The 60,948-nt window shown below is 46.2% G+C and overlaps 2 protein-coding genes and 1 long non-coding RNA gene across 7 annotated transcripts; 1 reads left to right on the forward strand and 2 right to left on the reverse strand.

Moving 5' to 3' along the window:
- Window positions 1-24,560: 24,560 nt before the first annotated feature.
- Window positions 24,561-35,877, reverse strand: LOC100282664 (uncharacterized). 5 transcript variants are annotated; one of them, XM_035964803.1, is made up of 12 exons: window positions 35,806-35,877; window positions 35,367-35,712; window positions 34,822-34,892; window positions 34,632-34,698; window positions 33,722-33,929; window positions 32,435-32,604; window positions 32,257-32,334; window positions 28,865-28,997; window positions 28,698-28,789; window positions 27,385-27,441; window positions 25,132-25,203; window positions 24,615-25,054 (listed from the first exon to the last, which is right to left on the reverse strand). In XM_035964803.1, the coding sequence occupies exons 3-12, from the start codon at window positions 34,881-34,883 to the stop codon at window positions 25,022-25,024; spliced, it is 972 nt and encodes a 323-aa protein (XP_035820696.1). In that variant the 5' UTR covers window positions 34,884-34,892; window positions 35,367-35,712; window positions 35,806-35,877; the 3' UTR covers window positions 24,615-25,021. The 5 variants fall into 5 exon arrangements, 4 of the variants coding, with proteins under 4 accessions (NP_001399085.1, NP_001149044.1, XP_035820696.1 ...); NM_001412156.1 differs by lacking the exon at window positions 35,806-35,877 and having other exon boundaries at window positions 24,561-25,054; window positions 35,367-35,730; XM_008669763.2 differs by lacking the exon at window positions 35,806-35,877 and having other exon boundaries at window positions 24,714-25,054; window positions 34,822-34,901; window positions 35,367-35,446.
- A 241-nt stretch (window positions 35,878-36,118) lies between these two features.
- Window positions 36,119-37,386, forward strand: LOC103648247 (uncharacterized). The gene is made up of 2 exons (XR_563345.2): window positions 36,119-36,875; window positions 36,961-37,386. It is a non-coding gene; the product is annotated as an uncharacterized lncRNA (long non-coding RNA).
- LOC100381505 (ATP-dependent DNA helicase 2 subunit KU70) lies at window positions 37,286-48,216 on the reverse strand. Its single transcript, NM_001320881.1, has 19 exons — window positions 47,982-48,216; window positions 47,758-47,835; window positions 47,466-47,582; window positions 46,094-46,208; window positions 45,083-45,188; window positions 44,668-44,785; window positions 44,494-44,577; window positions 44,366-44,424; window positions 42,813-42,946; window positions 42,678-42,721; window positions 41,454-41,530; window positions 40,798-40,945; window positions 39,841-39,902; window positions 39,390-39,450; window positions 39,196-39,288; window positions 39,012-39,129; window positions 38,378-38,480; window positions 37,953-38,145; window positions 37,286-37,666 (listed from the first exon to the last, which is right to left on the reverse strand). Exons 1-19 carry the CDS (start codon window positions 48,042-48,044, stop codon window positions 37,553-37,555), a joined length of 1,887 nt encoding a protein of 628 aa, NP_001307810.1. The 5' UTR covers window positions 48,045-48,216; the 3' UTR covers window positions 37,286-37,552.
- Window positions 48,217-60,948: the final 12,732 nt, after the last annotated feature.

Raw genomic sequence — 60,948 nt, forward strand, 5'->3', positions numbered from 1 at the left:
AGGATGACAGGTATCCTGACCACGTGTATAAGCTCTCTAAGGCGCTCTATGGACTTAAGCAAGCCCCAAGAGCATGTTATGGATGCCTTAGAGATTTCTTAATTGCTAATGCTTTCAAGGTTGGGAAAGTTGATCCCATTCTTTTTACAAAGACTTGTGATGGTGATCTCTTCGTGTGCCAAATTTATGTCGATGACATAATATTTGGTTCTACTAATCAAAAGTCTTGTGAGGAGTTTAGCAGGGTGATGACACAAAAGTTCAAGATGTTGATGATGGGCGAGTTGACCTACTTCCTTGGGTTCCAAGTGAAGCAACTCAAGGACGGCACCTTCATCTCCCAAACAAAGTATACTCAAGATCTTCTCAAGAGGTTTGGGATGAAGGACGCCAAACCCGCAAAGACACCGATGAGAACTGACGGGCATGTTGACCTCAACAAAGAAGGTAAGTCCATTGATCAAAAGGCATACCGGTCCATGATAGGTTCATTGCTTTATTTATGTGCTAGTAGACCGGACATTATGCTTAGTGTATGCATGTGTGCTAGATATCTATCCGACCCCAAGGAATGTCACCTTGTGGCCGTTAAGCGAATTCTTAGGTATTTAGTTTCTACGCCTTGCTTTGGGATCTGGTATCCAAAGGGGTCTACCTTTGACTTAATTGGATACTCAAACTCCGATTATGCCGGGTGCAAGGTTGATAGGAAGAGCACATCAGGGACGTGCCAATTTCTAGGAAGGTCCCTGGTGTCCTGGAGTTCAAAGAAACAAACATCCGTTGCCCTATCCACCGCTGAGGCCGAGTATGTTGCCACAGGACAGTGTTGCGCGCAACTACTTTGGATGAGACAGACCCTCTAGGACTTTGGCTACAATCTGAGCAAAGTCCCACTCCTATGTGACAATGAGAGTGCAATCCGCTTGGCGGATAATCCTGTTGAACACAGCCGCACTAAGCACATAGACATCCGGCATCACTTCCTAAGAGACCACCAGCAAAAGGGAGATATCGATGTGTATCACATTAGCACTGAGAACCAGCTAGCCGATATCTTCACTAAGCCTTTAGATGAGAAAAGGTTTTGCAAGTTACGTAGTGAGCTAAATGTCTTAGATTCGCGTAACTTGGATGATCTATAACATACATGTGTTATATGCCTTTGATCATGTCACTTTATGCATTTAAATCCATTATTGTTTATTTGTGGTGCTCAAGTTGTACACGTCATCCCCGAACCTCACAAGTCTATATGCAAATGGTGCACATATTAAGGGGGAGATGTGCTACAACTTGACCCTTTGAGACTTACCTGTTTGGTTGAGTACCCTTGATGCAGTCTCAAAGGTGCATTGAAAGGGGAAAATGGACTTGGACGATGCAAAGACTTTCACTGCACTCCGGTATTAGTGTATTTAAATCCAAGTTCATTTTTTGCTTTATTTGCCTTTTGCTCTGAATTGACATTTTTGGTGAGGCAATGGGGTTAAAGGGCCAAAAATGATCCCGTTTTGGTGCTTAATGCCAAAGGGGGAGAAATTAAGGCCAAAGCAAATGGATCAGCCAACCACTTGTGAATTTTGAAAATAATAGAGTTAGAATTTTTGATTTGTCCAAAATGCTCTTATTGCAAAATTTGGTCTCTTGTGGGGGAGAATTTTGATTGTGGGAAAAAGGGGGAGATTTCAGGCACTTGAATCAATTTTACTCTTGAAATATCTCTCTATGTGCCCAAACAAGCGTGTTTGACTTAGAGATGGGCAAATGAATTTGATGTGCAAAAACAAACCAAGTGGTGGCAAAGAGCGATCCAAATATGCCAAATCATAAGTTAAAACAATTTGGTCTTAAATTGTTTTGATGTTGCATTTTTTAGTTGCTTTTTGATGTGTTGGCATAAATCACCAAAAAGGGGGAGATTGAAAGGGAATATGCCCTTGGGCAATTTCTATAAGTATTTTGGTGATTAGATGCCCAACACATATTAATTGAATCCTTGTGTACTAAATATGAGAAAAGTGTAAATCAAGGCATGAGGTATGTTTCTAGACTTAGTACATTGTTTTTTTTAATACTAATGTGTTTATCTAAGTGCTAGAAACAGAGCCAAGAAGAGAAAAGTTGAATTGAAGAAGAGTTGGTCGTGTACAGCCAACTCCAGCTCGGCCTGGCACACCGGACTGTCCGGTGGCGCACCGGACAGTGTCCGGTGGTGCATCGGACTCAGGCTGGCCTCCGGTGAACTATCTGCTCTCGAGAATCAACGGAGTCGTACGGCTATAATTCACCGGACTGTCCGGTGGTGCACCGGACTGTCCGGTGAGTCATCCGCGGCGAACTCGTCGCTCTCGGGAAAAGGAATGGGGCGATGTGGCTATAATTCACCGGACTGTCCGGTGGTGCACCGGACTGTCCAGTGAGCCAACGGCAACAGTGCCAACGGTCATCCGCGCGATCAGCGCACGACACGTGGCCCGCTCCAACGGTCGGCTGGGTGCACCGGACTGACAGTGTCCGGTGCGCCAACCGGCTCCGAGGAGCAACAGTCGACTGTGCCCGATTTGGAAGGAAATCGCGTACCGGACATGCTACAGTGGTTGTCCGGTGGTGCACCGGACTGGCCGGTGCGCCACACGACAGAAGGCAAGGATAGCCTTCCATGTTGATCTCCAATGGCTCCTAGCTGCCTTGGGGCTATAAAAGGGACCCCTAGGCGCATGGAGGAGGACACTAAGCATTCTCTGAGCATATTAAGACATCTAGGCTCCGCTCCCACGCTTTTGATTCATCGTGTTAGTGATTTGAGCTTCATTCGAGTTGTGAACTCCCTATGTTGTCCTTTGAGCTCAAGCCTTCACTTGTGTGCGTGGTTGTGCTGCGTATTTGAGTCTTGTGTGTGTTGCTCTCCTAACCTTACTCTCGTGCTTTCTTTGTGATCTATATTGTAAGGACGAGAGGCTCCAACTTGTGGAGATTCCTCGCAAACGGGAGAATTCTGAAAAGAGAAAAGACTGTGGTATTCAAGTGGATCATTGGATCACTTGAAAGGGGTTGAGTGCAACCCTCGTCCATTGAGACGCCACAACGTGGAAGTAGGCAAGTGTTACTTGGCCGAACTACGGGATAAAAATCGCATGTCTCTTGTGTTGTTCTTTTCCACTATTGTTTTGTTCAAGAGATCTCCTCAATAACTTGATTAACTTACACTAATATTTCTATAATCAAGTTTTGTGGCTTTTTAGCGCTTGATTTTACAGGATCACCTATTCACCCCTTATAGGTGCTCTCACCGATGGGCGAGATCTAGATGTTGTTGGGAGGTATGGAAAATGATTTTAAAAGAATGGCACACCTATTTGAGAAATCTGTTGCTCTCGACTTCCCATCACACGACATTGACGCCACATAAGATTCATCGGCCACAAATGGGCAATCTCAATCCTAGCCAATTTATGGAATGTCGATGAATTTCTATACTGGACAACCACAACGTCCACCGCCCGTGTGGGAAAAACCCACACCCCAGCTCACGGTCGGACAGTCCGGCCCAGTGACAGTCGGTCACGTCCTCCGCGACGAAGCACCAAAACTCGCGCCAGGGACGGCTAACACACTCAGACCGTCCGACCCAATTCACAAATAGTCCGAGTATGTCATCAAACCGTCTGGCTATTATGTCGGACCATTCGTGACAGAGTTTGCAGAACAAAACGCAAATTATTATCAGCAAACCACATACCCACCCCAACATAGCATCTCTCTACCTCAAAATCATGGAATAATTCAAACAACGCATGGGTATGAGCCTTTTCGGGCCCAGGAGGCCAGAAAAATATAACGACCAATAAGGGGCACCTAGAGCGAGCATTAATGCCCCACAAAACCCAAACACATGAACGAGGGAGCAACATAATAATAACCTAACACCCACACCTTTGGACCAAAGGGTCAGTGGATTACCACCGGCCACCATTGATATAGTGAGAGACAAGATAGCTGGAGCATTCCAAGACAAACTCAGAATTAACATGGTGTGTGGGGGTGAGTCGTATCAGAAACTCTATGACCTATATCCCTAGGGGGACAAGGATACCCGAATTTACAAAATTTTGGGTGACCAGGGTAGGTGCATGCTGAGAGCACCTAGAGGGGGGGTGAATAGGTGATCCTGTAATACTTCAAAAACTTAAGACACAAAAACTTGGTTACTTGTTAGCACAGTAATTTGCCAAGTGGCTAGAGCAGGATCTCAACACAACACAATAACCAAGAGATATCAATCACAGAGATGGCACAGTGGTTATCCCGTGGTTCGGCCAAGACCAACGCTTGCCTACTCCACGTTGTGGCGTCCCAACGGACGAGGGTTGCAATCAACCCCTCTCAAGCGGTCCAAAGACCAACTTGAATACCACGGTGTTGCTTTGCTTCTCTTAATCCCGTTTGCGAGGAATCTCCACAGCTTGGAGCCTCTCGCCCTTACAAGATATGTTCACGAAGAATCACAGAGCAAGGGAGGGATTAGCAACTCACACACGACACAAAGATCACAGCGAATACGCACACGCAAAACCCAGACTTGAGCTCAAGAGACTAGCACACTAGAACGGAGCTCAAATCACTAGAATGTCTAACAAGTGCGCAAGAATGAAGTGTGAGTGATCAATGATGCTCAAAGAATGCTTGGTTTTTTCCTCCATGCGCCTAGGGGTCCCTTTTATAGCCCCAAGGCAGCTAGGAGCCGTTGAGCACAAATCTGGAAGGCCATTCTTGCCTTCTGTCATCGAGGGCACCGAACAGTCCGGAGCACACCGGACACTGTCCGGTGCCTGATTTCCTTCCTTAAATAGCGAAGCCGACCGTTGGCAGACTTGGAGCCGTTGGCGCACCGGACATGTCCGGTGCACACCGGACAGTCCGGTGCCATCTTCTAGCCGTTGGCTCAGCCACGTGTCTCGCGCAGATTGCGCGGCCGACCGTTGGCCCGGCCGACCGTTGGCTCACCGGACAGTCCGGTGCACACCGGACAGTCCGGTGAATTTTAGCCGTACGTTGCCGGTGAATTCCCGAGAGCGGCCACTTCGCTCGAGCCAGCCTGGCGCACCGGACACTGTCCGGTGCACCACCGGACACTGTCTGGTGCACCACCGGACAGTCCGGTGCTCCCAGACTCAGCTGATTCTTGGCTGCTCGAGCCAAGACATTTCCAATTGGATTTTTCCTGTTTCCAGCACTTAGACACAATACATTAGTCCATAAAACAATGTACTAAGTCTGAGAAACATACCTTAATTCTTGATTTGTACTTTGTCCACCTTTTTACACTTAGGCACTTGTGTTGGACACTAAATCACCAAAATACTTAGAAATGGCCCAAGGGCACATTTCCCTTTCAATCTCCCCCTTTTTGGTGATTTATGCCAACACAACATAAAGCAAGTAGAACAAGTACAAAATCAAATCAAATAAGAACTCAAAATTGTTTTGATTCAATTTGACATATATGGATCACTCTATGCCACCACTTGGTTTGTTTTTGCAAATCCAACTCAAATTTCTATCTCTAAGTCAAACACACATGTTAAGACATAAAGAGAGTCATTCCAAGAGAAATTGATTCAAGAAAATAAAAACTCCCCCTTTTTCCCATAATCAATACTTCTCCCCACAAGAAGCCAACTTTTGACAAGAGAGACAACAAAAGAGTTTTGACAAACCAAAAGCTCAACAAAAGAGTTTTGACAAACCAAAAGCTCTATTCTACTGTTTTTAAAATCTCTCAAGTGGTAGCTGATCCATTTATCGCTTTGGCCTTTATTTTCTCCCCCTTTGGCATCAAGCACCAAAACGGGATCAATCTTGGCCCTTTAACCCCATTGCCTCACCAAAATCTCCAACTAAGAGCAAATAGGCAATAAGAGTATAAAGATGAACTTGGAAGAGTTACTCTTTTCATCGGAGTGCAGTGGAAGTCTTGCATGGTCCAAGTCCACCTTTTTCCCTTTCAATTCTCCTTGGAGACTAAAACAACCAAACTCAAGTACATGGTTAGTCTCAAAGGGTCAAGTTGTAGCACAGCTCCCCCTAAATATGTGCATCACTTGCAAACAGGACTTGTGAGGTCTAGGGAGTGTTTGTACAACTTGAGCACCACAATAAGCAACAAAATGCAGAATGAACATGATCAAAAGCATAAACACATGTATGCTGCATTTCAATCCAAGTTCCGCGAATCTAAGATATTGAGCTCACTACGCAGCCTGCAAAAGGTCTTCTCATCTAGAGGCTTGGTAAAGATATCGGCTAGCTGGTTCTCGGTGCTAACATGAAACACTTCGATATCCCCCTTTTGCTGGTGGTCTCTCAAAAAGTGATGCCGGATGTCAATGTGCTTTGTGCGGCTGTGCTCAACAGGATTTTCCGCTATTCGGATAGCACTCTCATTATCACATAGGAGTGGGACTTTGCTCAGATTGTAGCCAAAGTCCCTGAGGGTTTGCCTCATCCAAAGTAGTTGCGCGCAACACTGTCCTGCGGCAACATACTCGGCCTCAGCGGTGGATAGGGCAACGGAGGTTTGTTTCTTAGAGTTCCATGACACCAGGGACCTTCCTAAGAATTGGCACGTCCCCGATGTACTCTTCCTATCGACCTTACATCCAGCATAGTCGGAATCTGAGTACCCAATCAAGTCAAAGTTAGACCCCTTTGGATACCAGATCCCGAAGCAAGGCGTAGCAACTAAATATCGAAGAATTCGCTTCACAGCCACTAAGTGACACTCCTTCGGATCGGATTGAAATCTAGCACACATGCATACGCTAAACATAATATCCGGTCTACTAGCACATAAATAAAGCAAGGAACCTATCATGGACCGGTATGCTTTTTGATCAACGGACTTACCTCCTTTGTTGAGGTCGGTGTGTCCGTCGGTTCCCATCGGCGTCTTTGCGGGCTTGGCATCCTTCATCCCAAACCTCTTTAGCAAATCTTGTGTGTACTTCGTTTGGGAGATGAAGGTGCCGTCCTTGAGTTGCTTCACTTGAAACCCAAGGAAGTAGGTCAACTCGCCCATCATCGACATCTCGAATTTCTGCGTCATCACCCTGCTAAACTCTTCACAAGACTTTTGGTTAGTAGAACCAAATATTATGTCGTCGACATAAATTTGGCACACAAAAAGATCACCATCGCAAGTCTTAGTAAAAAGAGTTGGATCGGCTTTCCCAACCTTGAAAGCATTAGCAATTAAAAAGTCTCTAAGGCATTCATACCATGCTCTTGGGGCTTGCTTAAGTCCATAGAGCACCTTAGAGAGCTTACACACATGGTCGGGGTACCGTTCATCCTCGAAGCCAGGGGGTTGCTCCACGTACACCTCCTCCTTGATCGGCCCGTTGAGGAAAGCGCTCTTCACATCCATTTGGTACAACCTGAAAGAATGGTGAGCGGCATATGCTAGCAAGATGCGAATTGACTCTAGCCTAGCCACAGGAGCAAAAGTCTCCTCAAAGTCCAAACCTGCGACTTGGGCATAACCTTTTGCCACAAGTCGAGCCTTGTTCCTCGTCACCACCCCGTGCTCGTCCTGTTTGTTGCGGAACACCCACTTGGTTCCCACAACATTTTGCTTGGGACGAGGCACCAGTGTCCAAACTTCATTGCGCTTGAAGTTGTTGAGTTCCTCCTGCATGGCCAACACCCAGTCCGGATCTAGCAAGGCCTCTTCTACCCTGAAAGGCTCAATAGAAGAGACAAAAGAGTAATGCTCACAAAAATTAACTAATCTCGAGCGAGTAGTTACTCCCTTGCTAATATCACCCAATATCTGGTCGACGGGATGATCCCTTTGAATCGTCGCTCGAACTTGGGTTAGAGGTGCCTGAGGTGCTTCTTCCTCTTCAACTTGAACATCCTGTGCTCCCCCTCGACCATGCGCCTCCACTTGAGGTACCTGTTCGTCACCTTGGGTTGGGGAATGCACCATAGTTGAGGAAGACGGTTGATCTTGCTCCAAATGTTCTTGAGGCCGTACATTTCCAATCGCCATGGTGCGTATCGCGGCCGTTGGAACGTCTTCTTCATCTACATCATCAAGATCAACAACTTGCTCTCTTGGAGAGCCATTAGTCTCATCAAATACAACGTCGCTAGAGACTTCAACCAAACTCGATGATTTGTTGAAGACCCTATACGCCTTTGTATTTGAATCATAACCTAATAAAAACCCTTCTACGGCTTTGGGAGCAAATTTGGAATTCCTACCCTTCTTCACTAGAATGTAGCATTTACTCCCAAAAACACGAAAATACGATACATTAGGTTTGTTACCGGTTAGCAGCTCATACGACGTCTTCTTGAAGAGGCGGTGAAGGTAGACCCTGTTGATGGCGTGGCAAGCCGTGTTCACGGCTTCCGACCAAAAGCACTCGGGGGTCTTGAATTCTCCAAGCATAGTCCTCGCCATATCTATGAGCGTCCTGTTCTTCCTCTCTACCACACCATTTTGCTGAGGTGTGTAGGGAGCGGAGAACTCATGCTTGATCCCCTCCTCCTCAAGAAACTCCTCCACTTGAAGATTCTTGAATTCGGACCCGTTGTCGCTCCTTATCTTCTTCACCTTGAGCTCAAACTCATTTTGAGCTCTCCTGAGGAAGCGCTTGAGGGTCCCTTGGGTTTCAGACTTGTCTTGCAAAAAGAACACCCAAGTGAAGCGGGAAAAATCATCAACAATAACTAGACCATACTTACTTCCTCCTATGCTCAGATAGGCGACGGGTCCGAAGAGGTCCATATGTAGCAACTCCAGGGGTCTTGAAGTTGTCATCACATTCTTGGTGTGATGAGAGCCTCCCACCTGTTTCCCTGCTTGACAAGCTGCACAGGGTCTATCTTTTTCGAAATAAACATTGGTTAGACCTATCACGTGTTCTCCCTTTAGAAGCTTGTGGAGGTTCTTCATCCCCACATGTGCTAAGCGGCGATGCCACAACCAGCCCATGCAAGTCTTAGCCATTAAGCATGCATCTAGACCGGCCTCTTCTTTTGCAAAATCAACTAAGTAAAGCTTGCCGTCTAGTACACCCTTAAAAGCTAGTGAACCATCACATCTTCTAAAGACAGACACATCTACATTTGTAAACAAACAGTTATATCCCATATTACATAATTGACTAACAGATAGTAAATTATATCCAAGACTCTCCACTAGAAACACATTAGAGATAGAATGCTCATTGGAAATAGCAATTTTACCTAGCCCTTTTACCTTGCCTTGATTCCCATCACCGAATATTATTGAATCTTGGGAATCTTTATTCTTGACGTAGGAGGTGAACATCTTCTTCTCCCCCGTCATATGGTTTGTGCATCCGCTGTCAATAATCCAGCTTGAACCCCCGGATGCATAAACCTGCAAGGCAAATTTAGGCTTGGGTCTTAGGTACCCAACTCATGTTGGGTCCTGCAAGGTTAGCACAAATATCCTTAGGGACCCAAATGCAAGTTTTGTCTCCCTTGCATCTTGCCCCTAATTTTCTAGCAACTATCTTCCTATCCTTTCTACAAATAGCAAAAGAAGCATTTAAAGCATGGTATATTGTAGAAGGTCCATTAACTTTCCTAGTAACATTAACGACATTTCTCCTAGGCATATTATGAATAACATTTCTCCTACCAACATTTATATCATGCACATAAGAAGAACTAGAAGCAAACATTGCATGAGAATCAAAGGCATTATAACTCCTATAATCATTTCTAGGTTGTCTTCTATCATAGTACATAAAGGCATGGTTCTTTTGCACATTACTATCCATAGGGGCCTTCCCTTTCTCCTTGGCAGAGATGGGAGCCTTATGGCTTGTCAAGTTCTTGGCTTCCCTCTTGTAGCCAAGTCCATCCTTAATTGAGGGGTGTCTACCAATTGTGTAGGCATCCCTTGCAAATTTTAGCTTGTCAAATTCATTCTTGCTAGTCTTAAGTTGGGCATTAAGACTAGCTAATTCATCATTTAATTTGGAAATTGAAACTAAATGATCACTACAAGCATCAATGTCAAAATCTTTACACCTATTACAAGTTTCAACAATTTCTACACAAGAATTAGATTTACTAGCTACTTCTAGTTTAGCATTTAAATCATCATTAAAACTTTTTAACTTAGCAATAGTTTCATGACAAGAAGATAATTCACTAGAGAGCATTTCATTCCTCTTAATTTCTAGAGCAAGAGATTTCTGAGCTTCTACAAATTTATCATGTTCTTCATACAACAAATCCTCTTGCTTTTCTAAAAGTATATTCCTATCATTCAAGGCATCAATCAATTCATTAATTTTGTCTACCTTAGTTCTATCTAATCCCTTGAATAAGCAAGAGTAATCTATCTCATCATCATCACTAGACTCATCCTCACTTGAAGAAGCATAAGTACTAGTATTTGGAATGCTTACTTTCTTCTCCCTTGCCATGAGGCAAGTGTGACGCTCGTTGGGGAAGAGGGATGACTTGTTGAAGGCAGTGGCGGCGAGTCCCTCATTGTCAGAGTCGGACGAGGAGCAGTCCGAATCCCACTCCTTGCCAAGATGAGCCTCGCCCTTTGCCTTCTTATAGTTCTTCTTTTTCTCCCTCTTGTTCCCTTGATCCTGATCACTATCATTTTCGGGACAGTTAGCAATAAAATGACCAAGCTTACCGCATTTGAAGCATGAGCGCTTCCCCTTGGCTTTGGTCTTGCTTGGCTGTCCCTTGCGACCTTTAAGCACCGTCTTGAATCTTTTGATGATGAGAGCCATCTCTTCATCATTAAGTCCGGCCGCCTCAATCTGTGCCACCTTGCTAGGTAGCGCCTCCTTGCTTCGTGTTGCCTTGAGAGCAAGGGGTTGCGGCTCGTTGATCGGACCATTCAAGGCGTCGTCCACGTACCTTGCCTCCTTGATCATCATTCGCCCACTAACGAATTTCCCAAGAACTTCTTCGGGCGACATCTTGGTGTACCTGGGATTTTCACGAATGTTGTTCACCAAATGAGGATCAAGAACGGTAAATGACCTTAGCATTAGGCGGACGACGTCGTGGTCCGTCCATCGCGTGCTCCCGTAGCTCCTTATTTTGTTGATAAGGGTCTTGAGCCGGTTGTATGTTTGTGTCGGCTCCTCGCCCCTTATCATCACGAACCGTCCAAGCTCGCCTTCCACCAACTCCATTTTGGTGAGCAAGGTGACGTCGTTTCCCTCATGAGAGATCTTGAGGGTGTCCCAGATTTGCTTGGCATTGTCCAAGCCGCTCACCTTGTGATACTCGTCCCTGCACAAAGAGGCTAGCAACACAGTAGTAGCTTGTGCATTTTTATGAATTTGTTCATTAATAAACACAGGGCTATCCGAGCTATCAAATTTCATTCCACTTTCCACAATCTCCCAAATGCTTGGATGGAGAGAAAACAGGTGAGTACGCATTTTGTGACTCCAAAATCCGTAATCCTCTCCATCAAAGTGAGGAGGCTTGCCAAGTGGAATGGGGAGCAATTGAGCATTTGAACTATGCGGGATGCGCGAATAATCGAAAGAAAAGTTTGAGTTAACCGTCTTTCGTCTATCGTAGTCGTCGTCGTCCTTTTGGGAGGAGGAAGATTCGTCGCTGTCGTAGTAGACAATTTCCTTGATGCGCCTTGTCTTCTTCTTCCTCCCGTCTTTTCTTTTGTGGCCCGAGCCTGAGTCGGTGGGCCTGTCATCATTGGGCTCGTTGACGAAGGTCTCCTTCTCCTTGTCGTTGATCACCATCCCCTTGCCCTTAGGATCCATCTCTTCGGGCGGTTAGTCCCTTTCTTGAAGAGAACGGCTTTGATACCAATTGAGAGCACCTAGAGGGGGGGGGTGAATAGGTGATCCTGTAATACTTCAAAAACTTAAGACACAAAAACTTGGTTACTTGTTAGCACAGTAATTTGCCAAGTGGCTAGAGAAGGATCTCAACACAACACAATAACCAAGAGATATCAATCACAGAGATGGCACAGTGGTTATCCCGTGGTTCGGCCAAGACCAACGCTTGCCTACTCCACGTTGTGGCGTCCCAACGGACGAGGGTTGCAATCAACCCCTCTCAAGCGGTCCAAATACCAACTTGAATACCACGGTGTTGCTTTACTTCTCTTAATCCCGTTTGCGAGGAATCTCCACAGCTTGGAGCCTCTCGCCCTTACAAGATATGTTCACGAAGAATCACAGAGCAAGGGAGGGATTAGCAACTCACACACGACACAAAGATCACAGCGAATACGCACACGCAAAACTCAGACTTGAGCTCAAGAGACTAGCACACTAGAACGGAGCTCAAATCACTAGAATGTCTAACAAGTGCACAAGAATGAAGTGTGAGTGATCAATGATGCTCAAAGAATGCTTGGTTTTTTCCTCCATGCGCCTAGGGGTCCCTTTTATAGCCCCAAGGCAGCTAGGAGCCGTTGAGCACAAATCTGGAAGGCCATTCTTGCCTTCTGTCATCGAGGGCACCGGACAGTCCGGTGCACACCGGACACTGTCCGGTGCCTGATTTCCTTCCTTAAATAGCGAAGCCGACCGTTGGCAGACTTGGAGCCGTTGGCGCACCGGACATGTCCGGTGCACACCGGACAGTCCGGTGCCATCTTCTAGCCGTTGGCTCAGCCACGTGTCTCGCGCAGATTGCGCGGCCAACCGTTGGCCCGGCCGACCGTTGGCTCACCGGACAGTCCGGTGCACACCGGACAGTCCGGTGAATTTTAGTCGTACGTCGCCGGTGAATTCCCGAGAGCGGCCACTTCGCTCGAGCCAGCCTGGCGCACCGGACACTGTCCGGTGCACCACCGGACACTGTCCGGTGCACCCAGACTCAGCTGATTCTTGGCTGCTCGAGCCAAGACATTTCCAATTGGATTTTTCCTGTTTCCAGCACTTAGACACAATACATTAGTCCATAAAACAATGTACTAAGTCTGAGAAACATACCTTAATTCTTGATTTGTACTTTGTCCATCTTTTTACACTTAGGCACTTGTGTTGGACACTAAATCACCAAAATACTTAGAAATGGCCCAAGGGCACATTTCCCTTTCACATGCACGAGCACATATGCCAATTTCTAGCGCAATTAAGGGAACTGGCCGACATGGAGTCATTCTGCGTGCGTTTATTTTTATTATCCCTAACTAGTATTGCTTTCTTGTGGAACACCACCTTGCCACCTAACTCTATTTTCTCTTAGGGGTAGAGCAAAATTTTCAAGATCATTTTTTCTCTAGGGAGTATGGGTTAGACGTGGTCGATTTAGCAGCCCTGCGACAAGGAAAGGATGAATTAGTTAATGATTATATCTAGAGGTTCTAGGACACTAGAAATCGATGTTTCCAAGTTTACATTTCAGAAAAGCAATCATTAGGGCTGGCCTTAAACGGGATGCTTAATTATTTAAAAGAAAAATTAGAGGACACCTAGTTCTTTACCTTACCACATTTACATCAGCAAGCTATGGCTTGTGAAAGCCGGAGTAAAGACACGCTAAAAACAGCACGTTACAATGTTAATTTAGTTCAATACGACCAGAGTAGTTTAGATGATGAGCCAAAAGAAGTGTATGTGCTAAGATGATTTGGCCAGCCAAGGCTAAACCATCATCTTGTTCCTCCTTGCAGCTGGTTCAAAAGAATCGACAAGAAGAGATGAAATTTACTTTTTAATGTTGCTAAATAGGACAAAATATTTGCTAAATTATTAAAAATATCAACATTAAAATGACTCACACAATTATGCCCACAGATGAATTAAAAAGAAATGCATATTGTAAGTGGCATAATTCTTTTTCTCACGCCACTAATTATTGTATTGTGTTCCGTCGATGGATACAATCAGTCATCAATGAGGGTCGGTTGAATTTTCAAGAAATGAAGGTGGACAAACAACTTTTTCCTATCAACGCCATGGATCTTGATGATAAGAAGGTCTTGATTCGGCCGGATGTGGCCGATAAAGTCAAAGGAAAAAGTGTCCTCATCGGCGACCCTCTGGTACCCAATTTAAACATGAAGATTCTCTATAGGGAAGTCATTGTTGAAAAGGCACCAGATGGGGGAGAAACATTGAAGATCACCATCAAGTCCTCCAACACTGGGGGCAGACGCAGACAAACAGCAGGGACAAGCCCCCTATTTTGCGTATCGTGGACGGTTCAGCTAGCACGGGTGGATGGTCCAGCGGTGACCAGAGGCAGCGGCGGCTACGTACCTTCAAACATCGATGACCTGGAATAGATATATGGAAACAAAATACAGCTAAGGCACTTGGTCTGATGATTAAGTCGGTCCCACTTTTGACCAGCTATTGTCCAAATACATCAACAAAAGGGTTGGTCCCCGTGACCGGCCAGCAAGGCAACCTTGCCCGCCTGTTTGAGATAGACAGGCTAAATCAATTGGGTCATCTCACCAAACAAGGCCGAATAAATCAGCCCAAAACATTGTCCAAGTAACATTACAACACCAACATGGACACCTACATCCCAATATGCACATATGTATCCACCAACTTATCCACCTACCTATGCATATCCACCCTCACCATAAGTGTCAAATTAGATATGGGGCATATGCCACCATATCATTATGGGGTGCCATAGTACCCGACTTGGGGGGCACCCCAAACCTCTGTGTTTGATAGATTAGCACCAACCAGCAGTATTGCCATAATGATCGGCCACAAAGGAAGACCAATCCGGCAGGGGGGCATAGGAAGATAACTCCCACATCTATAGAATTGGCCCCAAATTCCGAGACAGAAAAAAGTACAACCGGTTACATCGTTAAAATAGGAACAACAGATGTCAATATTAATGGTAATAATGAAGGGTCGATGACCTTTGGTAAATTGGTCGAAACTAATAAAGAAAAGATAAAGTTTTTTGCACTACAACAGCTGATCCCGATGGTGCCCATTGGGACTAACTCACTCTCAAAAGCGCAAATTGTAGCGCTTGAGAGCAAAAGAAAGGAAGGAAAAAGAGGCTGAAAAAATATTTAATGATATACATCTGCAGTTCCCACCACCACAAAAGAGGTGGAAGCTGTGCAGGCCACAAAGCTAGAAAACAAAATGGCAACTGTGCAGGCCCCTGTAGGTATCGCAGACAGTTTGGCTCCAGCAGTCGAACCATCCGAACCTAGTGTGGACCATCCGACACCTGAGTCCTGACTATCCACGCCCCACCAGGAAGCGTCCAAGGATCTGCTAACACCTATGGACAAGGACAACAGTGAGGAGGAGGACCTGCTAGGTGAGGATTTGGTCGACTATGGGACCTCTCTAGAAAACACAGGTATGGATGTTAACGTGATTACTTTTTTGGTCGATTATACTATTATCGATGATGAACCCATGGTTAATCAGTTTGATTTCGATCCTAAAGATATGATCTTCACTAAACACAAGGAATCGGTCAATCATTTGAAGCCGCTCTATGTGCGCGGCCAAATTGATGGGACACATATTTCTAGAATATTGATTGATAGAGGAGTGAGCATAAATTTAATACTTTACTCATTGTACAGAAAGCTAGGTAAGCAGGATAACGAGCTGATCAGGACCAACATGACGCTCAGCGGTGTTGGGAGCAATAGTCCGATCGAGGCCAAGGGTGTTGAGTCCATTGAATTAACCATCTGGACAAAGACCCTCATTGCTGCCTTCTTCGTCGCCAAAGTAGAGGAAATTATAATATTATCTTAGGCATAGATTGGATTCATACCAATCGATGTGTACCTTCTACTTTACATCAAATGTTACTGCAAAGGATACGCGATGAAGTAGAAACGGTACATGTAGGCACATCGACTTGCATAGCTATGGCCGATGCCCCTGTACTTTGGACATACGAGACTGCAATATGTTTGACATGAGTTGATTTTTTAGATTACTGGTTCATAAGTGTATGTAGGGATACCATAAGTGAAAAATGATGCACACATCTGAAGAGACATACCAGGCCACGGACGATCCGACCCCTGAGGCTGAACGGTTCAAAGTACAGTCGAGAAGACTGCAGCGCACGAACCCCATCACAGACAGTCCAGCCCCTAATGCCAGACAGTCCGATGGCCACCAGAGAACGCCACAGTGTGAGGCCGCTATCGCGGATAGTCCGGCCTTCATGGCGCGACAGTCCGTAGCCACACAAATAGCCTTAAACTCCTCTGACGTGAGCATAATAGAGGATTTTAGAGACTTTGACAAGTTAGGATAGGGGTTTACATTGATTGGTCCTTTAGAGGAGATTGGCATAGGAGATGGTAACACTCCAAGGCCGACTTTTCTAAACATGAATCTAAAATATTATTCTAAGAATAAGATGATCGGATTATTAAAAAAATACTCTGTTGTTTTGCTTGGAGCTATACTGAGATGCCTGGATTAAGTTGAGATCTAGTTGAGCATCAGTTGCTATCAAAACCGGGTTTCAGAACATTCAAGCAAAAGCCAAGACCATTTTGTCCATATTTGTATCCCCGGATTAAGGACAAAATCTATCGGCTCTTAGAGGCCAACTTTATTAGATCTTGCAGGTATGCAGATTGGGACTATAATATTATGCCGGTAGAAAAGAAAGATTTCGCCTTCACCTTGATTAATAATGCATCTGGGAATAAAATCTCTAAGTTGGGAAGGACCTTACAGAATCACACAAGTAATATCTAGTAATGGCTACATGTTGCATGCTTTACAAGGTGAGGACCTACCGTCACATGAGAGTGGTGTCTTTCTTTCTACTATGAACGACACAGGGTGGGTCAAGATAGTTCTTAATGATATGTTGGTTGTTAGTTCGATGTTGGTAGTTTGCTACTTACCATGATCTGGAGATGGTTCAAAATGATAGGATAAAGACATAAAGTGGATGTTATTCCTTTTATGAGGATATAACAGCATTACGATTTGCTATCAAATCTCTTGTAAGTTTTAGCTAGTGATATTGTTCCGACGAGTATCTGCAGAGATGCAACAGTATAGTTTGAGGAAATGCAGTATGTTCCAATTGCTTTTTACCAAAATCACGCCATTTTTTTAATTCCTTGAGTCAACTATTTCCTTAAGCCAATTCAATTGACTAGCATTACTCTCTTTAGAGCTAGTTTGGTGACCAAAGAATCATGGATTATGAGAGGATCCATGGAAAGAAATCTCCTTGCTATGAAAAAGAGGATTCCTCCCCCATAGATCCTCTCGTGATCTTTAGTCACCAAATCTACCCGTAAGAAGATTATTCTTATCCTTTTGTATTTACGGTGCTGAGTTATATTAGAGGGGTTGGAGAATGTAGCTTGGTATGTTAGGCTATGACTGCAGAAACAAGGATTTAAGACTGTTTTGGTCATTAGATGGCAAAGAAAGGTGTTGTGATGCTCACCTCTCAGTACAGAAGTGGTGGTTGGATGGATTAGTTTTGCCATCTTAGCATAGCGGTTCTGAAGGCTGTAATGCAATATGAATGATTTTGACATGGCTTCATTGCCTTTTTTGGCAGTGTGTGGTGATTGCCGACTTGCCGTAGTAATATACTAGGTAGGTGTCCGTGCGTTGCGATGTGAGTAAAAAATTTGTATGAAACATAGAAACAGAATGACGATATGGAGGAGACGAATTTGATGATGACGATATGTAGGAGACGAATTTGTTGCGAGCAGCAAGAAGAGTTTACTTGCCAATCTTGATAATATCAGCAGGGCAAAGGAGCACGTCGGGGCTTCAACCACGGGGTCGCGATGACAAGCACGATAGGGAGAAGATCACAGCGCGGGCAAACTTGACGCGAAGCAGCATACGAAGAAGCGGCACTCGACGCAGCTTTGGACGTCAGGCGCACACGGCTCGACCATGCGGTAGTGAGTGATGACGACAAACTTGGACGACGACAATGACTTTCTAGCGCCATGAACAGAGGGTGCACACAAACAACGAGCTCAGCAAGACTTTCGGCATCATGATCAAAGGGCACATGTCGAGCTGGCATCAAGGAACAAGCGATGCAAAAAGGAGAAGCTAGCAACAGATGTGGCTCAGTTATGGTGGGGGTAGAAGGTCGCGTGATCCTACAATTTATAGAGCAGAGAGAGGCGAGGGCGTCGGGGAAAGAGATCACTGCTGCCATTAGTGGCGTGCAAGAGAAGAAACAAATCAGTCGATCGGGAAACAAATATTGGGAAGATGAAAGGAATTCACGTACAAGGGAAGGAGATCGAAAAAGGGGAAATAAATCTGATAGCTGCTAAGAGTGGGGTTAGCAATATATATTCTTCTGTGATAGTAGAAGATATGAGCAGCTCCACTTATCCCGTGCACAGCGATCCACATAGCGATCATCAAAGCCTCTAAAATTATTGATCTTTCCAACAATGCTACCATACAAAATAATTTCTTTTCAAAAAAGTGCCCATAAATGTAAACAAAATTCACCATTCTTAGTATTTCTACGATCTCCAACTTTCCAATCATTGCCCAATGAGCATATAGAGGTGCCATTCTCAAATAATCTAGAATTGAAACCATAATTCCATAATTTACATGCATCAGCAGAACCTCCAGATTATTCATATTCTCTGTAATACCTTATCTGGTTGTCCAACACGTATCCTTTTCATGAGATGTTATGAATCTGCAGATTGGTAACCAATACCAGGTGCACTTGTAGGGGTTCAAGCCGCTGGGAGCAAACAGAAATATTAGAAAGGCCAAACACTGCATGATGCAAAGATGGGTTGTCATTTGCCATCCAACCTGCAAGAGATGGCGACACCATAGGTTGAAATGGCAGCAAGGTCGATGCTATATAAGCAATCGATAGCCAGGATAATATAAATAGCCTACTTGTGAAAATACTTACAGCATGAACACCCATTTGTGGAATCGAGATGACTTAGTGATGAATACAATGAGTGGACCATTGCCAGGTGGAGATGCTCTTGCTCCATTGGTAGGAGCAGAACAAGAGTGAACATTGGAGTGTCTTGATGTGAGGGTTTACTCTAGGGTTCTTTCAGAGCTGAGGTTGTCGGTTACACTGAAAGTCATTAGAAAGAAAGAAAGCCCAGTCAGACGATGAAACGGGGTTAACTAAGAACTGACGCAGGATCGGTTAGCAATGAAGGCATGTACTATACATCGTTTTCAGAGATGTGCTTTGTTTTGACTGATGTTCATGTTTTAAAAACTGCACTACTTTATTGCTTTGACCACAACAATGACTAAGTAACTGACGCAATTCTTAATCATATCTATCTCTATGTAATTGGACAATAAATAAGAAGAAATCAGTAACAAGACAATAGGTAGCAGTATATTGATACCTTCATTGTTATTGCATGAAAAGGTTCAGTTAACAACATGCCTATATATTCTGTCAGCTAAAATATGGTACACAATATACTGATCGAGCTAAAATATACCCACAAAATTTACTAACAGGTCAAACAGAAGCAAGGAATGACTTATGTTCATTGTTATCATCACTCATAATCCAATAATGAAGGGCATCAGTACACAATATACTGCTACACTAAAATAATATCTACACCAAGTGTCCAAAAGCATTCCAAAATGATAGCCTATGTTAGACTCTAGAACCTCTATTGAATTTGGCCTAGAATAATCCATAGTTTCTATGCTCATCATAGAAAAGCATGCCGTTAATCATCACTTAACAGAAAAGCATGTATACTTTCTTGTGGTAGACTCTGGAACATCTTTTGTATGGTTATGCTTGAGATAATTTAAAAGAAAAGCACATATCACCACTCCTAACCCTAGAACATCTCCACCTACTCACAAGACACTAACATCACCATTTTAAGAGAACCGAGACGTATTAACTGAACAAGAGCCTAGTAGATACACCATTTCATGAAGCACAAAGATAAGCACACATTGCAGTTTGGTACAAAAACAATCCCAATGCAGTCTAGAAAAGTTGGTTACCTCCTCAACGATTGCTGTGATGTCAAGTTGAAGGATCCTGGAGCATAATGACCAAACATAGACAGGTTACTTGAGCCTATTTACAAAGATAGAGAAATCATTTAGCCAAGTTGAAAAGTTATGGTAGATCATTTGTAGCTCATATCAAAGGAATAGCTCACTTTTAATCAGAACTACTACTATCTAGAAACGAAGTGATCAAAAAAAACAACAACCTAGACTAACATCAAGACAAATTGATACATGATCTTGGCATGAAGGCAAATTGATACATGCTCTTGTATATCGGCAAACTACTTGTCCACCTCCAGAAACCCTTAACTAAAGAAAACATCCATCTAAAAATCAGAAGCACATGGTTCACACAGAAAAATATGATTTGATTTTTGTTCATTTAAATAGGTGAGAAGTGTAGCTGTGTTTCTCAAAATTCTACACAGTCTGAAAAATAATTAGCAGGGAACTGGGTCGAGCGTCAGTTTCATTTTTCTCTTCACCCAATTCAAGGTTGAAAAAATCAAATCTAAATAATGGCAAAATCATGCAATCCTAATTTATGGGCATGAAACTTCTCTCCTGCTACACTAAAATAACATCTACAACGAGTGTCCAAAAGCATTCCAAAATGATAGCCTATGTCAGACTCTGGAACCTCTATTGAATGTGGCCTAGAGTAATCCATAGTTTCTATGCTCATCATAGAAAAGCATGTCATTAATCATCACTTAACAGAAAAGCATGTATACTTTCTTGTGGCAGACTCTAGAACCTCTTTTGTATGTTTATGCTTGAGATAATTTAAATGAAAAGCATAGATCACCACCCCGACCCCAGAACATCTCCACCTACTGACAAGACACTAACAACACCATTTTAAGAGAACTGAACGTACTAACTGAACAAGAGCCTAATCGATACACCATTTCATGAAGCACAAAGATAAGCACATATTGCAATTTAGTACAAAAACAATCCCAATGCAGTCTAGAAAAATTGGTCACCTCCTTAACGATTGTTGTGATGTCACGTTGAAGGATCCTGGAGCACAATGACCAAAAAGAGACAGGTTACTTGAGATTGTATACAAAGATAGAGAAATCATTTAACCAAGATGAAAAGATACGGTAGATCATCTGCAGCTCGTATCAAATTCAATTGTAACTATGGCAGAAGTGATATGTAACACATGTTTATTAAAGAAACTAAATATTTATATTTATTACACATAAGTTTCACATAAGTTATTTTAGACTCAAAACACTATGGAATAACTCACTTTTAATCAGAACTACTACTATCTAGAAATGGAGTGATCAAAAAAATCAACAACCCAGCTTAGCATTATATCAGGAGCAAGAATAATGTACCCTTGATTCCAAGTTCATCAGAACTACAGATTTGATTGCCTCTTTAGCACAATCAAGTTGTTCTTGTGTAACTACAAGAGGTAAAAGATGGAGGACAAAGGAACGCGAATGATAATGGTCAATCCAAAATTGAAATAGGATAGTTGGCAAGAAAGAAGCCTTTTCCAAGAGGCACAATCTCCAGGAGTTCCCCTGCTGCCAAATCCATAACCTTCGTTGAAAAGTCTAAGCTCTATTAAATGATAATATTTAAAAAACCAGTCAGCTATATTAATTGTTTGAACAAGGGTGTACACAATTTAGATTATGCTCCAGGAGAGTGCTAGCTTGTCGGCTTGTCCAATTAATTAAATTGGTCTTACCTTGACTCATACAGGTGCTAGCTCAAGTTCTAATAAATCTGTGGAGTTTAAATAGACCATTGTTGCCAAAATACTATACAATATCATCATGTGTGCTATCATGTTGTGTTAAGGTAATAATTAAAACTTACTAACCCAAGTCGGGTGCATATCTAGTTAGCTCGTTGCCTGCCCAGGAGGGATGAACCTCCAGCTACTGGTACTTTTATTCTCTGAAACGAACAACTAAACCTTACTCTCCTTGACCATGCATCACATTACCACCATCGCATTAGAACTTTCCTTCTACATGCATACCTAATGCTCTACAGACGCCCAGTTTGCATTGCATGCAACTGTAGACCTGTAGGAAAGATACATGCATGCGCCAACCGCAATTGACATCGAGCAGCATTGACCTGTTTCTCCTTGCAATTCGCAAACAAAGAATGGCTTGGCCTCAATCCGTGCATGCAGACAACTTCTTCAGTTCTCCACATCACAATTGACTCGGTTTATGGCCTGGGTTATTTTGCACTTACATTATCCTGGACATCCAAAACCAAAGCCTAGCAAAGAGTAATGCATGTGACATATAGGAATATAGCTACCTCGTCCAGCCTATCTCCAAGATTTTAATTCACTGATCAGCGTAAGCGATCTGATTGAGGCGAGTTCACGTTGAATAGGAGGGGATGGTGGTTACCGAGATTGGGAGGCCACGCCTTGGTGATATGCACAGCGTGATGGAGTGACTCGCCTCGCCTCCATCTTCTCGGCCGTGCACAGCCCCAGCTCAGCGCCTCAGCCCCGACTTTGGCCATCGGCGAGCGCATCCCTCGCAGTCCCGCATGTCCTCCTCTTCAGTCGCCTCCTCCGTGCTGCCGGCCACCGAGAAGCCTACGGTGGCACCGTTCAGGCCCTGGAGGTTGCCCATCACTGCGGACGTTGTGTCCGGAGCGGATAGGCGCCTCAACGGTATCGCTCTCGCTGGAGATAGACGTTGTCTCTAGATCGAGGGCCACCCTGAGGAGAAAGGGTAAATGAAATCCACTTCCGAGTGCGACTTGCGGGAGCTGAAACGCCAGCCGATGGAGAAGCTCCTAGGGAACCCATTCACCACCTCGTGCAGATGTTGGTGGTCCTAGTCTATCTCCCCTCCATCATCTTTTAAGAACTCGCCTCCTCCTCCTCTAGTACCAACACCAGCCGAGCCTCCGCTTCTTCTGCACGCCGCAAGTCGCGCCCACCGCGGCTGCACCGACGAGCCCGAGGAGGAGACTAGTGGCAAGACGAAGCCCACCTAGGTGAGAGGACAACAGATCTGGAGAAGGTATGACTGGATCCACATTTGGAGGCCTCAGATCTAGACAACCACTGACTAGATGTTGTTAATGCAGGGGGGAGCAGCGCCGATGGGGCCATGGGGGAGGGTTGCCGAGGCGAGGGGAGCAGCGCTGAGGGGAGCGGTGCCGACGCATGGGCTGGGGTTGGGAACGCGTGCACGGGAACTGGGTTGAGGGTCTAAGCTGGAGGTCGAGAGACGTGCCCTAGGAGAGGGGGGCCTAGGGGCCTGTTTGTTTACCCCAATGGATTATATAATCTGGATTATTTTTGGAGGATTATATAATCTAGATTATATAATTTGGATTATATAATCTGAGTAGTCCTGTTTGTTTACCCAGTTTATCTGGCGTGTTTCTGTTGGGCGGCGGGCTTCTCCGATCCGATAGGCGCAAAAACGATTTGGTAGATTATAATGGCAATGGTGGGTAATTTCTAGGAAACTTGAAAGGGTAGTGGGGAAGTGGGAAAAAAATAATCTGAAATAAGCACCTCCTCACTTGCTTATGGATTATCATAATCCAAGGGGTTAGATTATATAATCTGGGCAAATAAGCTAGATTGTTTGTTTGCCTCTGAGGATTATTTAATCCAGATTATATAATCTGGGGGGTAAACAAACAGGCCCTAGGAGGCAGAGTTAGAGGGGAGATGCGCGTGGGAGTGCTGGTGGTGGGGCTATGGGCAGAACCGTGCACCATGGTCTACGTTAGGTTCTTATAGAGTAGTAGAGATGTGTTGGCTACGTCCACATATTGGTAATCGCAGTTTTGATCTGTGCTCACACATTAAAGTCCTATATTGATCTCTCATATATTCCATCCGTTTATAAATATATTAAATCGTTGACTTTTTCTAAAAAAATTGACCACTCGTTTTATTCAAAAAAGAGTTATAATTTATTTTTTGTGATTTTTTATCACTTAAGGCAGTTTGTGTTTGACTTAAAATTTTATATTTTTAAAAAAATATTTTGAATGAGACGAGTGGTTAAAGTTTTTTAAAAAAAAATCAACGGTATCATATATTTGTGAACGGGGTAGTAGTTATTAGTTAGTGCACGTGTTGTTTTTACCTATCATATAGGTCTCTTATATATTAGTTAGTGGTCTGATATGGTTTCTATATAGATAGACTTTATTTAAATATGATATTTATCTAAACACGATCTAAACCGGATGTGGTGAGATGAGATGAGGTTTTTTTATCATTTTTCTTCTATGCTCGTGAAATCAGAGATAGTGAGAAATAAGGCATTGTATTATATATGGCTAAATAAGTCATGTCTAACAGATTGATCCGAGACATGGCCCATTTAACAATACCATGGCCCGGCAAAATAACCATACCACCTTCACGGTCTATAGTGATTATATATATTTTTAAAAAAAATGATTGATATATATATAGCTATAATCTCTATCTTGTATGTAACCTAATATTTAAAATATCTATCCAGTATAAAACATAAACAATGCCATGGATTGGCAGCGGGAGGACCGTGGTTCGAGCGTAACTCAGCCGAAGCTTATAAAACAATACACCATCAAGCTTATAAAAAAATGAATGCGGCTGCTCGACATAACTCAGCCGATGCTGTACCGTGACCGTGAGTGGTCATGTGATTCAACCAAGCCTCAACTCCCTACTACATCATGTGATCCAAGAACAACACATTTATTAATGCCAAAAAAGATCAGACTCAGACATCTCATGGCAAAAACAAACTACTTGCACCAAGATGCAGGCAGCAGGCTCTCCGGTTGCAAAGGCGATGTGTCATGGAACTGATACGCCGAGAGATTTCAGGCTAGTAAATATGTAAAAGCAACGCGAATTTACATTAAAATTCAATGGCATGGATTTAACCGGTTCCGAGCCTTCGCTCCCAAAACTGAACGGAAGTAAGCTTCCCACAACAGAAGTCATTAGCCAAATGGAAAACAACAACATTTGCCAATTCCCTTCAGAAACGCGAGTCCCCCTCGTTCTTCAGGCTCTGCGAGGATGGTATGAATCAATGGTCGATAAGATAGTATATGAGAAAACGACAGCTATTTTGCAAGGAGTACAAACCAGTCTTTTGAAAGATCCACCGTGTACCAACTTCTTCAACTTCTCAGCATCAGACTTCGCCCGGTCCAACGCCTGCAATACAAGGCAGGTCAGGAAAACATTGCATGGTGCAGTAGCAATCATGATTTCAATTAGTTTCTCTCATTTAAGTTATTTCCTGGCCATTTTGTTTCAGATCATTGTATCCATGCATTAGAAGATACTGAATTTATGTTATCCTTTCCAATTCCTGCCCTATGAGTAGCTTCCATCAGACCACTGTCATATGCTTACGGTAAACTGGCACCTGTTGCTAAAAACAACTCATCCTGAAAGGATACTAAGAGTTACTATTTATGAATGAACTATGTAAGATTAGTGTAGATATTGAAGTACTAAATTCCTCCAATCACAAATATAAGTCTAAGTTTGTCCTAGGTCAATCTTTTTTAAAAAATTTCTCTAGAAATATTTATAAAATATATTCCTGTCTCTATCCTGAAATATAAGGCATCAAGCATTCATAATTTGTCCAAAATTATAAGAGATTATAGGTGAAATACCACCGCCTCCACCCACACATACAAAAACATTCTAGTTTAAAAAGGCAGCATTAATGCCTATAACCAACTCAAATATGGTAATCCCAATCTCTCTCTACAATTAAAAGAGGATTATATGCGTCATTTACTTTATCTCACAAACTGTCAATTCCTAGGATACCCTATTTTCTCAAGGGATCATCTTAAATGAAAAGAGCTATTATAATATGGGGGCACTAGGCCCGAATATATACAGCGATACAGGATAGAGACCCCCTATACAACAAGGATTCTATATATGAGGACGAACGCGATAAGGACACATGCATAGCCATCCAACACCTCCCCTCGAACTCAAGGTGGATCATCATCAAACACAGTTTGGAGAGATAAAACCTATGCTGAGATCTGGTCTACACCTTTGTGAAAAAATAAACCAACTAAAGCTCTGAAGTCACATAGCGAAGATCAATCATGTTGCATAATCCAGCTGGGTTTATTCGTTTCCTTCTTAGTTGATTGGTTGGTTTCATCTCTTAGCTATTTGATAGCTGATTGATTAGTTTTTTCTTAGCTGGTTGATCATTGATTAGTTCCCTTTCTTAGCTAATTGATAGCTGATGGATAGTTTCCTTTTGACCCTTTGTAATTGTGTGTATCATAGTGGTGTAGTTTGGCAACGCCAAAAAAACTCACTAAAGCGGTGGAGCCTTAGTTAGCCTAAACCTGACCAAGGCTGAGTTGATGGCACATGTTGTGTCGCGGCCCCAACTCTCTGGTAGTCGAAGCTCGAGCGACAATCGGGCAGAAATCGTGAGCATGATGTGGTGGCAGCATAACGGGTATTGGGCTCATGAATGTCGCAAGAAGATGGACGAACAGACCCAGACTGATCACACCAGGGAGGAGCCCACTGAAGGGACGTTGATTTTGGGCCCTGCCTCCATGGCCCAAATTGAAGAGGTGAGCAAAAGGGGGCACCAGTGCATCCATATTCCCCAAATCCATCAACCGTCGGCGAATATCGCATCACTTGGAGCTAGAGATGGACTCACCTCCAGATCGAGGACGGAGGCAGCACACGGTGGGTGTTCGGCGAGGAGCCAGAGCATGTGGCGCTCGTAGCTCTGGCGTCCGCCAATAGGGGTGGTAATGGATCGCGATCCAAATGCTTCTTCACAAAATGGTAGGGTACTAAATAAATTTTAGTTCAAAAATGAATAGAAATAGAGCCCGATCCTAATCCGATCCGGTCCTTAAATCTTATAGTGTAAAATTTAGAGCCCATTGTCACCCCTATCCGCCAATGACACCAGGTCGCCTCCCACGAAGACAGCCCCACTCTGGCGTCGGAGATCCACCTCGACGAGAACCAAATGTTTGTTCATCTCGAGAGATCCTTACACCAGCGCAACAAACCACAATACGGAGGAGCACATGACCTTCTATGAGCTCGACACCAGCGGCTGCGGGACCGTACGGTTCGACGACGGCTCCATGGTTGATAGCAATAGGTGCTAGTTGGCGTCTACTTCATTGCCCCGTTGATAGCAAACATCGCTAGCCTAGGGTAGATCGATAAGGACGGTTGTACGGTCCTAGTTAACAACGACGTTCCTGGGATCTAAGACCAATGCTGATGGTTGTTGGTCAAGTTGCAGTGTTCAACAATCATATGAAGTACAAGATCTCTAGAATGACCTGATCCAATAAAAGAATGTTTCAAGTCTACCTGGATCAGCGACTCAACCCTGCGCCTCATCCTGGTATGCATGAATCCTTCAGAACACTGATACAAGAAACCATGGCAATTGAGAACTTGCAAAATTATAAGTAACAAATTAGTGTAAAACTAATATCAAAAGTTCATAGAAGGCTAATAGTTACTATGACAGAAATTGCTTCCAAAAGAAAATAAAAATCATAAGAGACAACAATAACAACGAAGGTATCGGTTTGTTTATATTAATAATATAAGTAATGTGTTGACACATGATAATCTATCGGTTTGTTTATATTAATAATATAAGTAATGTGTTGACACATGATAATGTATGCTCCTCTGCATATCAGTAGTAGTGCAAGATGGAGTTGTTAGAACAAAGATTTTAGACTGATTGATTTACATATTTGGGGTTTGTATGTTGGGACTTGGGTTTGCACATAGAACACAATAAGAGCCGATGCTAGTCCAGAGATGCAGAGTATTGAATGCTTACTAGTAAGCAGCCAAGAACCAATACAAAGCACAAGCAACATAAATGTCAAATGTTCCCAAATATAGTGTTGTACAAACATTGAGATGGCTATGTATGGTTAGAAACTACTCCCAATTTCTCCCAAGATAGCCATCTGCAAGTACAGATTGATCCAGGAGTAGGTTGTATCACCACTCAAGCCAGCTGTTAATATGGGTTATGGGTCAAAGAAGAGTCCTTTGGTTCTATTATTCTGAATCAGAAGCTAGTGTACGCTGTGAAAATACACTGCACCCCAAAATTTCCTTTCTCTGCTCCCATCTGTAACAAATTTTCCCAGATTATTTGCCCAAATCCCAGGACTTCTCCAAAAAAATTGTATTTTGGGTATATTCGAGGCATGGTAAGAATGTCACATATTACTTGGCACTAGTCAAATACACGTGCATGTGCATTGTTATGGCTTCTATATATCATATAGATAGACTTTCTTTTAATAAAACATAAAAATATGTGTGTTATGTTGGTAAGGTTGGTGTGGTTGTAGAGTCAACAACCAAATTTCAAACCTCAGTTATGTACAATTTTACCTTATTTTTGCATAAAGTAGGAAGGGTGACGCACAACGACCGTGGAAACCAGGAAACCGGTGCTTTATAGAGTAGAGATAAACAACGATAATGTCATTTGAAGCAAACAAATCAATTCAGTTTCAGTCAAATCCAGCCATCCATATGAAATGTTCTGATTCGCCATGATTAGTGAATTCCCAGATATTCAAGGGAAGTTGCTGGTAGTAACTCAGTAATTCCATATAAACAAATGGCACCAGATTAAAGGGCCTTACCTTTACATGATAGCTTACATAAGCATGAAATGTCAACAAATTCCAAACTGTTCTATCTAGCTTTTTACCCTCAACATGCCGAGGGTAAACAACTGCACAAATTAAAAGACTGTGAGGCAAAATAGTTTCATGGAGGAACAAGGGACACTAGGAAAAGCGCAAATTACCGAAAGTAACAAAGCCAGCATTTGCATTTAGTGCATCAGCAGATACTCCTTTTAACTCAAGAGGTGGTACCGGAGACCACATACAAGAAGGAACATTATTAAGTGCAGCTGTTCGTCTTGCCTCCACAAATTCCTAAATTTAAACAAGAAGCAAGCAAGATGTTCACATCGATTGTGTCATAATGAAAGGGACCTCAGCAGAATAGTAATGCCAAGGCTTTAGCAGGGTAGCTATGCCAACAAAAAAGTTTTTTTTCTCAAACACATAGGATAACTACATTTCATTAATAAAAACACCTAAACACTACGCACCCCCTTCATCCATCCCAACCTACCCCACACAAACCACTAGGCCCACATGGACACCACACACGTTGAAAGATCAGAACAGAAGCACCATTGCAGTTCACTTTGGTGGTTTAGGGGTGCATGATTTGGTGCGGTTGGGATGGGCTTTGCGTATTCGCTGGCTGTGGTTGTGGAAGACCGATGTCACAAAGCCTTGGGCCAGGCTTCCTATTCAGATCCCAAGACAAGCTCGTGCTTTGTTTCATATGGCAGTGAATGTTCACATTGGTAATGGAGAGTCCACAAAATTTTGGTCAGACAGATGGCTACAAGAAAAAAGTGTTGCTGAGCTAGCCCCTGACCTTTTCAGAGTGATCCCAAAGAAAGTATCAAAAAAGAGTACAGTGAGTCAGGCTTTCCTTAACAGGAGTTGAGTTACAGATATCCAGGGCGCTCTTACTGTAAGAGTGCTGATCGATTACCTCCGCATTTGTGATATGGTTGAAGGCATTGTGCTGCAGCCAGAAATCCCAGATCAATATTCCTGATAGCTCTCCTCTTCTAGATGCTACAGCAGTAAATCGGCTTATAATACTATGTTGTTAGTTCCATACCATTCTCTCCTTGGAAACGGATTTGGAAGAATTGGGCACCAGCAAATTGATTTTTTTTGTCTGGCCAGCCATCAATAGTTGTTGCTGGACTTCAGAGTTCGGATCGCCTGGTGAAGTGAGTGCTACCACATCAGCCGGCCTGCCCCTTCAGTGATCCAGACGTGAATCAATTAACCATATCCTCTGCGTGTGTGCTTACAAGGGAGGTTTGGACCTGGGTGCTACAAAGATTGCAGCTCCCTGACAAGGTGCCTCTAGGTTCGGCTAGTCGCTTCAACTCTTGGTGGTTCTGTGCCTACGGAACTTTGCCTAAGGAGCTCCAGAAGGATTTTAACTCCTCGGTCGGTTCTCCAGGATCTCCTCTTGAGGTCCCTGGCCCCTACCCCTTAGGTGCTGCCTGATCGGGATCATTTTGTCTGGTCATGATCGTGTAGTTTCTGTTTTGTAGTGGTTTGATTTCTTTTTACTCTGAGTGGTCCTTAACAATTCGGGGGTGTACCCTTTTTCCTACCTTAATAAAATGACACGCATCTCTCGTGCATGGTTTGAGAGAAAAAGACACTGCCACAACACTCATGGCAGGGAGGCCTAAACAAGAGATATGACCAAATTCCTAAGGTCCACAGCCTCAGCAGTGCACCAGGCAGCCCCTGCATCAATCACCATCCTGACCAGTGACCACCACATCTACAGAAGTACTATTGCTGAACACTGAACACATAATCATTGCAATGTTCCCATAGTTCCTCTGTCAACAAGGATGATGAGGGTGTTGAGTCCTTTCCTAGATTGTTTGTCAACTCTTTAATCACTTTGCACCACTAGTTACAGAACGGGAGAGAGTCTAACAGAGGGATCAAAGCCTGCAGCTCAAGTTCATGCGTAAAAGATGAACTGCACATCTTGCAAAAACGCATGAAGTTAAGAAATTCTGGATTGTTCCTCATCCTGATCACAAAAGGGGCAGGATCTTGGGTGTGGCAAGATTCCTTTCTCAAGCCTATTTGCAGTCCAACATCTGTTGAGGTCTGCTACCCATATGAAGCACTTACAATGGTGAAGAGCCCAATATTTGCAAATGCTTTTCCAAGGCACAAATCTGATAGAACCAGTGTTCTAAATCGCCGGAGATCATGCTTAGCGGCAACATCTCCAACCAGCTATGACAGACAATCGCCCATATTACAGCCGCTACGACGTACGTAACAGATAGTCACTCCACCCAGGCTACTGGGCCACCTCTTCAGGCCTCCTTCTCGTCCACACATCTGGAACAACACTGTCCACACATTTCACACTTCTCTGTTTTGTCCAACTCGTGTCACCTTCACACCGTACTCTCTGCAATGCAGCCTCACCTTTGCATTGCCGCCGGAGCCCAGAGAGGATGTTGCTCCCTCGATCCTGCTCACTCACGCGGACGTGCTTGGGGAGCACCGTGACATCATGACCATGGCGCGTCAGTGCCGTAGGAACCCAACGCTCCCTCTGTTTCTCAAGCTAGAGCCGAGTGAACGCATCTGAGGAGCGTGATGACAGAAAGGTGCCAGATCGACGAGTGGAGGCAAGAGGCCAACACGCCACCGGTGGTCCGAATACCTCCCAAAACAGAGCCGCTGCTACTGTTACATGCAGACTGCAGAGGTAGCCATCCAGAATCAAGCAGCGGTGGACAGCGAGGAAGGTCTCGGCCAGCCCTGCAGATCTCCGACAGATAACGGGTAAGCAGCGCTAACTCATTCGCTGTTTAGTATATTTCTGCATACTAAATCGGGCTATTAGCGGTTAGCGCCTTGTGAACTTTCCTAGCGGCACACCCGTCCAGCCGCGATCTCCTGCTAGAGCAACCACTGTAGCCAGAGATTTAGAACCTTAAATACAACCCATGAAGTAAATAGTGCTGGTCTTGCACACCATCATGTAGATGAAAATTTTCCAAAAGATCCCATAATTTCAGATAATCATCAATGATGCGAACTGAGCAATCACACTTGACATCCCCAATCCATTGCCTATTTTTAAAAAGCTTGGCTCATTGTTCTTTGGCTGTGTGCACGACAAAGGACAAGGAGGATGAGATTGGGAGCTATTTCAGCCACCATTTTGCCTTGCACCCAACGATCCGTCCAGAATTTGGTTGTTGTCCCATCACAGGGCCATATTAAACATGGCTTTCGCATTTGGATGAATCTGCACATGGAGTCCCGCCCAAGGCTTGAGTAGGATTGGTCTTTTGGAGCTAAAACCAACAGATACAGAACTATAGAAGCGCCCAGCAGAAAGTAAGAGTTTTATTTGAGCATAGAAAACTCCTTAATTGATGAGTTGCTGCAATAAATACATTGCAGCATGAATTGTTAGCATTATGATAGATTAAATTGGCCTTTAGTGTCAAATGCAGTTGGTACGATAAACATAAAAGACAAAAGACCATGAAGAACAATAGGCCAGGAAGCTGATGAAAGAGACAAAAGGAAGAATCCAAAATACCTGCAGGAAGGAAGTTGCTAAAACAATATCAATGGAGTCCTGGAATCTCATTGGATACACAATAGTAACTTTATCTGCCTGAAGAAACAACACAGTGAATCCCATTTGTTGCAAATGATAGAATTAGTATGGCACACTTAAGTGATATAATTTGATATTGATGTCCCTAAAGTTATACCTGGGGAGCAAGGAAAAATGATTCATTAGGGCGGTGAACAAGAGCAACAAGGTTGTTAACATTAGGTGCAACTGTCTTTGAGGCTAAATGTTTCAGCAGGAGCTTCAGTGGTGCACCCAACACAACCTCTCTAATAGATGCAATTTGTGTCAAGATAGTATTCCTTTGCTCTGAAATATAGAAAAGAAACAAATGGTTAGAAGCTACAAATACAGAGAACATGACTCATATAGAAAAATGATCACATTTCAGGAGATGGCTATGGCTTTGGCAGACTTATCCTGAAGAGAATACAAGGGCTTAAATGTAGAAGTGATGGATGAAAATAGAAATATAAAACTCCCACATCATCATCAAATAAATGTAATGAAATGAATGTCAATAAAAACCTAGTATGGTGACCTAAAAAGTAAAAAACACAACACTTCAGCAGTGCAGAGCCAGCTTTATTCCAATAAACAGCAAAATATTTTAGTTTAACTGCAATAATAAATTAAGAATAACAATTGATGAAAAAATAAGATAATTGGGATGACATTGTGCAACAAATCCAAAGATGCAATCAACTTTAAATAAACTCGACCTATGGTGGGTAAAACAGCAATCAAACATTGCATTAAGAAGACCTCATGCAACTCGAGAAAACCGCTGAATCCATGTCTCACCCATACACAGTGACACCGTAGCCTATGTGAGAATGACCACAATCAGAGCCGGACCTTAGACCTATGTTTTGGCACGGGACGGATAGGAAGATTTTGGTAACCCCAACCTAAAAATTCACCCCCACAGGGAGTCGAACTTAGGACCTGAGAGTTACTCAAGCCACATAACCAACTCAGCTAGATACCCTTTATCTCAACTTTAAATAAAACATCTAGAAAATTAAATAAGAACAAACTGGATAGATCTATTTGGAGCTCTTTATTCCCCTTTTTCCCTTTGAGGTGAGAGTTACTTAATCTAGTCAAAAACAATTGAATCAATCCAAATTTTAGACAACTAACCACATGGTACATTCGCATGACATTAGAAGCATCTACTCATATACAGAGGAAGATGTTTCCAACTAAATAGCAATGAAATTTTTGACAATCAATAGCATCTAAAGACACACAAGCCATCAACAAGTTTGAAAATATTGTTCAGCCAGACAGCAATAACCTTGGAAATGTTACGCCACATTGAAATTCACTATCAGATAAACAAGATACAAGGAAGCATCTTCCAATTTGATCATGCAGCACAACAAGACAATTAATAACCTTGAGAAGGGAACTCTAGAACCTTCATCTAGCGGAAGTTTTGTCAAATTTATCTTCATTGTGAGATCAAACCCGTCCTTTGGAGGATCAAGAATCTGCACAACTGGCCCATATGCTGCTTTTATAGCTTCAATGGCACCTAGTGGTAGCCCATCATACAGAATCGCTTCAGGAGGTGGCAGAGGCAAAGCAACTGACAACACCATTACCTTTGGATTCCTCATAGAAAACTGAAACCAAAGACCAGATTCATTAGAATTGTAATGTTGAGCATGAGGCAGCTTCCACATCCAAGAACTTGAAAATTAGATGAAAATCTGCTTAAAGTAGAACAATATCGACCTATAAATTTTAACACACTTTCAGCTGAGATAGCAATGCTCAAACACTAACAAGTCCATATTTGTTGTATTACGAAATACAGAAGAAACCTTTACTTGCACCACAAGTGCTTGTCACTAATTATATGGTTAGTATGTAATGTTATGGCAGCCATTCAGTATATGGAAGAACTCAAGAAGCAAGAAGGTTACAGGCTGACAGCATTTTATTCATTGCTCTTGTTACTGTTCTTGTGAACAAAGAGGTAATTTGGGGTTAAAAGGGACATGCTATCAAATGGCACATACCAAACTGGGAAGAATAGACCCAATTAACTACTGAGTACTGACTATCGTTATATATTGAGTTATATTATGCAGGATTAAAACTGCAAACTGTATATATATTTTTGGACCTAACCATCGAGTGGATAGCCACCTTAGGATCAACTGTTTAATTTGTACCAAAACCAACTTCCAAAAGTTAGCTACCCCAAGAATATGACACTGATTAGGATTGATGCCAAAATGTGTCAAGCCATTGCCGCCATGGTGGTATACATATACCATCCTTTTGACACAAATCTATGCGACAGTATAGAACTTACTTACCTGGATATGATACCGGACATCATCGAACTCTACCGTGTGACAGTCAATGTCCATGCCCTTCTCGCCACTGCATCGCCCAACGTCATATGAAATGAAATTACATGGGATTATTGCAAACAATCATGCTACCAGAAGCAAGATGTGGTTATGTTCTCTCTAGGTGGAAGCAGGGTGGCAGCAAGCAATATACCTGAGAACACGGTCTTGCAGGATCTGGAGCAGGAACCTCGATGGGGACTGGAGCAGTATCATCTTGCAGTGCTTTCCTCCCCGGAAGCGGTAAAACGTTAAAACGTTATGAACTAACTTTTTAACATTTAAACGTTTAAACGAACGTTGAACGTCTTTTCAGACTTGACATAGAATTTGGCTTGGCTGCTGGTCTTGTGGAGTGGCCACAGACGTGAGACGCAGCGCAGAGGCCGACGGTCTGCGGCCCAGTGGGAAGTGGCTGGGACCCCTCACTCCCAGCCGCAGAGGTGATTCACTGTGAGGGGCAGCAAGGGCAGCGGATGGATCTGGGCCGTTGAGGGCAGCGGCAACAAGTGGATGCGGCGGCGCACTGGAGCTTGGCCGGGCAAGTGGATGCAGCGGCAGCAAGTGGGCACTGGAGCTTGGCCGTGCAGCGCGGCGCAGTGGGCACTGGGCAGTGGCCTGTGGCACGGCGGCGCACTAGCCTGTGGGCGGACTGGCGGAGGGAAGAGGGAGGAGGGAGGAGAGGGGCCGGCTGCGTACCTGGGGGCAGGAGGGCGGTCGCACTGTCGCAGGCGCGGCTGGGCGGACAGGAGATCTCCAGCGCTGGCTGAGTGAGGACGCGCGGTCTGCGGTCGCAGGCGCGGCTGGGCGGCCTCCAGCGCTGGCTGAGGACGCGCTGGTTGGAAGCGAAAGCGAGTACCTAAAGCCCAGGAAGTCACCTGCTCAAGCAGACAGAAGAGGACACCTGCTCAAGCAGGAGGGCGTCGCCGCGCTGGGGACCGAAGAGGGGGCGCCAGTCGCCGGCCGTGTGATGTGCTCTGGTCTAGGGTTCCTCGATGGCGTCCGTGCGTGCTGCGTGGTGGCGCTCTGCTGCTCTCGTCTCAATCTTCATGTGCGTCCATACATGTTTAGTGGGCTGCAGCGGGCCAAAACGAATGGTAACAAAAAAAAACCGATGTAGACCAAAATTGAAAATTACCAAACACAGGCAAACTGATCGTCTGTGTTATGATCGAACGACTAATCACGATTAACTGCTGCAGTGCTGCTTATCGAGTGCGCAATAGCGATCAGTCGATTAATCGTCGTTGTTGCTGCTGCTTATCAGAGAGATAGATACACGGGGAAGAAACATTTGGTTAAGGATTTTTTTTATTTTTCTTAAACAGGCACCGCTTGCATTTAAGAAATAAAATCTCCGTCCGACCTTGTTCAGTTGCACAGGTATCGGAGGAAATTAAATCTCTTTATATTTAATTTTGATCATAAAATGATTTAATTCTCTCCAATACCTTTCGATCCCCTCTCCTAATCGAATAAGGCCTCCGTGGGTGCGGAGGCAGACGACGTGGCTTCATGCCTACCATTCACGCCGACAAAAATTTTAGGATGCGAATAAGGAGAGGTAGCTTTTAATAGAAGAGATTCTACGATGGCACAAAAACGCAGGCGCCGTCGCCGACATCCGCCCGATGCGTTGAGATATGCGGCAATGTTCGTTCTCCACTCCAACCCATAGGGGTTCAACATTTGTTCAAAATCCCAACAAGGTCCTAGTGATCAGAAAACATCCAAGACGAGGAAATGCGGTGGAAGATGTGGGACAGTACCTGTTGGAAGCAAAATGACGAGCACACGCTCAATATGCGGCGAGGGGAGGCAGCCGGGAAGACAAGCGCTGTGAAGGAGGCCGGAACAACAATTCTAGGCCATTGCCTATCCTTGCCTACCCTGCACGTCTACAAAAATTCTAGGCCACAAGTTAAGTCTGGTAATCATACATGTCATGTATGTCAGCTAGGCAAACATGTTAGGTTTGCCATTTCCACATGTTTGCCATTTCCTCGATCTACAAACATTTTGTTGTTTCCTTTTCAATTAGTTCATTGTGATGTATGAACCTCGCATGTTGTCAGTAATTCTGGTTACAAGTTTTATCTTGTGCTCATGGATGATTTCCCTGATTTTACCTGGACATTTCCTTTGGGACATAAAAATCTTGACGGTGGCATGTACATCAATTGGATGTTAAGAACGCATTCTTGCATGGTGATCTGTCTAAACGTGTTTATGCTTTTCAATCATCCGGCTTCAATGACAAGGATTTCCCTAATCATGTTTGTCTCCTTCACAGGTCTTTATATGGATTAAAACAGGCACCACGTGTATGGTACCAGCGATTTGCTAGTGAGCTGCTGAATCTTGGGTTCCGTTCCACACGTTCGGACTCTAGATCATGGTGTTGGTGTTCATATTAAAGCCTCCAGGACCAATGATCTCGCATATTCAGATACGGACAAGGCTGGCTACCCTATAGATGACAAGGATTGCCCAACACATGACTTCATCAGCTTCTCCTGTCTCCAAGCTCATTTGAAGCCAAAGCCATTTCGCAGCATGCAACAGTACCCTGAGCATAAAACCTGAAACAGCAAGTAGCCATGCTAAAGAGGGCCTATGCTTTAACATACCTTATGCAGTTATGCTCCATATTGTGGGTCTAAGTATCCAGAATTACATTATGTTTCATGTTGACAATGACAAGCAGATGATACCACAAGACGAAACTTAACACAGGTTACATTGGCAACTGGTGCTGTCCTGTCGCTATACAAAAAATCGGCACGTAGCCTGCACGGGGGAGGATTACGGTCCACAAGGATCCGCGAGACAGCACTACAGATGTCAGTCGGGTCTCAGGAAACTAACAGTTCGGATACCCGGCTTCACTTACCCAGGTGAGTCAAGATCCTGCTGATAAGTACATCTTTCTTACCAGAAACCGGGAGATCATGCGCGGTCAGGTAGGATCTCAATTCCACCGTGGTCATTTCCTTCAGCTGCAAATGACAGCCTCGGAATTCAGAAAACAATTATAGTAACCAAACAATCTTGTAGAACATGCCAATGATTATTGGCAATTGCAGAAACTTCAACTAATTCATTGGCATATTTCATCTACAAGTGAGATGCTGAATTCTAGTTTCATGTATACTCGGGAGACATCTCTAATTAACTTGAGCTTGATGGTTAAGAAGAATTTTAGGGCATTTAGTGTCTGCAGAATAAACCCACCGCCTCCCCATTTAGGGATATGGATCTTGCTAAAAGGATATGATTACTCACTTTTCCATTGTCTGCAAGTTCTGCCCAATCATAAGCAGCACTTATCTGCGCAGCTGCATCAGTGACCTCCTTCCGCTTTTTTGAAGCATTACCACGGGAAGCTTTCCCTGCTGCCGCTTCTGCCTCCTCTTGGTCATAATTTTCACCATAGACTGAAGTCTTGAATTCCTCAATAGCATTGGCTACCCCTGGCCTGAGATAAGAATAGCAAGGAACATCCCGCACAAACCATAAATAACGTAAAGAGATAACTATTGCAAATTGCTTTTATATAACCAACAGGAATTCAGCTTGTTCAAGAATTCAATAAGTTATGCTTCCATCTCTCTGTGCCTTGGAAAAGTATCATCACCAACTAGATTCTCTTTCAAAGAAAAAATAACTATATAATTTAGCATGCATAAATAGACAAGCAAAAGAAGTACTTAGACAAGCCTTCTTCGTCAGGCAGGGTCTCATCCTTTATATCAGGCATCTCATCTTCGCCTAAAGCTAAGGCCTCCAAGATCCCATAGTGTCTTTGCAAAGCTGTTGATTTTGGACAACAGAAGCCGTATCAGAGCATGTACATATGACTGGATATTGTGTAATTACATAAGTGATTCAGAAGTGAATAAAATGCTTGTAATAATATACAGCAATGACATTTTAGCCCAAGTAACATCGCATGTGCAACAAGTACGTTTCAAATATTGAGCATTTTTATGTAATCCGCTCAAAAAAAGAGCCTGCAATAGTTCCCCTGATCTTCATTAGAGCAGCAACTGGTAAATGTAAATACTTTTCAAAGCTATGGATCATGTTCATAGTGGAGCCTATACTAAAGCAGATGTTGTGGGCTTACAGTTGACCCTGACTCTGTAGGTAAATTTCTGAAAAAAGATTATGTCCAGGTTAAGACTTTTTCAATCACTTATGGCAATTCGAGAGGACACAAGTCATTCTTGTTCTTCATTTTCCACTCAGCTTTAATATGAACTAATAAGATAGGGTCAAATGCAGGAGTCAAAAAGATAGCTTAAGAGTATCATTGCCAATAACGACTTCATAGCTATTTACCTGGGTTAGCAAATTGGCATGCAGAGAAATTTATCAGATCAATACGTTTGAATATGTTCGAAGCTTTCTTGATTTGTTCATCTGTTGCACGCGGTGCATCATCAGAAGTCACATGAACCTGCAAACCAAGCAAGAAAATTAGCTTACAGAGATCGTAAAGTTGAAATACAACGTTAGTCCTTACTTCTTCAGGATATCTAATATCATCGGAGTATGGAAGATAGATCATGTGCATGCCAGGCGGTTCAAACTGACGACCAGACGAAGTAACCTCTTCCTTTATTGACCAATAGACCAGAGTTGATTTTGAAAAGCATGTTAGGATATATATACTGATATCAAAATGTTAAATAAACATGGTAGGACACAATCCCTCACTTGAGCAACAAGGGCTATGAGTTGTGGTCGAGTTGGATTCCCATAAAATGCAAGTGCAAACCTGAAACCATACACATGCTATATTTTACATAGATGATTGTTTAAGTAAGTTTATTTAGTTATGGATCACCTTGCCATGTTTGGCTCTCTTGCCTCAAGCCCTCTACTGGTCTAGCATAAAGTTTGGCTACCTTACCTTGCCCACCTAAGAGTTCCTTGACTTCGAGCGAGACAAAGGGGTGGTGATGTGATATGTTTTACTGTGTGTATTGCTATTGCATGATTCAAAGCTACTGCAAAAATGTCATATAAAAGCATAATAACAATTTACAATGCACTAAGATGATTCAGGACAGCTTTATCCACATCCAGAGTATTTAGTTTTCCTGATTCAGGATATTTTCCTTATACATTTGTGAAAAAGGCTGATGTGACAATAATAGTGCCTAACCTTCCAAGACGTAACATTGAGCTATGTAAAGCAACGAAAACACAGGTGCTTCCAAATATACGCTGCATCAGAGCATAAGGGTAAGTCAACTATCTGATAAATGCACAACAAAAGAAAAAATTACACATGGAAGCTCCAAGCAAGAGTAACCAAGAAAAGAAATAAACACACGTCACTTAGAATCCTATGGAAGAACCTCAAAGAAATTTCTCACCTAGAAAACTGCTTTAAGTTTGAACAATTTATTGAAGCATAGCCTTAGTTATATATTGTAATCAGGTCAGGAGCGGATCCCGCGTGGGTGCTGAAGTGCCCCCACTCCCCTCCACCCGGCTGGATTCCACGGAGTGAAGAGAGAGGAATGTGAAAAAAAGAAGAGGGAAAAGATGAAGAGGAAGTAGAAGAGGGGGGTGGAGGAAGAAGGGAGATGGAGCACCCCCTAGATATTAACACTACATCCACCCCTGAATTAGGTCTTGTGTCCCTAGCACATTCTTGTAGTTTTGGTATTGCAGCCCTCTTGTGCAGTAAACCATTGTTTGCCTAAACTGAGTTACAATTTATTTGCTACACTAGCAACATTCAGTAGAGTCCTCTATTGTCCTTATATTGCCAAAGAATTATTTTGGTTCAAATTAATAATAACTAGCATGATGAAGACGAAGTGATAACTCATTGTTGAAACAAAAGATGGAATTTTATATGAGAACAAAAATCACTAAAGTTGGTCTAGTATGCACCTAAATACTACATCAAGTTGGTACTGTGTTCACCTCCTTTTACAATGGAAGTATATATTCAAGAAGATTTTCTTTAATTATATTATCTGCCGACAGCTCAGAAGCAAGATAACATGGGAAAAATAACGACATTCTCAGCCTCCGAATTAAGTGGATAGCTGCAGTACAGCAGAAAACTACAGTTGGACGCTGACGCAATCCCAGAAGAACACAATACCTCATCACTCGGATAAATAAATGTCGATGGTCTTAAGTTATGGTAATCTTTCAAGCAATCCAATGGCTTGAAACCTATAAGGCGAAGATGATGGCTTGCAACCCTTTTAACCTCAGAGAGTTCACGTACAGAAAATTTGACAATTGTGCTGCACAAAAAAATGCATGAATGGATAGTGAAAGTGAAACTATATAACAGTGTAATCCAACAAAATGAAATCCATCAAAATAATAGTGCAGCCAAAACTATCTTGCAAGGCATGCATAGCAAAAATAAGCTTCATGGTCTTGCAATATACAATATACTTTCTAAAACATAAAAAAGGTGTTATCAATGCACAAGTGAGGGTAGTTTGCACTTTGCAACTTGGAAGTGGTTTCAGAGCAAGCCATGTCTGTGAATTCTCAGTGCTCCATAGGAATTCATTTCTTTCATCTGAAAACGTGCTCACATGCCAGCTTCCAAGGCTTATCTCAAAATAATGTTTAATAATGATTATGTTCTAAAAGGTGTTTGAATGATTTTTTTGTCCATCAGTGCAGTTATAATGATCCTCCTTTTCAACCACATTGATATAGACAGCAAGAACATCATACAAATCAACAGTAAACCATTACCCAGACATACATGACAGTGCCAGTGTTGTGTGTGCTTACTCATTGTACATCTGGAAACGTGTCTGTGCATCCTGAAGTAGAGCCCCAGTATCATTGCATATGAAAGACCTCTCAACCTGCATAAACATTCTAGTTATCATATCTTACATGTGGAAGAATCATAAAACTACCACAGGTCACTAAATGTAAGACTCAAACCCAACTTAACAATTGTATATGGCTGTGCATCCAAGCAATCATATGAATAGACTTTTGTGTCATGTTAAAAGTCTCTAGGCACTACAATAGTTCACAAAGAGAACTTTGAATTCTGGGCCAATTTCCTTTTTGGTGTAGTAGATGCCTCTTATCTCAGCGAGAATTAGCCTTACGTATTCAATCAGATCACTGATAAACTTCAGCTCCAAAATCATGTATTCATGTGGCTTAGCTATTCCCAGTCTCGTCCCACTGGATACTAATATATGTGCCTGTAGATTTTCAGTTTGGTTGGTACTGGTTTCTCAGTTTTTGCATGTTATTATCTTGTTGTGAAAGAAACATGGATCCAGTTTTTTTAAGAAAGATCACAAAAACGTACTGTAGAGTGTCCCAGCACTTGCAACTTTGCAAGTTCAGATAATATATATTATACTGTAGAATAATAATAAATAAAATAATTACAGGTATTCTTTCCATTCCTTTATTGACGTGTATAAAGTATGGGTGGTTATTTTCAGCAATTCTATTCCCATGTCTGTGATAAGTGATAAACGGTGAGAAGCTCATGATTCAACCAGAATAAATCCATTTTGCAGCAGGGAGACTGGGACACTAAAAGCCATAGAGACATTAACATAAGAGAGTGCACCTGCAACATAAAGCCTCTAAGGCAATTTTGACCAATGCTGTTCAATGCTTCGGTAAGCACTAATGCAATATTTGAAGGCAAAAAAGGACCACCAAAACCTATCAAGGGTAATCCCCCCTCCCCCTCAGGTTACAAGGTAATGCCATTCATAATATCGGTTTCCGAACAACCTGATATATATTTGTATAACCAATGTTCCTATAATGTCAAAAATCTCAAAACAAGAATATTAGGCCAGAAGTATGGATGGTCATTATGGTATGTGTTGATGTGACCAGTGAGGTGGTTCACAACTTTTTCTATGTATGAACTAACAACTTCTTTCATGAAAGATAGTAAACAAAAGTAATTGTTCACGGGTCAAAGTTTAATCAAAGAAAAGGCAGCATGGAACTGATTTTAATCATACTCACCTTTAATGGGAGGTTACTTAGTGAATCAAGCCATGTGATTGTCCCTATAAAATAATCAGTGTATAATTAGATGTTTCAAGTTTCAACACCAATTGTTTGTAATAAAGCATGAAATAAACCAAAGTCAGAGCATGCCTGTAGTAGTAGGACGGACCAGCGCATATGTATTGACTTCTATGCACACATCATTGGTAATCGCAAATGAAAGAGTTTTGATTCTGCGCTTCTTCATTATCCGTTTTCTCAGTTGATTAGTCATATCCTCTAGCCTTTAAAAACATAAATAAAAAAATTGTGGGTTCCTCAGTGGATTAGTCATTTCCTGTAGCCTTTAAGGACATCAATAAAAAAATGTCAAAGAGAGGGAATTTAAACTAAAACGTCCATTCAGACAAAATACAAACTTCCCAAATGATCAGAGATCAACAGACCAGAAGTATACCAAAGCATAAAAGACCAAGCAAGACACAAACTATCGTGGTTTCGGAAACCGGGGACACGGTAGAATTTGTGTTCGGTAGGAGGGGCTAGCACGGATTCACTCCAAATGGTGAATGAAGAGACTCAAACAGAAAGGCTTATACTGGTTCAAACTCGCGCCCTACGTCCAGTGTAGTGATGATTGTTGTATTGCATAATATAACTTCAAATACATGGATAACTGCATTTTTTTCTCACACAGAGGATAGCTGCATATTTTTACATTAAGAAGATGAGAAAAGGGGAGGGGGTAAGGAGTCCCTACGAAAGCAGACCCTGCCCATACACAAAAAAAACTATAACAGACTCACAAAACTTTGTGCAAAACTGCCATCCATGACAGATTTTTTGATAGAGATCAAGGACAGGTCTACATGGGATACTGCTATAAAGCTGTGGTGCATAGTGGTTTGTGAAAGGGCCTCTAGCGTAATGTTTAAGGCTTCCGAGTAGCACCTCAAGGTTCCGGGTTCGATCCCCCTCGGGAGCGAATTTTGGGCTTGGTTAAAAAAACTCGTTGTGCCCCACCCGCTCCTGGGTTACGTCCTGCGCGCCACCCTCCGGATGGGCCGTTGAGTGGGCGGTGACAGCCCGCTAGTGATGGGGGGCCAGGGTTCGAGGATTTTCTCAGCCGTGACCATGTTTCGGTCTCTTCTTAATATAATACCGGGAGGGTGGTCTTTCCCTCCCCGGCCAAGTTTTTTTTGTGTGGTTGGTGTTTATTACCAGTGCATAGAGGGGTGGGTGTGTTCAATTAATTGCAAAACTCTTGCCCTCTGTTCAAAGAAGAAAAGACAAGTCCAAATAGAAATAAAAGAGAGGCAACTGTGATTTTATATAAATTAGATGGTTAGTTCATTTTGATGCAATGGAGTGGCATGAAAATGAACTAATTTCTAACTTTTTAAAATTAGAGTGGCATATTTCTAATTAACCCTTTTATAAAACTTGTTGGGCCTGTTTGGTTGTGCCTCCAGGTTGAGTTGCTTGGACAGGCAGCAACCTAGGCCGTCGATTTTGAGCACCTAGCTGGCACCCTGCCTGCGAGGTCGTACTCAGAACAGCCCCACTATCTCCAATCAATCATAACTCAAGTGTGAATGTCTTATTTATTTGTGCTAGTAGATTGTAAGAATAAAGTACCATTAAATAAACACCATCTAAATCTGAAAAATACATAAGTAATATCGATGTTTCAAGAATAGTACTTATCACCAGCAGATGGCAAATATTCGGTCATCTCATCTCCATCCAGACCAATCAAATCCTGGGCAATTGAAATTGTTCAGCAGTTAGCACATAGAGAAAAGGAAAAAAAACAATTATGGAGACTTACTGCATAAAACAGGGACATGTTGAACTGGTCATCAGGCGGGCTCAGTGGAAGAAGTTCAATAGACAGGCCAAGATCTTGTGCATCCTGGAGAAAAAAAAGTATTGTTATGGTAAAAAAAGGACAAAAACATTTTGAGATGTGCTGGCAGCATGCAGTTTTAAATAGAAGAATTGCCTTTGCACGTTGAAGTGTTGTCCTAATCATATCAGTTTTCACTGCTCCTGTAATAGTACCAAAAGGATCATCTTCATTGGTGAATATAAGAATTCGTTTACTCACGGTCTTCACAGATCTGAAAAGTTTCAAGTACGGAACATGGAATGACTACTTCAGACAGGCATTAAGTGGTGCAATTGAAGGAAGACAAACCACTACTTGCATGCTACATTCACTTTATCAAACAAATAGCTTACACAAACTGATGTGGTCTAGTTTGCATAACGTTTACAAATTTTAGCTTCAACGAAAGGTTGGTGTACAAAGGCGATATAACATGCCAATAGGCAATAGCCCATCCAAACAGCAATTTGTTATTGGATGCAAATCACACGACACTGCTCAAAGCCCAAAAGAAGGAAAGTAGTCATACCCCTTGCGCAACAGCGCCTGAGCAACCCAAAGAGCATTATACAGGGTATTCTCCCGAGATCCAGCTGTTATTCCATATCGACTTCCAATGGTGCTCATAAAAGAATCTGTGATTAGTCGAAACAAGGTTTATAACCAGAAAAGAAAACAGGATTGCTGACTTTTCCCCATATACATAGATATCTATTTGAATTCACCAATACAGGCCAAAACAAAATTTATATCTATATATCTTATAAAGTAATCCACTAAATATCTATCTCTCCATACAAACCATCCACGTTTGCAGCCCGCTACCATGCAATTATGAAAGCTATCTCTCCATAAAATCTATCCACATTAGCAAGCCACAACACCTATTAACATGCATTTAGTTGTCCACATCAGCGAGCCACATCATACATTCATTTATGATAATTTACCCCTCCATGCAAGCTTTCCGTACTAATAAGTCACATAAGGCAATAACTATAGACCACCCCATTTTCATTCCAAACCATCTGCAATTCCCACAGCAATGTACGAGGTATCCTTCTAGTAAACAAGAAAACATTATGAGTATGATAATCTAGCAAGTATATACTATTACACGCTATACTGCATAGAATTTGAGGACATGAAACCAGCCTGATAAAAAGCTATAATGAGATTTGAGATTTATCCTTTAATTAAGTATGTCTTATTTTTAGGCATGTGAAGTTTTACGCACGAGCTACGAACTAAACTTACAACATAAAAGGTGGTAAACTTTTTTGTACTTAAGTAGGTCGAACTTGGAACTTTGGAAGCAATTTTAGAAACATGGGGAAAACAGGGAGACCCAAACCAAGACACTTGTAAGACGAAGCTAGCATCAGTGCACCCAAATGAAATCAAGGATTCTACTGGACAATAAATAATTTTAGACAAAAATAATATCCATGAACCACATTCTACTGAAAAAGTTGAGCATGCATATCCCTTAAACTTTGACCATGTGTCACCAAGGAACAATCCATATAGTGGGTATTACCTTCTATCAAAGAAAAATCCTTGATGAGTTTTGCAGTAGGTCTATCAAGTTGCTCTCTGTCTCCGACATTATAAACATAAACACCGGCTGAGTCCTGTAAATTCTTCTTCTCTTTCTGCGAGTTGTGAGCAAAGCAGATCAAGCAATTGGGCACTATGCTTAGCACTATCTGTGCAATTGTTCTACTAATTAAATGCTATCAATGCAAAGTTCATGAATAGTGCAAGGGAGTAAGGGACTTAAGCAGGCAAAGATGAATATTTTTTGAGAAATGACTAATAACTAATAGTCATACAAAAACGACAGTTGCATAGTCAGCTCATTATTTCACATTTAAGAAAATAAGCAAAATACTGCAACTCATCTACATCTATAATTCTATATTACAGAGAATGTCTTCAAGTTCCTGACTCTGATCCTCATTTTTTACTGGATGCAGAAACACTTAAACTGTATTCTTTAGCCTTCAAGTTCGTTCCTTATTCATCAAGCTTAGTACCTTAGTGCACTCTAGCAGCAAACGATAAGTAATGTTGAGCCCACTGAGATACATGCAGTGAAGCTTTCGGGCTTGTTTGGGACAAAGGGTAATGGAGGGGATTGAGGGGGCTATAATCCCTCACTATTCAAAATTAAGTAGTAGGGGATTCTAGCCCCCTCAATCCACTCCATTACCTTTGATCCCAAACAAGCCCTTCAAGTTTTGCTTATTGATGTTTTCTGTTGATATTTAATTGCGATCTAAAACTGTGTTTAGATTCGCCTCACAACACACTGTATTAATATCATGTTTTCTAGGTTTATAAATAAAGTCACAGCGAAAAGGCATCTAGCTGAGTTGGTTAGGTGGTCTAAGTAGCACTCGTTCTGGGTTCGACTCCCCGTGGGAGCGAATTTTCAGGTTGTGGTTCAAAAATCTCCTGGCCTGTCCTACGCGAAAGCACGGGTCTAAGACCTGGCCCCGGTCACAGTCATTTTCACATGGGCTACAGTGCCGTTGTGTATGGGATGGGGCATGGGTTCGGAGGGTTTCTGGACCTGCATGACTGCATGAGAAGGTCTTCTTCTTAATATAATGTTGTGGGGGCAGCTCACCCCCATTGGACAAATTTTTTTATAATGTTACAATAGAAACCAGTGGTCAAACTTGTGTTATGAGCTTATGGCCCTTTTGGATAACATTTTGGTGTTCAATATCAAATTGTTTGTGACAGGTGGTAGTAATGATATATTGAGTAAAACTGGAAATGTGCAACATAGAGTTCTAACATAATACAAAGAAGAGTTGGATAACATTTTGTACAAAGAAGAGTTCTAACATAGAACTGGAAATGTGACAGGTGTATGCTTACTGATGTGAGAAAGAGCTTACAGTGTTAAAGAAACATATTGCGACTTCATCATAAGATCTACCAATAATTTGTGTCTTCAGAGACTCTGTGATGCAGTTAACAATGGTATGGAAATGTGTCTCCTGCTTTTCATTGTCCTGAAAAGAAATTTTACGTTGTTATTTAGTAGCAAAAATCTAGAACAAACTTAATGATGCAACTTCACAGGTCTTAATTTCCCAATAGAGACATAAAAAATTGATACCCAGATAAAGAGACATAAAAATGGTACCCAGATTGTCGAATTAAGTGGCTAGAGTACTTGTGCCTCACCTGGGTGGTGGCAGGGGTGAACATTTTGGGCGAGGCGTCGACAAGGTAGACAACCATCTCCTTGTTCGCCTCCCTCTCCTGGTTCCCCGAGAAAGCAATCCAGCACCCGCGAAAAATGCAGTGCCGCGGCATGGTCAAATACTCAAATTAGTTTTTTTCTTCAAAACACTGATCCAATAGAAGGAGAATATGGAGAGAGGACGCAGCTAAGAGCCGGTACGAACCTGGACACTGTCTTCGTCTTCATCGCTGTCGTCGCGGAAGATCCCCTCTGGGTCCAGGTCCATGGCGCCGAGGTCGGGAACTGGAGGTCTGGAAGGTTCTAGAAACTAACAAGGGTTTAAGGTAGGTTTGAGACAGCAAAGGGGCGCAGGGCGTGGGAAGGTCCTAGAAACTAGCTAGGGTTTAAGACAGGTATGAGACAGCAAAGGGGCGCAGGGCGTGGGAAGGTTCTAGAAACTCGCTACCGTGGCGCCGTTTTTTTTGTGGGAAACCACGGCTCTACGGCGCTGCTGCCACGAACGAAGCCAGCCGAACAACTTGACGGAAGCGAAACCCAGCCGAGTCTACGGCGTGGGCCAGAATCGGTAATTAATTTTAGTTTAAAATTAATAGATATAGGGTCCAGTCCTAATTTAATCTGATTCATATTACCATCAATATGGGCAGGTGACTTGCACCCATAGCAAAGCGGCACCACAGCGGATTCCAAGAGGGAACACACTTTACACGCGGATGGATTTCATAAAATCTTTGGGGTCACTGACGTGCGGGACTAAACCACGGCTGATCCTACACATCAGTGAATGGATGTTGCGGTAGTGAAACTGATTCCCACTTTTACACTCGGATGCAACGCTCGCCAACGCGCCTACGCTCGCTGGCTTGCAATTGCAATCCAACAGCAGCAGCCCTGTTTGAATGGTTTCCCTCACGCTCGCTGCGATCTCTAGCAGATTTTTTATCACATCCCCTGTTTCGACTTCTATTTTAAATCCTACTCTCATGGAGTCAGCCCCACGTCAAGCATTGTGCAGTCTATCAGCGCTAGAGGAAGTCACCAAGGCCATCATCAATTCGTTGTTGCAGAAGGTTGCTAGGCGTGGCCCCTCATCAACAAGATCCTTCCATGTGCTTTCAAAATGGGTTCAAAGTTTACAAATATACAAGTCTTGTTTCTTTCAACCATGTTAAGTTTCAGTTGTCTTCATATATAAAATATTTTACATGAATATATATATATATATATATATATATATATATATATATATATATATATATATATGATTTGAAACATCTACTTAAATGACTAAATTAACTAATATATATTACTGCCTGTTCGACATTGTTACTAAATGTTATACATATTACTGATGCGGTAGTTACTGACAATACATATATATATTACCGTGTTAAAAGTAGCCATATTGTACTGACTGTATAATAAGATCATAACAAAAAATTGTTTGCTGAAAAAAAACTATTATGATGTTACTGATGTTAACAGATAAATAAAAAATCATCATATCATCACTCCTCATTGATGATCTTTTTTAAAAAGGAGTGATGCAGATTATGAATCACTTGAAAAAAATGTATCCATAATCCAGTACTACCATGACCATAAATACATTGAGAGAAACTGCAGGAAAAAATCAACAGCAATTTGGGTGCCGATGAATCAAAACCCCTATCGGTAACCAATCACAAAACCCCACTCCTCCGTAGTTTCTGATCTTCTGGTTACAGAATCACCACCACCAGATTTCCGCTCTGTCTAGTCCAAATACAAAACCCTAGCAGAAAACGTGATGAATCTCCTCCCCCGCCGCGCGGCGATTCGGGGCGTCAGTTATGATCGCTAGGGAAAGGATTTCGAAAACAGGGGGCGCAGCGGAAAACCTAGGCTGTAAAAAATGTGTCCACTTTTTTGCTGGGTATATGCGCTCGGATGGGTTTGGTTCGGTGTGATCGGAGCAGTCGGGTGAAGCTTCACCCAGGGTGAGATTATACCTCGACCGGTGTCAGTGGGGGAGCAGGTGGGGCGACGACCGGCAACGGTGGATAAGTGGGTGGGGCGGCGGTGGTGGGGAGCAGGTGGGTGCAACGGCCAGACCTGCGGAGGAGCACGCGGGGGCGGTGGAAGGTGCGGGTGGCAGAGCAGGCGAGGGCAATGGCCGGTGCGGGTGGGCAGGAGGAGCAGGGGCGGCGGCCGGAGTCGAACGCGTCCACTGGCGGCGCAGCGATGATTTTGGCCTTGTCTCTCGGTCTCGGACGCGGGCATGGGTTACCTAAAAATCACTAACTCCAATCGGATGTTCGGTTACAGGCGATTAGTTCCCAAGTGGATCATATCCAGAGAGGGACTGAGTGGATCCCTTTATTTCACTCAATCCTCAATCCCTTCAGAGATTTCATAGGAGATTTATGGTTTAATTTCTATCTCAAAAAGTCTATTCGATTAATCCCTGTCACATGCACATACATCTAAGCTCTTATGCAAAGGAGTATATGACATAGAAAGCCCTATACATAACAATGTCTTTACAACGAACAACTCATAGATTGCATAAGCATGCAAAATAAAAGGCATTAGCAGCATTCATAACAATGTCTTTGCACACATACAAGAAAGGATAGAAACTTGTAGATTGCATAAGCATTCAAAATAAAAGGCATTATCAACGTTCATAACAATGTCTTTGCACATATACAAGAAATGATAGGAGCCTGATGATACATGCCACCAAATGACTGAAGGACGACAACTAAACTGCCAATGCCAGTAAACTAGCCATCCTTGTAGTTCACATCCTACTTCCACGGTTCCAGCATGACTCACAAGAAGCCCAAAATGCATATTAGACCCTTGTCGGGGACCATAATTAGGGGTACCCTCAAGACGCCTAATTCTCAGCTGGTAACCCCCATCAGCATAAAGCTGCAGAGGCCTGATGGGTGCGATTAAGTCAGGGATCAGTCCATACGAGTGACTCGATCACGCTTCACCCGAGCCTAGCCTCGGACTCGGGCAGCCGCCCTCGAGGGACTTCCGTCTCGCCCGAGGCCCCCCTTTTAACGGCGGACACATCTCCGGCTCGCCCGAGGCCTTGGCTTCGCTAAGAAGCAACCCTGACTAAATCGCCGCACCGACTGACCAAGTTGCAGGAGCATTTAACGCAAAGGTGGCCTGACACCTCTATCCTGACGCGCGCCCCCCGGCAGAGCCAAAGTGACCGCCGTCACTCCGCCGCTCCACTGACCGGTCAGACAGAAGGACAGCGCCGCCTGCGCCACTCCGACTGCAGTGCCACTCGGCAGAGTGAGTCTGACAGGCAGTCAGGCCTCGCCAAGGGCGCCATAGGGAACTCCGCTCCGCCCGACCTCAGGGCTCGGACTCAGGCTAAGACCCGGAAGACGGCGAACTCCGCTCCGCCCGACCTCAGGGCTCGGACTCAGGCTAAGACCCGGAAGACGGCGAACTCCGCTCCACCCGACCCCAGGGCTCGGACTCGGGCTAAGACCCGGAAGACGGCGAACTCCGCTCCGCCCGACCCCAGGGCTCGGACTCGGGCTAAGACCCGGAAGACGGCGAACTCCGCTCCGCCCGACCCCGGGGCTCGGACTCGGGCTAAGACCCGGAAGACGGCGAACTCCGCTCCGCCCGACCCCAGGGCTCGGACTCGGGCTAAGACCCGGAAGACGGCGAACTCCGCTCCGCCCGACCCCAGGGCTCGGACTCGGGCTAAGACCCGGAAGACGGCGAACTCCGCTCCGCCCGACCCCAAGGCTCGGACTCGGGCTCGGCCCCGGAAGACGACGAACTCCGCCTCGCCCGACCCCAGGGCTCGGACTCCGCCCTGGCCTCTGCCGAACGACTTCCGCCTCGCCCGACCCAGGGGCTCGGGCTCGGCCTCGGCAACGGAAGACAGATTCGACCCCAGCTTCGGAGGAGCCCCCACGTCGCCCGGCCTCGGGCGCGGGCCCGCCACGTCAACAGGGAGCGCCATCATCACTCTACCCCGAGCCGACTCGAGCCGCAGAGAACAAGACCGGTGTCCCATCTGACCAGCTCCGCCAGATAGGCAATGATGGCGCCTCCCAAGCTCTATGACGGCGGCGGCTCTCAGCTCTCTTACGGAAGCAGGTGGACGTCAGCAAGGACTCGACCGCTCCGACAGCTGTCCTTCCGCCAAGCTCTGTTGCTCCTCCGACAGCCACGACATCACACCAGCAGGGTGCCAAGATCTCTCCGTCTGCCACATTGGCATGTACTTAGGGCGCTAGCTCTCTCTCCGCTAGACACGTAGCACCCTGCTACACCCCCATTGTACACCTGGATCCTCTCCTTACGCCTATAAAAGGAAGGACCAGGGCCTTCTCAGAGAAGGTTGGCCGCGCGGGACCGAGGACGGGACAGGCGCTCTCTTGGGGCCGCTCGCTTCCCTCACCCGCGTGGACGCTTGTAACCCCCCTACTGCAAGCGCACCCGACCTGGGCGCGGGACAAACACGAAGGCCGCGGGACTTCCACCTCTCTCACGCCCGTCTCCGGCCACCTCGCCTCTCCCCCCTTCGCGCTCGCCCACGCGCTCGACCCATCTGGGCTGGGGCACGCAGCACACTCACTCGTCGGCTTAGGGACCCCCCGGTCTCGAAACGCCGACAGTTGGCGCACCAGGTAGGGGCCTGCTGCGTGCTGACGAACAGCTTCCCGTCAAGCTCCAGATGGGCAGTTTCCAGCAACCTCTCTGGCCCGGGACGGTGCTCCGTTTCGGGAGTCTTGAGTTCATGTCCTTCGACGGCAGCTACGACATGATACTCCTTCCACCGCCGTGCGACAACAACAATGGCGGCCGACAACCCGCCCGCCGGCGGCGGAATCGACGACATCTTCCCCGCGTGGTGGAAGAACAACATTCGAGCTCGCTCCGTCCTCTCCCCCGCCAACGGAGGAGAAGGCGGGGCAACCAAGGCCAAGCGAGAGGCCGCGCTTCGTCGGCCGTCGAGCGAATCGACGCCCCCGACGCCCCGATGGAAGGCACGCCGGGCGTCGAACTCGCGTTCGAGACGAAGGCAAGCGTCGTCCCCCCGCGACACGCTGATCCCGAGCAAGAAGACGACGCCAGCGCGCTCGCGGAAAGCTTGCAGGACGTCGCCCTCGTACCTAGGACGACGGTGCAACCAGTCCCCGATGTGACTACGTCGCTCCTCGTCGACCAAAAGGTACCGACTAACTCCCATCTTACGTCATTTCGACTCGGCCTCAACCCGCCTAGCAACCTTGCTTTGACGGGCGCTCTCATTGAGGCGAGTGCAACCCCACTGGGGTTTCGTATGCGGTCGCCTTGGGACCGGTTGACGGACGTCTCAACCTACGGGCCCTCTGGGTCCGAGGAAGATGACGATCCCAGCATCTGTTGGGATTTCTCTGGACTTGGCAACCCCAGTGCCATGCGGGACTTCATGACCGCATGTAACTACTGCCTCTCCGAATGTTCCGACGGAAGCCGCAGCCTTGACGACGAGGGCTGCGGCCCAAGCCGCAAATGTTTCCACATCGAGCTAGGGGATCCCTCCGAAGGCAACCATCTCGGCATGCCGGAGGACGGTGATCTTCCTAGGCCGGCGCCTCGCGCCGACATCCCGCGGGAGCTAGCTGTGGTCCCCGTTCTGGCGGGGGGTCACGACCCACAACTCGAGCAAGTCCGCGAGGCGCAGGCCAGGCTCAACGAGGGAACAGGAGCGCTTGAGCCGATCCGTCGGGACGTCGGACGGGTATGGGCGGGCCAACCCCCGGCCGGAGAAATACGTCACCTGCCCCAAGGTCTCCAGCACCGCGTCGCCAACGATGTCAGGGTCAGGCCGCCGCCCGCATCCAGCGGGGTTGGTCAGAACCTGGCAGCCGCAGCGATGCTCCTCCGCGCGATGCCGGAACCATCAACTACCGAGGGTCGGCGAATCCAGGGAGAGCTCAAGAATCTCCTGGAAGGCGCTGCGGCCCGACGGGCTGAGAGCACTGCCTCCCGAAGGCAGGGATACCCCTCAGAACCTCATGCCGCGACTTCCCGATTCATGCGGGAAGCCTCGGTCTACACCGGGCGCACGCGCAACACCGCGCCTGCGGCCCCGGGCCACCTCGGCAACGAGCACCATCGACGCGACCGTCGGGCCCACCTCGACGAAAGGGTGCGCCGAGGCTACCACCCCAGGCGTGGGGGGCGCTACGACAGCGGGGAGGATCGGAGTCCCTCGCCCGAACCACCCGGTCCGCAGGCCTTCAGTCGGGCCATCCGACGGGTGCCATTCCCGACCCGGTTCCGACCCCCGACTACTATCACGAAGTACTCGGGGGAAACGAGACCGGAACTGTGGCTCGCGGACTACCGCCTGGCCTGCCAACTGGGTGGAACGGACGACGACAACCTCATCATCCGAAACCTCCCCCTATTCCTCTCCGACACCGCTCGCGCCTGGTTGGAGCACTTGCCTCCGGGGCAGATCTCCAGCTGGGACGACTTGGTCCAAGCCTTCGCCGGCAATTTCCAGGGCACATACGTGCGCCCCGGGAATTCCTGGGACCTTCGAAGCTGCCGGCAACAGCCGGGAGAGTCGCTCCGGGACTACATTCGGCGATTCTCGAAGCAGCGCACCGAGCTGCCCAACATCACCGACTCGGATGTCATCGGCGCGTTCCTTGCCGGCACTACTTGTCGTGACCTGGTGAGCAAGTTGAGTCGCAAAACCCCCACCAGGGCGAGCGAGCTGATGGACATCGCCACCAAGTTTGCCTCTGGCCAGGAGGCGGTCGAGGCTATCTTCCGAAAGGACAAGCAGCCCCAGGGCCGCCCATCGGAAGAGGCTCCCGAGGCGTCTACTCCGCGCGGCGCCAAGAAGAAGGGCAAGAAGAAGTCGCAATCGAAACGCGACGCCGCCGACGCGGACCTTGTCGCCGCCGCCGAGTACAAGAACCCTCGGAAGCCCCCCGGAGGTGCTAACCTTTTCGACAAGATGCTCAAGGAGTCGTGCCCCTATCATCAGGGGCCCGTCAAGCACACTCTCGAGGAGTGCGCCATGCTTCGGCGCCACTTCCACAGGGTCGGGCCACCCGCGGAGGGTGGCAGGGCCCACGACGACGACAAGAAAGAAGATCACCAAGCAGGAGAATACCCCGAGGTCCGCGACTGCTTCATGATCTACGGTGGGCATGCGGCGAATGCCTCGGCTCGGCATCGCAAGCAAGAGCGCCGGGAGGTCTGCTCGGTGAAGGTGGCGGCGCCAGTCTACCTAGACTGGTCCGACAAGCCCATCACCTTCGACCAGGCTGACCACTCCGACCACGTGCCGAGCCCGGGGAAATACCCGCTCGTCGTCGACCCCGTCATCGGCGACGTCAGGCTCACCAAGGTCCTGATGGATGGGGGCAGCTGCCTCAACATCATCTACGTCGAGACCCTCAAGCTCTTGCGCGTCGATCTGTCCTCCGTCTGAGCAGGCGCTGCGCCCTTCCACGGGATCATCCCTGGGAAGCGCGTCCAGCCCCTCGGACGACTCGACCTCCCCGTCTGCTTCGGAACGCCCTCCAACTTCCGAAGGGAGACCTTGACGTTCGAGGTGGTCGGGTTCCGAGGAACCTACCACGCGGTACTGGGAAGACCATTCTACGCGAAGTTCATGGCCGTCCCCAACTACACCTACCTGAAGCTGAAGATGCCGGGCCCCAACGGGGTCATCACCGTCGGCCCCACGTACAAACACGCGTTCGAATGCGACGTGGAGTGCGTGGAGTACGCCGAGGCCCTCGCCGAGTCCGAGGCCCTCATCGCCGACCTGGAGAACCTCTCCAAAGAGGTGCCGGATGTGAAGCGTCATGCCGGCAACTTCGAGCCAGCGGAGACGGTTAAGGCCGTCCCACTCGACCCCAGTGGCGACGCCTCCAAGCAGATCCAGATCGGTTCCGGGCTCGACCCCAAATAGGAAGCAGTGCTCGTCGACTTTCTCCGCGCAAACGCCGACGTCTTTGTGTGGAGTCCCTCGGACATGCCCGGCATACCGAGGGATGTCGCCGAGCACTCGCTGGATATTCGGGCCGGAGCCCGACCCGTCAGGCAGCCTCTGCGCCGATTCGATGAGGAGAAGCGCAGAGTGATTGGCGAAGAGATCCACAAGCTAATGGCAGCAGGGTTCATCAAAGAGGTATTCCATCCCGAATGGCTTGCCAACCCTGTGCTTGTGAGGAAGAAAGGGGGGAGATGGCGGATGTGCGTAGACTACACTGGTCTCAACAAAGCATGTCTGAAGGTTCCCTACCCTCTGCCTCGCATCGATCAAATCGTGGATTCCACTGCTGGGTGCGAAACCCTGTCCTTCCTCGATGCCTACTCAGGGTATCACCAAATCCGGATGAAAGAGTCCGACCAGCTCGCGACTTCTTTCATCACGCCGTTCGGCATGTACTGCTATGTCACCATGCCGTTCGGTTTGAGGAATGCGGGCGCGACGTACTAGCGGTGCATGAACCATGTGTTCGGCGAACACATCGGTCGCACAGTCGAGGCCTACGTCGATGACATCGTAGTAAAGACAAGGAAGGCTTCTGACCTCCTCTCCGACCTTGAAGTGATATTCCGATGTCTCAAGGCGAAAGGAGTCAAGCTCAATCCCGAGAAGTGCGTCTTTGGGGTACCCCGGGGCATGCTCCTAGGGTTCATCGTCTCCGAGCGAGGCATCGAAGCCAACCCGGAGAAGATCGCAGCCATCACCAGCATGGGACCCATCAAGGACTTAAAGGGCGTACAGAGGGTCATGGGATGCCTCGCAGCCCTGAGCCGCTTCATCTCACGCCTCGGCGAAAGAGGTCTGCCTCTGTACCGCCTCTTAAGGAAGGCCGAGTGTTTCGCTTGGACCCCTGAGGCCGAGGAAGCCCTCGGGAACCTGAAGGCGCTCCTTACGAAGGCGCCTGTCTTGGTGCCCCCAGCTGATGGAGAAGCCCTCTTGGTCTACGTCGTCGCTACCACTCAGGTGGTTAGCGCCGCGATTGTAGTCGAGAGGCAAGAAGAAGGGCATGCATTGCCTGTTCAGAGGCCAGTCTACTTCGTCAGCGAAGTACTGTCCGAGACCAAGATCCGCTACCCACAAGTTCAGAAGCTGCTGTATGCTGTGATCCTGACAAGGCGGAAGTTACGACACTACTTCGAGTCTCATCCGGTAACTGTGGTGTCATCCTTCCCCCTGGGGGAGATCATCCAGTGCCGAGAGGCCTCGGGCAGGATCGCAAAGTGGGCGGTGGAAATCATGGGCGAAACAATCTCGTTCGCCCCTCGGAAGGCCATCAAGTCCCAGGTGTTGGCGGACTTCGTGGCCGAATGGGTCGACACCCAGCTGCCGACAGCTCCGATCCAACCGGAGCTCTGGACCATGTTTTTCGATGGGTCGCTGATGAAGACGGGAGCCGGCGCGGGCCTGCTCTTCATCTCGCCCCTCGGGAAGCACCTACGCTACGTGCTACGCCTCCATTTCCCGGCATCCAACAATGTGGCCGAGTACGAAGCTCTGGTCAACGGGTTGCGGATCGCCATCGAGCTAGGGGTCAGACGCCTCGACGCCCGCGGTGACTCGCAGCTCGTCATCGACCAAGTCATGAAGAACTCGCACTGCCGCGACCCGAAGATGGAGGCCTACTGCGATGAGGTTCGGCGCCTGGAAGACAAGTTCTTCGGGCTCGAGCTCAACCACATCGCTCGGCGCTACAACGAGACTGCAGACGAGCTGGCTAAAATAGCCTCGGGGCGAACGATGGTCCCCCCGGACGTCTTCTCCCGGGATCTACATCAACCCTCCGTCAAGATCAACGACGCTCCCGAGCCCGAGGCACCCTCGGCACAGCCCGAGGCACCCTCGGCACGGCCCGAGGCACGCTCGGCACAGCCCGAGGCACCCTCGGCACAGCCCGAGGCAATCTCGGCTCAGCCCGAGGTACCCTCGGCCCCCGAAGGCGAGGCGCTGCACGTCGAGGAAGAGCAGAGCGGGGCCACGCCTGATCGAAATTGGCAGGCCCCGTACCTGCGATATCTCCGCCAGGGAGAGCTACCCCTCGACCAAGCCGAGGCTCGGCGGGTAGCTCGACGCGCCAAGTCGTTCGTCTTGCTGGGCGATGAGGAGGAGCTCTACCACCGCAGCCCCTCGGGCGTCCTCCAGCGATGCATCTCCATCGCCGAAGGTCAGGAACTCCTGCAAGAAATACACTCGGGGGCTTGCGGCCATCATGCAGCGCCCTGAGCCCTTGTCGGGAATGCTTTCCGGCAAGGCTTCTACTGGCCAACGGCGATGGCGGGCGCCACTAGAATTGTTCGCACCTGCGAAGGGTGCCAATTCTATGCGAAGCAGACCCACCTGCCCGCTCAGGCTCTGTAGACGATACCCATCACCAGGCCCTTTGTTGTATGGGGTCTGGACCTCGTCGGTCCCTTGCAGAAGGCGCCCGGGGGCTACACGCACCTGTTGGTCGCCATCGACAAATTCTCCAAGTGGATCGAGGTCCGACCCCTAAACAGCATCAGGTCTGAGCAGGCGGTGGCGTTCTTCACCAACATCATCCATCGCTTCGGGGTCCCAAACTCCATCGTCATCGACAACGGTACCCAGTTCACCGGCAAAAAATTCTTGGATTTTTGCGAAGATCACCACATCCGGGTGGACTGGGCTGCCGTGGCTCATCCCATGACGAATGGGCAAGTAGAGCGTGCCAACGGCATGATTCTACAAGGGCTCAAGCCCCGGATCTACAACGGCCTCAACAAGTTCGGCAAGCGATGGATGAAGGAACTCCCCTCGGTGGTCTGGAGCCTGAGGACAACGCCAAGCCGAGCCACGGGTTTCACGCCGTTCTTCCTGGTCTATGGGGCCGAGGCCATCTTGCCCACTGACCTGGAATACGGCTCCCCGAGGGCGAGGGCCTACAACGAACAAAGCAACCAAGCTAGCCGAGAAGACTCACTGGACCAGCTGGAAGAGGCTCGGGACAAGGCCTTACTACACTCGGCGTGGTACCAGCTGTCCCTGCGACGCTACCACGCCCGAGGGGTCCTGTCCCGAGACCTCCAGGTGGGCGATCTGGTACTTCGACTGCGGCAAGACGCCCGAGGGAGGCACAAGCTCACGCCCCCCTCCCCTGGGAGGGGCCATTCGTCATCGCCAAAGTCCTGAAGCACGGAACATACAAGCTGGCCAACAATCAAGGCGAGGTCTACGGCAACGCTTGGAACATCAAACAGCTACGTCGCTTCTACCCTTAAGATGTTTTCAAGTTGTTCATATACCTCGCACCCACGCAAAAGTTTAGTCATCAAGGAAGGGTCGGCCTCGCCTCGGCAAAGCCCGACCCTCCCTCGGGGGCTAAAAGGGGGGAGACCCCCTCTGCGTCGAATTTTTCCTCGAAAAAAGATCTCTTTTTAGCAGAATTTCTTTCGTGCTTTTTGACTACTTCGAAAAGCGGATCCTGGAAACGACGGAGTACACGTAAGCAGCCAAGGCTGACCGAGCCGAGGGACTCCTACGCCTCCGGGATACGGATACCTCACTCATCACCTTCTGCGATAAGTAACTCGCGTTCGGATAAAGTGACTCCGTGGACCGGACAAGTCTTTACGTTCGGAAGCTCTTCTGCCGAAGCGGTCCTTCAAGCTTTCTCGACTAAATCGGAGACAGGGCCTCATGGACGGGTGAAAGTACGCGTAAGCGGCAAGGCCGACCGAGCCGAGGGACCCCTACGCCTCCGGGATACGGATACCTCACTCATCACCTTCCGCGAGAAGCAACTCTCGCCTGCACAAACATCCCTGTTACCGACGAAAAAGTCCAGATGCTCGAATAAGAGGAAAAGAGACGCAGCTTTACAAGCGTGGCGAGGGTGTGTTTTCTGGCCTCAGCGGCCGCAGAAGGCGCACGCTACAAGACAATCTGATCCTGCAGGCTCGGGTCTTCATGCTGAAGGGGGTCGTAGCACCCTCGGCATCAACGACGTCTTCAGCAAGGTCCGACCCAGCCTCGGACGGCGACGCGATACGAGGACTTCTCCGGGAATCCGGCCCGAGCAGGCGGCTCAGCCGGTTACCCCTGGGGCCTCGACCGACCATCTTCCAAGGGCGCCAGCCCGACCCGAGTCCTCGGCTGATCGACTCCGGCGTCGGCTCCGCTGACGGACAACCCGGCTAGGCTCCGGCCAACCAGGTTCCCATTTTCGAGCCAACTCCGCCTCTGTTCGTACTGATATCGCTACCCCCGGCCTCGGCTCATCGAAGAGCGGCCGAGGGGTCTCTTTAACTAAGCTGGAGGAGCCTCAGACAACAAGGCCGATCGAGCCGAGGGATTCCTACGCCTCCGGGATACGGATACCTCACTCGTCACCTTGACACGGGGCGACTCATGCTTGGTGAAGCGATTCAGATAATCAACAGGCGAGACTTAGTGCTCGAAAATAAGGAAAAAACACGGCTCCGCGCCGAAATTACATACATGTTCAGGCCTCGACAGCCACAATGAATATAAACACTGGCAATCGAAATGCCATTACAAACGGAACTCCGGTTCCCCCTCCGCAGGTACGAACAACCCCACTCCGAGGGGGAAGGCCTGCGGAGCAACGGGAGGCCGACGAACGGCGCGCCGTCACCTGCTCCAGCAGCGGCGACGACGACGACTTCTGCTCCGGGGGGCCGAACAGCGGCAACGCTGACCTCAGGGTGGATGCCGCTGCCAGGAGGCCCCCACCCGCGCCAAAACTCGTGAGGCAAGGACGGGCAGAAGGCCGTAGAGTTGGAGGTCAGCCCGTGGCCGGCCCCGGCTATCGCGCCGGCGGAAGAACCTCTTCCAGCTGCCGTGGCGGACGCCGGCGCCGCGAGCGGCTCCGAAGCCACTCGCGTCTGAAGACCGGGCACGCTGCAGCTGCCAGCGCCACGGGCAACACCTGCTCCTCCCCCCATCACTGAGTGAAGGAGCGGGTCGTCGCCCGCGCAGGGGGCGACCCCAACTCGGCACTCTCCCCTCCCCAGCCTCGGTGATGAAAATCCTTGAGGCTGAGGGAGGGGCAGAGGCCGCAGCCTGGCTCGCTTTCCCCCACCATCAAGCCGGAGGTCGCCATCTCATGTGACCGCCGGTGGAGGGGTGCGGCCGGGCTGCATGATGAAAATCCTTG

Source organism: Zea mays, chromosome 2 (genome assembly GCF_902167145.1).
Source record: "Zea mays cultivar B73 chromosome 2, Zm-B73-REFERENCE-NAM-5.0, whole genome shotgun sequence".
In the NCBI taxonomy this organism is placed as follows: domain Eukaryota; kingdom Viridiplantae; phylum Streptophyta; class Magnoliopsida; order Poales; family Poaceae; genus Zea; species Zea mays.

Bases quoted from the DNA above. Each gene is read 5' to 3' on its own strand.
- LOC100282664 (NM_001412156.1), bottom strand. From the start codon at position 34,883: ATGATACTGCTCCAGTCCCCATCGAGGTTCCTGCTCCAGATCCTGCAA. The intron at 33,930-34,631 runs GTAAGTAAGTTC...CTTTGGTTTCAG, and splicing joins ATGTCCGGTATCATATCCAG to TTTTCTATGAGGAATCCAAA. The intron at 27,442-28,697 runs GTAAGGCCCTTT...TTCTTGTATCAG, and splicing joins ATGTAAGCTATCATGTAAAG to TGTTCTGAAGGATTCATGCA.
- LOC100381505 (NM_001320881.1), bottom strand. From the start codon at position 48,044: ATGGACCTGGACCCAGAGGGGATCTTCCGCGACGACAGCGATGAAGAC. The intron at 39,903-40,797 runs GTATTGTGTTCT...GCTCTGATGCAG, and splicing joins TTATTTATCCGAGTGATGAG to CGTATATTTGGAAGCACCTG. The intron at 39,289-39,389 runs GTGAGGGATTGT...TGGTCAATAAAG, and splicing joins TCATAGCCCTTGTTGCTCAA to GAAGAGGTTACTTCGTCTGG.